Consider the following 72089-nt stretch of genomic DNA (forward strand, 5'->3'; position numbering starts at 1 on the left):
TTGCAGTAGGTTTTTATTAATTTAACATTTTGTTATTACCACTTTAAAATTAAATAGGCAAAATTATTTTTCCTTGTTTTTAAAGAAAAAACAAATACAAAACTAGATCAACTAGATCAAAACTGATCATTTTAACATGTGCTTTTAATTTGATCATGTAATAAATGTTTAGCACAAATGATTCAATTTTTGCCGTGTTTAATCATTTTGTTTGCCAAATATTTGTTGCATCTGTGCTATACTGACAATATGAATAATTATATTTTTGGCCAAAATTGAAACCAAACAAAGTGGTAAACATTTGATTAAATACAGAACAGGGTCTTGTGTGTCAACTTTTTAAATCAGGGAATAAATTAAATAGCCTAAAAGTTTTTTTGTAAGAAAAGGCTATTACCAAATTAAAATGTTACAAATATTTATTTATAACATTTAAAGTCTGGTTGCAATTTGATCCTGTCATCAAAAATGTCATTCTCCAAACATTTCACTTTATCATTAAATCATTTTCAAGCAAATCATTTTGTTCATTAATTTTATTGGTTTGTAATTTTACTCATTAAATATTCAGTACATCCCAACTTCTAATTATATGACAATATTAATAATAGTAACAATTTATTATGCAATATATATATATGATTAATAAAAAGAACATGAATAATAATAATAATAATGATTACATTTTATAATTATTTTACTTCTACTACAACTAATAATAATAATAATAATAATAATAATATTAATATCAGAATATTCCTGTAAAATCCTGTGTTTGTTTATTTCAGCTTCAACAAACGATGAGACGGTTTTGTTTCGTGGAAGTGAGGGAGATTCACTTTACCTCTTCTGTAAAAGTATTCTAAACTCATTACCAATGGTCACCTGGTTATGGAGACCCAACCACGAAGATAAAAATATCAACCTTAGACAGAACCCTACACACTTTGGAAAACGACTCCACATCAGGAATTACAACAACGACTTTTCTGCATCCATCACACCTGTAGACTGGAGCGACTCTGGGAAATATGAATGTGAACTTTCCGGCCGTTCACCTGTCAGGACTGTCTTTGAAGTCGTGGTGGTGAGAGGTACCTTAATATATCTTATATATTTATATTATATTCCGATTATCTGGAAACCTCACATTTTTATACTAAAATTTCCATCTGTCTCCTCCACAGTTCATGCCGACCCTCAGCACCTAAACGAGGGGGATGATGTCAAATTAAAATGTGAAATTTCTCATCAGACATCACACGTACAACTGTACTGGATCAACATGAAGACACAAGAGAACTTTCCAAACCCACATAATCTTAAGAATGTTGAGATCAGCCAGATGAGCTGGGTGTGTGCTGTGTTTAACACATCTGTACTAAAAGCTCTTATTCCACTAACTCTCAACATCAGTCAGCCCCTCAGCACAACTGCAACATTACCATCTCCGACCACTCACGATCACACCTCGGCTGAGTCAACAGTTCTGCTACAGTCTAGCAGAAACACCAACGACACTCGCTGGACTACAACAGGTAGTGAATCACAGGGGATACTGAGCGGCCTATTTACCTATTTACTGTGAATTGTACATAAATGTGTGTGAAGAATGAATAACAGTCATTTCTGTAAACCCCCCTGCATTCTCAGGAAACACCCCACCTCCAAGAAACACAACAAGGACCGTCTTAATCACCGTCAGCACTTCATTCTTCTTCATCTTTATATTAGTGCTCGGTGCTGTGTGCTGGAGGACATGGAGAAGAAGTAAGAAAAGATTTATGCACTATACACAACCATATTTACATACATAGCATAACATGCAATTTACAAAAAAAGGAAATTAAATACAGTATTATTAGATTGAAATAATTAATTTATATAATAGAAAAACATAATTTAATATTTGGTACAGAAACCTTTGCTTGCAATTAAAGAGGTTGGAATTTTCCTCTAGTTCTTGACCAGGTTTACATACTGCAGCAGGGAGTTTGGCCCACTCTTCCATACAGATCTTCTCAAGATATTTCAGGTTTTAGGGCTGTCACTGGGCAACATTGAGTTTCAGCTTCTCCAAAAAAAATCTATTGGGTTCAGGTTTGGAGACTTGCTTTTTACAGAGCCACCCCTTAGCTGCACTGGCTCTGTGTTTCAGGTCATTGTCATGCTGGAAGACTCAGCCACAGCCCATTTACATTGCTCTTACTGATGGTAGAAGGTTGTTGCCAAAATCCCTTGATACATGACTCCATACACTCTCTCTGCAATACAGTGCAGTCGTCCTCCCCCCTTTGCAAAAAAAAAAAAAACACCTATAAAAAGTAGGATCTTTCCACCCACATGCTTCACATTTGGGACGGTGCCCCTTCTTTTTTTCCAAACATGGTGAGTGTAGGTGAGGCCAAAAAGCTCTATTTTGGTCTCATCTTACCCACATGACCTTCTCCTATGCCTCATCTGGACCTGGATATGTGCTGGTGTAAGCAGGGGTAGCTTGTGTGCCCTGGCAGACTTTAATCCATGACGCTGTAGTGTGCAACTAAAAGTAATCTTTGACACTCTGCTCCCAGCTCTCTTCAGTTCATTGACCAGGTCCTCTCGTGTAGTTCTGGGCTGATTCATCACCTTTCTCAGAATCATGCTTACCCCATGAGACGAGATCTTGCATAGGGGCCCAGACTGAGGAAGATTGATAGTCATCTTGTGTTTCTTTTATTTTCTAATAACTTCACCAACCGCTGTTGTCTTCTGACCAAACTGCTGCCTATTGTCCAGCCTAGCCTTGTGCAGGTCTACAGTTCTGTCCCTGAGTCTTTAGACTGCTCTTTGGTCTTAGTCATGATGGAGAGGTTGGCGTGTAACTGATTAAGTGTGTGGATAGGGCCTCTTAAAGAAAAAATAACAGGTTTGTGAGAGCCAAAATTCTTGCTGGGTGGTAGGTGATTAAATACTTATTTCATGCAATAACATGCAAATTAATTATTTAAAATTATGCAATGTGTTTTTTTTTTGGACTTTGGTTTTAGATTCTGTGTCTCACAGTTGAAGTGTACCTAGGATAAAAATTGCAAAATTACAAATGTACAAAATTACGATACATACCTCTCCATTCTTTGTAGGTGGGAAAGCTTGCAAAATCAGCAATGTATCAAATACTTATTTTCCCCACTGTACATACTGATTATTGATGCAAATTTATTTTTTTTAAACATTTGATCGAATACTGTTTTTTTGATAGATTTTCATGCATTTTTCCACTTTCTTCAACAATGCAAAAATTAAATAAACAAAATGTATTTTTTTCTAACAGTGTAAATCATTTTTGCTGACCTCATTATGTTTACATACTGGGTAGATGCCATTATTATGAATGAGTCAGTATCCTGTTCTTTGAGTTTTATTTTATTCATGTTTAAGATACTTAAGCATTCTTAAAATCTAATTTCAATGTTTAAATATTCTTAATAACTAAATGCCCATTGCTCTGTGTAAATGCATTATCATGCTATTATGTTATTAATGTATCAAACGCATAAAATTGTCTTAAAATGACAATTTAACATTTTTTCTCACTAATTTCTGAAAAAAATATTGTGCAACATAGGGGTTACTGTAAAATGCTAAGTTAAAGCACTGAGTTCTATTATACGTTTATTTTATTAATGTATGAGCAGCATAGAATTGTCTTAAAATGACAATTTAACATTTTTTCACACTAATTTCTGAAAAAAATATTGTGCAGAATAGGGGTTACTGTAAAAGGCTAAAGCACTGAGTTCTAAAATAATCAGGGTTTAGTTTCCAAATTACATTTTATAAAACAAAATTATACATATAAAATTAGATATATTTTTTATTATTTTCATACTGTGGGAAATATAACATACATTTGTACACTTTAACTCAATTTCTGTTAAAAAAAAATATGAAAAATGTAAACGTATATAAAGACTGTGGATTAGGGCTAGGAGGTTAAACAAATTAACTTGAATTACTGTTTTAATACGATTTTTAAAACGGGATAATCAATTTTGTACATTTTTACATATAGATGCTGCTAGAGTGAACAGGTATTTGCTTGTGTAAGAAACCTATAAAAAGTTATTTTATTCTGCAGAGATTTTCATATTTTGCACCAAGTTTACTAGAAAAACTGCATGTAAGCTTAAAGGGGACTGCTTAATTTGTCGCTTATATATTTAAAAAATATCAATATTATGTTTTTCTTACAATATCGCCGAGCCCTATTTTTAGGTGCACAAACTTTTACACTTCACTGTTAATCAGTCAGGACCTACTTTGCTGTGTCCTTTACATGTTATAAAACACAATGAATTCACCAAAATAATGAAAGTAAATACAACATATATTTTACACAAATTATTCTATACTTTCTAATTTCACTCTTCAATTAAATCCTACAGCAGTTATATTCGGTCACTGTGTTAACGCTTTACTTTGTAATCTATCAGAGAATTTAGAGGAAGAGTGTCCTCAATGTGAGAGAGAGAGCGTTACATACGCTGAGATGAGCTTCAGACAGAGATCAGGTACGCCAGACACTTTTCAACTTAAGCGCATATTGAATTTATGTTGTTCCAAATGTGCCAAATGAGACGCATCACATTACTAGAGCAGCGCAGAATACACAGATTTCATGGTTTGTCTTCATACTTCTACAAGACAAACAATGACATATGTTTTACTCAACAGATGTTCTAATCGTTATTATTATTATTATTATATCTTTTTTTCTGTGTTTTTAATCAGAGAGAAGGAAAGAAGGAGAGGAGCTTTCTGTGAGTGAAAGCGTTACTTATGCAGAAGTGAGCTTCAGGCAGAGAGCAGGTGGGTCACTTTTATATCAAACACTGTTGAGCTGATGAAGTGTATTAAAAATAGCAGAATTTAGGACCATCCCTCAGCTTTTAGACAGTTTCTGCTTTTACAGTTTAGAATTACATTAAGTACATTTAGTAATTTTATAAATCACTTACAATGAACTATTATTATTTACAATACTTTTCATTTAGATTAATCTTCGCTGTTAAGTTTAGTTAAGTTATTATTGCTGTCTAAATGTGACATATCTACATTTTGTCCTTCTTCATTCAGAGCTTTTAAAAGTTGTTACTTTGTTTTATATATCTATCAATTATACACTAAAATGAACCTTTTTGGTCAAAACCAAACAGAACAAAACATCTGATCGAAGGTCAAATATTGACTATTAAACACACGTCTTTTGCAGGGTTTTTTGTTTTACCACAACATGTAATAATCATGTTGGATATCTGAATTGAATCTAAAATGTACCATTTATTAATGTGTATGTCTTAACAGAATATTAGCTCTAAAATAAATAACATAATTTTCACCAAATAGTGATTTTGTACTTTTGAACAATGTGGTATGAGCTTTCTCAGACTTTTTTTTTTCTTACAATATATGTGACTGTTCTAGAATAAATAGCAGACTAATATAATGTGAGCAACTTTTGCAGATAATGCTTCCTCTGATCACGAGTCTGTTTCTGTAAGTAAGCACAATGTTCATTACAAACCATATCTTTCTGCTAAATCCCTGCTCAATTTTTGTATAAAATAACCTTTTTTGCTTTTCTTTTACTTAGAACATTGCTCCCGAGGAAAAAGTAGAAGTCCTGTATTCAACTGTTAACTTAAAAACTAAAATTGAAAATTAGATTACAAAAATGAATGTAAATTACAAAATATGTAAAAATTAAATTAAGTTCATAATGTTTTGTACTGCACATTTAATATATATATATAGCCATTACAAACTGTTTATGTAACTTTACACTATTTGTGTGTGTATATATACATTTAAAACTCAAGAACTACTTGTCTGTATAGAAAAAAACAACACAATATGACTTAACTTTTGTTCACATCAAAGAATCATGTTACACCACATTATATAGAACCCATTCTGTTTACAGTGCAATAAAAATGTTCAGTTGATTACAAAGTTTTTTTTAAGAAAATAAAATGATTACTATAAATCTAATTTAATGGAAACAATAATAGCTTTATTGAATTATGTGTTTCTTTGCTGAGGTTTCTTTACAGAAATGTGATTTAACCGTTGTGCTCTCTGTTTGTCTTTAGAGAATTAAACACAATTCAATAAAAAATATTTATGCTGTAAAAGTTTTTTTTTATTATTATTTTTATTTTATATGTCTTTGTTGTACTTCTGATTATATTCTAAAATGTTATGTAAAAAGAATTGAATCAATATTTTTACATTTTATTGTTTTTTTTTGTTATATTAAAGTATGACTGTTTACATTATCCAAATCACGTCTCTAAAATTTGTTCAGTGTTATTTTACTGTATAGTAAAGCCGGTAAAGTCGTTTATTTAGCTTCAGTGGTTTAAGCTGAGGATGTGTGCTGTTTCCTGTCTCCTACAGATGGTCTGTTTAAAAGTAAAAGCAAAGGTCTCCACATGATTTGCAATTACATTAACAGTGATAAAAATTTAGCCAGGTGAGTTCATTCTATAAATTTGCTATTTTACATTAAATTGAAATAAATAAAGAAAAATTAAGATGGAGAAAACTTCGTTATTAATATACATACAGTACTATTCAAAAAAGGTATAATGCTGTACAGGAACAAACCAGAATCTGTTTTATACTTTTGATTATTTTAAGTAGCACATTTATCTTTGAGGACAGATCTGCACACTCTTGGTATTTTAATCTCAGTGTCTTCATGAAGTAGAGTCACCTGGAATCGTTTTTAGCTCCAGCTCATCCAAATCATTATCTCAGTTGGGTTTAGGTCAGGGTTTAGGTCCCTTGTGTAACTTGCCGTTCTGAGGCTGGTAACTCTGATGAACAGATCCTGTGCAACAGAGGTGGTCTTCCTTTCCTGGATCGGTGCTGATAAAAGTCAGTTTTAATAATAACAATGAGAAAATGCCAAGATGTGCAAAGCAGAGGTGCCTAATTTGAAGAATCTAAAATATAAAACATATTCTGGTTTGTTTAACACTGTTTATGTTACATTTGTTTATCTTCATAGTATAAATCAACAGTGCAGAAACATAATGAAAAAAATCCTCACTAAACTTATGGTGCATCCAAAATTACAGCAATGACATGATATATATATGACATGATAGTGTTCTTCAAACCATCACTGATTGTGGAAACTTCACACTAGACCTCAAGCAGCTTAGACTGTGTGTCTCTCCACTCTTCCTCCAGACTTGATTTACAAATTAAATGTAAAATTTACTGATATTCAATGATGGTTTGGAGAGACATGTCATCTGCTGGATTGGTCCACTGTGTTCTATCAGTGCAGTGTTTTCACAAATTCTTACAGTGCTTAATTTGTATTTTAAATATATATTTAAAAATATTCTAAATGCATTATTATATGTTTATACTGATATTGCATCTGAAGGGGACTGGACCCAGTCTTTGAGCCTCCACAGACGCTATTCAACACTGAGAGGTCTCCGTGTACCGGCTATTTAAAAAAATACTTATATTCACTCAGCAGATATTTTAGCATCACATATACAGTGTTTCCTTTGACCTGTCTTTTTTATATAAAGGCAGGCAATGATTTACATTTCACAGAGAACACACAATCTCACCTGACCAGGAGAAACATTTCCAACTCTGCATCCATCCTCAGGCCTTCAGTACTGACATTTTGGAAAAACCTTTATTAAAACTCACTGTATATCAGTTTATATATCTACAGTTTTATTGCCAATGAAGCAGTACTAAAGTGCAGGCTTGCGCCACCTGCTGGCCGTATTATTTTTTTTTTCAGCCATATTGCCAAAAGAAAAAAAACCTCTACATATTAAAAAAAGCAGGCATTTAAAATGAAAGTCATTTTGTAATATTTCACTTGTTTTTGAGTTCTTCAATACATCCGTCAGTTGCATGTGGCAATAATTAAATTATATGACAGAACTGTATATATAAACAAAACATATATGACAGAAAAATGTGTCTAATTCTGTTTCTGTTAAAGTATTTGTAAAGAGCAGCTGACATTTTCTAATTGTAAAAGGTTTTTGCAAAACAACTGACCTATACATGCAGTCAAAGGTTTGTACACCCCTTATCTAATTTAACGATTATCTTACGTGGTTTAAACATGGTGAGTGGATCGTAAAAGGCCACAGTTTAACTAAAGCCGACCGAACACCGCATTTTCTAACAATTTCACCGTCGGAGGCGAAAAAACAACCGTGTTTATATTATCGTCATCTTGAGACTTGGCTCACGCAAATAGTGAAGTGAACAGTGTCAGCAGCCAATAGGAGAAGAGCTACGGGAAGCCGCAAGGCAATTTTACATGAATTTTCAAACGAAAGAACACATTTTGCAGTTAATATGCTTTATTATGGTTCTTACTTTAATATGTACAGTGTTTTAAACACAGGTAGCACTTTGAAGTCATAATATTTAAAGTTATTTTATTTTGCACTAGTTTGTTTTATTGTGCAGTGTAGTTTTTAATACAAGCAAGTTTAATCAATACACATTTTGCAAGGATTATGTTCTTTATTGCATTAATTCTATCTGAAACAAAGAAAAATATATAGCAGTAAAAAATGTGATTCTTTGCTACACAAGGTTGTAGCAGAACAAAAATGGGGCAAAAAGGAAGCATAAAGGCAGAGTTAAACAGAAAATGCATTCTTTTAAACTAACAGTGTGGTAGATAGTAAATTGTTGATGGGGACAAAAGTTGTGAGTCTCTGAAAAACCACAGTATTGATATTCACATTATTTGTAACTTAATATGTAATATGTATTATATGTAAACTCCACCAGAAGCATGATGAGAAATAATCTCATAAAGAATCTATTTGCTCTCTTGCAGTTAGTGATTTTAACAGATTTAGTCTGAGCGGCCGGTAGGGGTCGCGGTTGTGCGCGGTGTCTCTGAGCGCCGGTCCGTTTGTGCTCCGCTCCGCGTTTCCCCTCGACACTGATCCAGCCTGCACAGCAACAGCGCGGGGGATTGTGGGAGTAGGAGGCGCCGCGGGGCTGTTTCTCTTCCAGCAGAACCGAACCGGACCGAGTCAAGCCTGACCGACACCGCCGAGCTGAGGGTGAGTAGTGTAGTGTAGTGTAGTGTGTTCTCCCGGTTCCGCGGGAGGTTCGGGTGTGGGCGCGTTCCTCCCGCTGCCGGTCCGAAATCAGCAGGACAACCAGAACCGAGCCGGTGAAATGATAGAACACCGGACCCTCAGCCCTAGAACCGCGGGCTTATTTACACACACACACACTACACACGAACAGTGTAGCTAACTGCTGTGTTAAACCTCACACATTACACTACACTATACTACCCCACACACTACACAAATATACTACCCTCAGGCCTAACAGACACTGTTACACACATTATACAAGCTGTTACACACAGACACACACAAACACACACACACACACACACACACACACACACACACATACACACACAGTTACACATATTATACACACTGTTACACACACTACACACTGTTACACAGACTTGTACACATACTATACATGCTGTTACACACGCTGTTATACACACTGTTACACATACACGCTGTTACATACACTACACACTGTTACACATACTATACACACTGTTACACATATCGCTACACATACTATTAATGCTGTCACACAAGCTGTTATACACACAATAAACACTGTTACACACACTGTTACACATACACGCTGTTACATACACTATACACTGTTACACATACTATACACGCTGTTATACACACTACACATACTGTTACACACACTAAACACACTGTTACACACATCACGCACTGTTGTACACACTGTTACAGACACTGCCGTACACGCTGTTACACATATTATACACGCTGTTACACATATTATACACGCTGTTAGACACACTACACACACTGTTACACATACTAGTACACATACTACACACTCTTACACACACTACACACACTGTTACACATACTGTTACACACACTATATACACTTTTGTACACACTGTTGTACACACTGTTGTACACACTTGTACACTCTGTTACACACACAACACACACTGTTACACACACAACACACACTGTTACACACACAACACACACTGTTACACATACTATACACACTGTTACACACGCTACGCACACTGTTACTCATACTGGTACACATACTATACACGCTGTTACACACTACACACTCTTGCACATACTGTTACACACTATATACACTGTTACACACCCCCACACACTGTTGTACACAGTTACACACATTGTTGTACACACTGTTACACACTGTAACACTATACATGCTGTTACACACACTATATACACTGTTACACACCCCACACTCTGTTGTACACAGTTACACACATTGTTGTACACACTGTTACACACACTATACACAATGTAAAACATTACATGCGGTTATGTCACATACAAAACCCACTATTAAACACAATTCACGCATTTTACACATTGTATACTGTTTAAAACCTGTTGTTTTTTGTCACATTTGTGTCACATATTTGGTCATATTACAGTGGCCACTTGATCAAAAAGAGTTAAAATCCCTATAAAACAATAAAGGCCCAACACCACACTTCCTCATCCTTGTTACAGTGCATTTTGTTTTATAGCAGGACCTGAATACTTTGTCATCTAAGAATATTTATAATAATTACTGAATATTAGGACCCAACTGTGACCGTTTAGACCCGGTGCTCTCATATTAAGTGTAATGAGTGTGTTTGTGTGTATGTATGTATGTATGTATGTATGTATGTGTGTGTGTGTTTGTGTGTATGTATGTTTGTATGTATGTGTGTGTGTGTGTTTGTGTGCAGGTCTTCAAACTGGCTGTGGCAGAATGTCTAGCAGAGGGGGTAAGAAGAAGAGCACGAAGACGTCCAGGTCCACTAAGGCTGGGGTGATCTTCCCCGTGGGCCGGATGCTGCGCTACATTAAGCGAGGCCTGCCCAAGTACCGGATCGGTGTGGGCGCTCCTGTTTACATGGCAGCAGTTCTGGAGTATCTGACAGGTGAGATCTTAAAGCATTGTGTGAAATAATATTTATTGCTTAAATATTTTATTTACATATTAAACAGAAATAAATGTATGTATAAGTGTAATCAGTCTGTTCTATTAGTCAGTTGGATTTTTTTTGTCATTTTCCCTGTACTGGTTTCAGCTGAGATCCTGGAGTTGGCGGGCAACGCTGCCCGGGACAATAAGAAAGGTCGTGTGACTCCTCGACACATTCTGCTGGCCGTGGCCAATGACGAGGAGCTCAACCAGGTAAACCCTCTCTACAGTCTCCTATGAGACATATGACAGATTCTTATGCAATAAAACAAGCGATCATGAACTCAAAATATAACAAGACAGTTAGAGACATTTTTAAGTGTTGTAGCACCCCTTTAAGGCAAATCTGGGCAAAAATGGGAATACCTAATCATAAAATTGTGACATGATCAGAACAAATATTTAACAATTGACGTTGAAAATTCCATGGTCACAAGGTTTCATTGATGCGTCAAAACTAAGATGAGTAAGAAAGTGAGAATGTTTTGGTGAGTACTTACCTTTAAACTGTACATTGTGCTAAAAGACCCAATTTGAGGTGATCTGTCAAATTCCAGAAACTAGTTTAAAAAATCTGTTTTGAAACAATAAGCAATGGTAATTGAACATAGCATTTTTTGCTATTTGCAGAGTTGTATTCACAAATTTGTCTGAATGTCCAAGGAGATATCAAAACATGAGATGGATGAATAGGACATACTAGAGTTTTTGAATATCACTAACAGGGGACATTTTTCACTAGAGTTTCTGCCTAAAAATGGCATTCAGTTTTCATTCTGATTGGCTAATGACAAGCCTGTTTGTCACAAATGCTCAGTTCACCCAGCTTTTATGTGCACGACGAGTGAAACACCCCCTGCCCGTCATTTGTGGCTCGCATTTTGCGTCACACTGGTTGGCGAAGCAAAGTGAACACTGTCTCTGCATACCCTGTATTTACTGACTAATGATAACTCTGGGGGTGGTTATAAAGAGACGGACAGACAGACAGATGGACAGACAGAGTGAGAGAGAAAGATAGAATAATCCTATGATCACTGCTGTTCATCTCCTCTCTCTTATTTTAAGATATGTTTCTGATATGGAGCATTTCCTGTTTCTCAGGGCAGTGCTAATAAAGCTAATGTTTATACAATAGAAGTAGAGCGAAGTAGGTATATATACATGTATTAGCTGTGTGTGTGTGTTTATGCAGCTTCTGAAGGGCGTGACCATTGCAGCAGGTGGAGTTTTGCCCAACATCCACCCCGAGTTGTTGGCTAAGAAGAGAGGGTCAAAAGGCAAACTGGAGGCGGTCATCACCCCCCCACCCGCCAAGAAATCCAAAAGCACCAAAAAATCAGGAACAGCCAAGAAACAGGGCACCAAAAAGTCCTCCAGAACTAAGGTACACAGACCACACCCCTCATCACAGTGGTGGATCAGTCATATTACACACAAGTTTCTAATGAATCTAGCAGTATATAACAGAAAACAATAATTGTCATACAATTTACAAAATTATTGTATCATTTTAATTCAAATGTATTTATATTGAGCTTTTTCCAAGTGATGTCACAAAAATCTGGTAATAATTTTCTGATTTCTGGCTTTTATTGTAAAGTTCAGTCAAATGAAAATCTGAAAGCCATAAGAAATGTGTAAGGTGTGTGTAAGTGATTCACACCCTGTGCAGCAGGTGGCGCCTGTGTGTAAAAAATAATTGAATAGTGTGTCACCACTATTAATAATACACACACTGGTGCTTCTAAACTCTTCAGCCTTCAGAGTTGAACATTGTATTATTTCTGGTATGATTAGCTTATGTAATCTAGATTTTAAAAAAATATTCGTAAGTTTATCCATGAACTTTTTAACTTTTTTTAGTTTAGTTTTATTCGTATTTTATTTCATGTCACTTTCAGTTTTAATGTTATCTTTTGTTTAAATTGTGTTTTTAATCACCAGTGTTTTAAAAGCATAATCTAATTTGTGGCTACAGTGTTAACCCTGAGCTGCATTTATGTATTAAATGTACTGAACAACTGTTAATTTGTTACATCCCTATAAATAATTTACATATGACAAATGACTGACAAAAAGAATAATGTCTTTTTTAACCTTAGTCTGACATGTATTGGGCTTCCTAATTTTGAGAAAAAAATTAAATGTGCTTTAATGTGCTGCACTGTGATGTGTGTGTGTCGTGTGTGTGTGAGAGCAGAAGGGTGATGGGAGTAAATCTGCGAGTGCTGACAGCACCACCGACTCTCCGTCTGACGGCTTCACCGTTCTCTCCACTAAGAGCCTGTTCCTGGGCCAGAAGGTACAACAGCACCTCATTCTTACTGTTTAACTTAACCATGTGAACTGGGTAAAACCTACCAATATCGAGTCCCGATCCCATACTTTGGCAGTGCAGTAAAAAAAGAAAAAACATATTAAAGCCATCAATTAAGGTATTTTTTTTAAACATTTTAAATTATTATTGAAACAACAATATCGAAACGGCCTATTTTTTTATATAAAAAAATAAACGAGTGTTAAAAAAAACATATAAATGATTTAATATGCATATTTTCACGTTGGTATTTCTGTTTTTTTTTTGGGAGAGAGATTAGTAATAGTAGACTAGATTTAGACTATACTGTTTTACTGTATTATATTATCTCAGGGTAATTTTCATGCTTATAAAATTAAGTTAGTCACTGAATTTATATAAGAGCTTTAATGGTGGACATAAACTCTAGTGTAGTTGTATGTGTTGTTTTTTTTGTGTGGAGTAGCAACATAATGTTTTTATTATTATTATTATTATTATTATTATAGAAATAAGTGATCCGCATCTTTTCCACCCAATTCCGATCCTGTGAAAAATATGTGATGGGACATCTCTAGGTCAGACCCAGTGCGAGTTTTGGTGTTGTGTTTATTTCGTACATACTTCAGAAATACAATGGGCTGGCACACTTTTAAGTTTAACATATATGTACGCCAAGCGCAAAAATACACTGCCTCTGTTGGCAACTACTTATTAAAGCTATTCTCAAATACTCTTACATTTTTCAGAGTGGAAATATTAACATTTAAGCTCAACTGAATTGATATCTCCAACTTTCTCCACCCACTTATTGAAGAATGTAGACGTTCCTAAACAAAAGAGCTCTGTTTCAGCCCAGCAGTCGTCACCCTCAGTTAAAACCCTACTGTGCGCTCAGAGATTACACACTTTTACTGCTGTTTGTTAACAAGGGCGTGTTTCAGAATGCTCTTTTCTTCTTCTTCTCTGTTTGCTTTGGGGTTTTGGGTGATTTGCTGCTGATCTTTCCAGTAAAACCGGCAAAAAGAGGGCAACTGGGACAGCAGTAATGCACAATTTCAGCAGTAGGGGGCATATTTTGAGGGAGTTACACTGATCAAGCATAACTTTCATGACCTTTGGTAACGCTAATCATGTCACCTGTTAATAATTTAAATCTCCCCCAGCAACTAAAAGGACAGTGCAGAAGCCAAATCAGGGAAAAATCAGCAGAAAAATCCAGTTTTCTGTAAATTATTGAGCTGTAAACTCTTCCTCAGTTTTTAAATCAGATTAAATCGAATTAGGGATCAAACAGCATCATAAAAACCAAGTAACACACCTGACAGGTCAAGGATAAAGTTGTGGAGAAGAGTAAAGCAGTGTAAAGGTAAGAATATCTCACAGAGCACTGTTCAATCCAGTGCTTTACACTTCTCCACAACTTTATCATTAATGTGTCAGGTGTGTTTCTTGGTTTTTATGATGCTGTAATGTGATTTAATCTGATTAAAAAACTTGGAAAGAGTTTACAGTGTTGGGTTCAATAGTTCACAGAAAACAAGATTTTGAAAGAGTATGGCACACCTGCAAACCTTCCAAGACATGTCTGTCCACCCAAACTCACAGCCCAGCAATATTTGACAAAATATTTGTGTATCAACTGAAAGAACTCTTGTTTAATCTGCTGTATTGTTTATTATTAGTCATTTTGGTTATGGCTTTACACATTCTGCTTGTTTTGGTGCTGAATCCTGCTTACTGCTGGACCTGCTAGACTAATCACAATGCTTTTCTCCCTCTCAACCACCCAAACCCCACCCACCCCGCCCTGCCGCATGCTCTTTCCGCAGCTCAATCTTATTCACAGCGAGATCAGTAACTTGGCCGGCTTTGACGTGGAGGGGGTAATCAACCCCACCAATGCTGACATTGACCTTAAAGATGATCTAGGTGAGCAGCACCGTGGGCGCAGATCCAGAACCCCTGAACCCAGTTCAGCCCACAGCGTTCCGATTTCACTAACATCGCACGATCAAGTAGCGCCTTTGATTATAATCAGTTTTTCATGGCGAGCTGACTCGTCCAGATCCGTCTGATATTAGAGGACTGTAGAGTTCAGCTCAAGTCCTTTAGGTTCTTTAGGTTCTATAAAGAAAAGTGTTGCCATCGGCCTGGATTTAAGAAATCCTTATAAAAAAATTGTTTTTACCACAAACAAAATTTATAGTATAAATAATAAAAACATTACAAATTAGAAGAAATGTATACAGTTATATTTTATATTGAACAATAACTTTTTTATAAATATACTAGAGAACATAATCTTTAAACGATTGAACATCTCATGTTTGCATATTTTTAGGAGGTAATGCCACTTTACCTCAATGAAACACGATTCCGGACTATTTTTTAAAAAAAGGAAGCAGAAAAACACAGAGACTGTATTTGTAGTTTATTGTCAAAGCAGAGTTTAAACTCATTTTATGTAAATATGATAAATTTAGAAGAATTAAAATCCAGTAATATAAAAAATGTAGGGAGCAATATGCCCTATAAACTTTAACACTCAGCTCTGTTGACTATTTTGTAATGGATGTAATGTCTGTGTGTCTCAAAAATATATAATTAGCTTAAATTTTATTAAAAGCATTAGAATTAATTGCAAAAGCATTGATTTAGCAGACCTTCTGATTTAAAGCTATGCTCCAGAGGAAGAGTGGTAAGGTTGCCTCTGTCAGATCTGGGAAGCTGTGTGGTGTTGAAGGTTCCTCGGGCTCGGTTCTGCATTTCCCTGTATCTCCACTGCTCTCTGTTCGGACAGTAAACTCAGCAGAACTGTCCGAGGCTTTTCTCTAGCCTCCTGTCCCCTCCCTGCATTTTGATTTTGTGTATTTTGTGCCACTGCCTTCATCTGCCCATCCTTTCCCAGATTTCACACCATGTTGTTTGCCTGTTTGTTTGTTTGTTGTTGTCGTTGTTGTAGTTGCAAGTTGTGCAAGCTGATATTACCACCATCGACAGTGACGCTGTCATCCATCCGACCAACTCCTCCCTCTACACGGGTGGGGAAGTAGGTAAAGGAGTCTCCGCCTGTACGGGTTGCTCTGCACTGCCCAAAGAAAGTGTTTGCCTAGCTTTAGTGGTGTAGCCGTGCATGAAGCTCATAACCAGGCATGTGCCGATATTCAATAATCCTCCAAACATGGTGGAGGTAGTATAAAGAATAAAGTGCAACTTTTTAACATGGTAAAGGTAATTTTATCAGCAACTTACGGTGAGGGCTAGCCAGACTAAAATACAGCCTCCAAACATGGTGCGGTAGTTTCATCAGTAACTCAAAGTGAGAGCTATTCAGACAAACATGGTGGAGGTTGTTTCATCAGCAGCTCACACTGAAAGCTAACCAGGCTAAAGTATAGTTTCTAATCGTAATTGTAATTGGGGTAACAGAAGTGTTAGGATTGATGACCTAGGAATCCATAGATAGCTAGCTGGGCCATGGTAACCCTGTGGTAGTGATGTTGGGTGAGGCCAGTAGATGACATGCTAGCACAATGATAGTGATTTTGACCAAAACATAATGCTAGACAGTGACTTTCTATATAATGTTATTCATGATATTGATGTAAAGTGATGGTAGTTAATTATCTTTTTCTTTTAACTTTTATCTTCTTTTTTTTTTTACATAATATCGGCACATGCCTCCTCACAACAGCGAACACCAATGGCTGGTTGCGCTTTTCTTTACATTGTAAAGTTTTTGAGAATTTTTTATGATGATAGAAAAGCAGTGTCAGGAGTTGAGTTTTTGCAGCACTCCGCATTTTCTTTAACAGTGTGGCTTCAGTTAGTAGCAGAACAACAATCTGTTTACTCTCTCAATCACTTTTAACACTAAAGTTTGTAAACTCCTCTGTTTTTCTAAATTTCTCTGCATCATCAAATTGTGAAGATATGAACAGTGATTAAAGCTTTATCCGGACGGTTTCTCAGGGGACGATCTCCATGGGAACGCACACCCAAAGTGTAACTACAGTGCGTGGCAGTGGACAAATAGCTATTTTATTAAACGCGAGGAGACGAAACTCAAGAATTCCTCTGCATTTAAGGGCTTTTAATGGATGGTTAAAATGGTCTCTAGTTCGTTTGTATGTTTGGTGCGGTGCATTTAAGCAGATGTGAAAATATGTGTTTAGTGTTAAAGCGAAACTAGACTTACTTTCTTGATCCCGAACTAGGTAGCTTTGATTAATAAGATGGCCACAGGGAGTGTGTTCTCTCTGACTGATGATTTTACCCGCTCTGAAAAAGGGTGGGGGAGAAAAACAACATAGCAGGCCCACCATAGTAAAAGAGAACAAAAGCAATCCAGCCTGAAAGCAGTTTATCAAAATGTCTGAAAACATTCTAAAATTTACTTCTAAATTTACTTCCAATTTACTCGACTGTGTGCTTTCACATATGAGGAGCCTCAGTAATGTGCTCTGTGTTGTGGTGTTTAGCGTGTTAGCTAAATTAGCTAGCTTATCATAGCTGAGTTCACTCAAATTAAAATAATCACATTTAAGTAAGATTATCCATGCTACTTGTGCAGCTTACACTGAAACCTTCTCCCAGTAATACCGTAACTGTGGTAACATTTTGAGACTGCTGGTATAAAAGTGGATACCACCCAACCTTATTCAACCTTATTCTTCGTATTCTATGATCTTCCCGAGTCAGAATAGGGTAGATTGGTGGTAAATGTAACTCTGAAGGTCTGAAGCTCTAAAAACTCCTCACAAAGTTATTACAACAATTGGTTATAAATACGCAGGTTTTAATTAGGGCTACTAAAGCAGGTCTGGTCTGGTCTGGTCTGGTTTGGTTTGGTTTAGTTCAGTCTGGATTGTTTTGTTTTTTACTGCCCAATGGTGTTTTCAAAAGTGATGACCAAATACACTTATCTTTTAAGGACTTTGGTTATGCAGAGAATTTTGAACAATTGGTGATTTCATTTAAGCTAAGGCATGCTGATGCTTTGCTTTCAAACACCACATAAGTAAGAACCTCGATCACATTTCTACTTTCTGTGGAATGGTTCTAGAAGCTTCTGTGTGATTGGCTCATTTTCCATTAACATGCATGCATGTGCACTGTTTCCTTTCAGCTCCATATAGATGTTTCTAAAATCCATTTTACCCTCACGTTACTGTTTTTAATAATGACTGCATATAATCATGGACTATAAGGGTCCCATTACCATCAGTTTTTTAGGAATAAAGCCAAAAACGTCCAGACTGTGCAGTATAGAAAAGAGGCAGAGCTACTCTTGACTATCAATTAGTAGACCCACCCCCTCAAATCATTTGGACAAGAAGCAAAGTTTTTTTCTCTGGATTTCCAGTTTGTCTAGTAAATGTAGTGTTTCACCAGTAAAAGTCTGTATGTTAACCGGGGCTGGCTAGCGCTGCTAACCGGGGCTGGTTAGCGATGCTATCTGGGGCATAGCCATGCTGCTAACTGCGGCTAGCTATGCTGCTAACCGCGTCTGGCTAGCGCTGCTAACCAGAACTGAGTAACACTGCTAACCACGGCTGGCTAGGCTGCTAATCGCAGCTGGGTAACACTGCTAACCGGGGCTGGCTAGCGCTGCTAACCAGAACTGAGGATCTTGGTAATGCTGCTAACTGCAGCTGGCTATGCTGCTAACCTCAGCTGGCTATGCTGGTAAACGGTGTTGGGTAGCGCTGTTAACCGGGGCTGGCTATGCTGCAAACTATGGCTGGCTAGCACTGCTAACCAGAATTGAGTAGCGCTGCTAACTGGGGCTGGCTAGCGCTGCTAATTGGGGCTGGCTATGCTGCTAAGTGGGGCTGGCTAGCGCTGCTATCTGGGGCTGGGTAGTGCTGTTAACAGGGGCTGGCTAGCGCTGCTAACTGCAGCTGACCATGCTGATAACTAGTGCTGGGTAGCCCAGCTAACTGCAGCTGGCCAGCACTGCTAAACAGGCAGTGGTAATATTAGCACAGGAAAAACAAACTTGAAATTAGACTCTGGAGATGAAAACAATGTTTAGTGATAAACATTTTTTGTAATTAAAACATATAAGCTATGGGTAAAGCTATATAAGGATGGGTGAAATAAAGCCTCACGGCAGCCAGCAAACAGGCGCTAGACCTGTGGTGGCTTCATGTTTAAAAGACATTGAGGTGTCCATGCTTATATACAGTCGCTGGTTGAAGGTTTTAAGGTTTTTGAGCTTTAAAGGAAACATGATTTACTGTGTTTACTGCATGCCTTGTGTTTACTGCATGCCTTGGTCCTCAGTGTCAGTGTCCGACGTTTGCTAGACGTTTGGTCAGGGTAACGCAGCAGTGATTGTGGGATGTGGTTTCTGTTAGGCAGCGCACTGGAGAAGAAAGGAGGGAAGGAGTTTGTTGAGGCAGTGTTGGAGCTACGCAAGAAGAACGGCCCCCTAGAGGTGGCTGGAGGTAAGTCCTTTCCCAGTTCTGCTGCTTTAACCATCTAAAATCAACCACATCACAGCAGTGACATTAAAGACATGCCTTACATACACTTAAGCTTTTTGCTTATATAATGTATTATGTAAATATAGCTGTTGATCATAAAAAGGTGCTAATTAATTACACATTGTTTCTTTTCAACACTGAACCTTTTAATAATGGATATTTAAATATCAAATAAAGAATTAATGTACAATCAACGCAATGAAATGTAATCAATTTAGCATTTGTTATCATATTATACTATATTATTAAAGATTTTCCTTAAGGTTCAAAATGTTGAATCTTATTCTCTCTGTAGTAATAAGTAATAAGGCCTTATACAGTGAGTTAGTTATGAGATTTAACCCATATTTTAAAAAAGCCATCTGCATTTGGACTTAGCCATGTTTACACCACTAAATAAAAACGCCAATATGTCACTCTAAAAAAAGGTTCATTTTGTGAGGATGTTTGAGGCCAAACTTAGTATGATGATTGAACACATTAAAATCTCCAAATTTAAGTATACAAAATGAAGATTCAATTCTTATGTCTGCTTTTAAAAATTATAAAGTTTCAGCTACATGGATCTTTAAAAAAAATAGCATTACTAGTAGAGCATAGCAGAATGCAACAGCTAAAATTTTTACTACCTGAAACTGTCCATCACTAACAGTTCACCTTTTAGTACTATTTAACAGCATGTTGGATAGTTTGACAGGAGTCAGTCTGCAGTTTAATCTACATCCTGATGGTGTAGATAAGGCCGCTGTGTGTTTGGTGCTTTTATACAGCAGCTTAACCCCAGAACGGCTCTGAAGAGAGAGTCAGGCGCTTTTATAAACACGTCCGGACCTTACATACTGTTACCGCACTGATCACGGACATAACTTGACAAAATGATCTTTGTAAATGAGGTGTCTGAAGAGAGTGCAGAAGCAGCGAAGTGGGTCAGTGTGTTCTCTGTTCATGTGCAGATTTAATGGCTGTTCCAGTGTTTCCCTCAGTGGAAATGTGGTTTAGTTTTGGTGAATGATGATGTAATAGTGATGTAATGGTGAAAAAACAGCTGTGCTCCACCTCATTAGTGAACGAACACGCTGCACTGACAGCAGAAAGAATCGGTGTGAAGTCCAGGCCTGGTCTACATCCAGAGTTCAGCCTTTCATCCTGAGGGGTGGAATTTTCATCTAATCCAAAAAGTGAGAGGTTTCCCTAATGTGGTATATTTAAAAACAATTAGGGTGTTTTAATTGGGGCTTAATATGAACATCTAAAAGTAGTCTATCACTTTTAACTAGCCAGAAACTGAAACTAGAATAAAACACTCAGCAAACAACACCAGGATCAGAATCAATTTTCTCTATTTGTTTTTTTTTTTTCTCAATATTTCATTCATCAATTTTAGCCGCTCAACCCATACCCCACCTACACTCATCCTAATCCAACCACACTTATAACCATCCCTACCCATCAACCCAGTCACACCCATACCTAATCCACCCATTAATTAGCATCTATACCTTACACATTGGAACCCGTACCCAGTCTATACAGATACCCATTTATACTATATACACACCCATACCCAATCCATACAATTCTCATCTAAACATACACACACCCATCCATACCAATACCCATTTACACCATAAACACACCCATCTATACCGTACACATACACACCCATACCCAATCCATACAATTCTCATCTAAACATGCACACACCTATCCATACCAATACTCATCTATACCATACACACACCCACCCATACCCATTCCATTCCAAACCGCATCTATACCATACACACACCCATCCATACCAATAACCATCTATACCATACACACCCATCCATACCAATACTCATTTATACTATACACACACCCATCCATGCCCAATTCACACCAATACCCATTTATATCATACACACACACACCCTTCCATACCCAATCCGTACAAATACCCATTTATACCATACACACACCCATCCATACCAATACCCATTTACACCATAAACACACCCATCTATACCGTACACATACACACCCATACCCAATCCATACAATTCTCATCTAAACATGCACACACCTATCCATACCAATACTCATCTATACCATACACACACCCATCCATACCAATAACCATCTATACCATACACACCCATCCATACCAATACTCATTTATACTATACACACACCCATCCATACCCAATCCATACAAATACCCATTTATACCATACACATACCCAATCCGTACAAATACCCATTTATACCATACACACACCCATCCATACCAATAACCGTTAATACCATACACACACCCATCCATACCAATACCCATTTATACTATACACACACCCATCCATACCAATACCCATTTAGACTATATACACACACCCATCAATACCCTCCACATACACACTCATACCTATTCCATACCAATATTCATCTAAACATACACACACACCTATCATACCAATACACATTTATACTATACACACACATCCATACCAATACTCATCTAAACATACACACACACCTATCATACCAATACACATTTATACTATACACACACATCCATACCAATACTCATCTAAACATACACACACACCCCTATCATACCAATACCCATTTATACCATACACACACATCCATACCAATCATACCCTACACATACAATCCCATACCTAATCTATACCAATACTCATCTTTACCCTACACACACACACACACCCATACCCAATCCATACCAATACCCATTTATACCATACACACACCCATCCATACCTTACACATTAACATCCATATCTATACCCATCTATACCCTACATACACCCATGCATACTAAAACCTATCTGTACCATACACACACCCATCAATACCAATCCATACCAGTGCTCGTCTATACCATACAAATTCCTTTACAAGTTAATCTATATCCATTCATTGAACCATCCTTACCCATCTATACTAATCCCCATCTATACCCATCCAGTATTTTATGATGTGTTTTGAGAGAGATATGTTATGGTTTTAAGTTGAGACAGGAATAGGTTAATTTGTATTTTATCTAGTTAATATAGTTAATCAGATAAATCACGTTAAGATCTCAGAGTGATATGCTTCATTTCCTACTTGATCCTGAAACGTGGGAACATCTGGAGCTTGGCTTGTTTCAGCAGTTGTAACGGCTCCAGCTCTAACGACTCCAACCCGATCTGTTAATGAAACTGGGCTCTGTTGTGGTGGCTGATGTAAGAAGGGAGTTACACCACAGAAAGCAGCTAGATCCAATTCATCCAGGAGAAAGGCATCCTGAGATCAGGAAAGACACACCATCCCTAGGATTTAAGGTTCAACTTACTTCTGGAGCCACTGTTGAGCAGTGGAACTGTTTTCTCTGGAATGATGGTCCTCTGTCCAATACATTTGGATGAGATGAGAAGGGGAGATAGGGATGAGGTGGGGTGGTGATCACAGACATCCTGACCCCACTAATGCTCAGCTGTTGTAGCAGCAAATTCTTTAAACCCAAAATATAATAGAAAGTCTTTCCTGGACAGAAAAGGCAGTTACTCCAACAAAAGCATTAATTAGGTTGTTGGTTGTATCGCTGCACAGTGTGGTTGTGATTGTGTTCCTGCAGTAAAATGCTAAAATGTGTGTGTTTGTGTTCTCAGCGGTTCTTACATCAGGTTATGGACTCCCAGCAAAGTTTGTCATCCACTGTAACAGTCCTGGCTGGGGGTCCGATAAATGTGAGGAAATGCTGGATAAAACGGTGAAGAACTGCCTGGCTCTGGCTGACGAGAAAAAACTCAAATCCATCGCCTTCCCCTCCATTGGCAGCGGCAGGTAAAACCCTTCACTTCATTAACACAACGCACCACTGATCACATGTACAGATCCACTTATTACATTAATATGTTTCTTTAAAATACAATATTAAAATGACAGTCCATAGACAGTGTGTAATTGCACACTGTATATAGAAGAGTATTTTTAATGCAGAATAATGTGAATGAATTGCCCATGTATTGACAGTGTAAACTCATAGACATTAATAAGTAGCTGGATCCTTTTTGCAGCTACAATAAATGGGGGAAAAAAAGCTTGGAAAAAAGACCTTAGGCAGTAATATGAAGCTGGTCTTTGCATCTAAAACACTGGGGAACCTACAGGAACTTTATGCCTAGTGATACAATACAATATGCATCATGATGCAGCTGACATGCCAAAACTCATAGAACAGTAGTATGTAAATTCACCATAAGGTGTAACCTCAGAGGACGTTGGAAATGCCCTTGTCTGAATTTTCTAAATTATTTTAAAGGTGTTGTAATTGCATTAGAATATTATCATTGGTGTAAAATGATCTTAAAACGACAATAATATTGTTGATTGTAATTATTCTTTTTATTATTATGAGACAGTATATTGTAACAGGCCTAGGCAGGATCAGTTTTGGCAAGTCACTGACCTGTATTGGCTGATCTGTTGAGTCTTTGTTTCTTATTTCTCTCTTTTTTAGGAACGGTTTTCCGAAGCAGACGGCAGCCCAACTCATTCTGAAGGCAATCTCCAGCTACTTCGTGTCCACGATGTCGTCCTCAATCAAAACAGTCTACTTTGTTCTGTTCGACAGCGAGAGCATAGGAATCTACGTCCAGGAAATGGCCAAACTTGATTCTAACTAAATTTGTATCCTCAATTTTTATGCTTGTTGAAAACATTTTGAGAATTGAAAAAAGAAAAAAAGATTTGTTAAAAATGTTATGAAGAGGCAATCAGTTTAAGTAAGTTTATGTTGGATATGCACCTTTTTATTTGCAGATTTTGTCTTTTATTGATGTTGCCATGCTTATGGTGGAGGTGATGTCTTGTGTGCACTTTGTCATGATCCTGGTCTATCTTACAGTATTTATAATGTTTATAATGAAGGGTTAATGTTTATAATTAAGGGTTAATGTTTGTAATGGGGAGATCTGGCATTCCAGGCCGTGACCGTGCTGTGATTGTAATGTAAATGGAAAGTGGTCGGTGCGCACTTTTTGTGTTTGTGTTGTGCCTATATATGTTGTTTCCATTATTTTGTCCCTTTTCTTGTTGAATTATTTATTTTCAGGACGTGCATTACTGAGATTATATAGATTATGTGTATGAAAAGATGTTTTAGTAAAATATTGGGTTGTGAAATCCAGTGTCTCTGTCTCTTTGTACTCTTTTTTTGTTTTTAGAGCTACCACTAGATGGTGCCACATAGCTGAAGATTTCCTTTTTTCAGGTCTATCTAAGGTGATCATTACAGGAATAAGAAAAGCATAACTGGTGTGTGTGTGTGTGTACAGCTTCGGAAAAAAATAAGAGAACACTTCAAATGATATTTTTCTGATTGTACTATTTATAAGTATATATTTTAATAAATTGAATTTTTTTTTTTATTAACCACTGAAAACATTTCTCCCACGTTACAAATACAAATATTGTCTTTTAGAGCATTTATTTGTGAACAATTAGAACATGGTCAATATGATGAAAAAGGTACAGTGCTTTCAAACCTTAAATAATGCAAAGAAAACAAGTTCATGTTAGTTTAGAAACAACAATACTAATGTATAAGAAGAGTTCAGAAATCAATCTTTGGTGGAATTATCCTGATTTTTAATCACAGCTTTCATGCATCTTGGCATGCTCTCCACAAGTCTTTCACACTGCTTTTGGGTGACCTTATTCCACTCCTGGCAGAAAAATTCAAGCAGTTCAGCTTTGTTTGATGGCTTGTGACCATCCAACTTACATGATTACGTTCAGAGGTTTTTCAGTGGGGTTCAGGTCTAGAGATTGAGGTCAACTTATTTGAATGTCAGTCAACCGCTGGATGACATAAATGGACCTATAAAAAGAATGGCAGCTGGGGTGAAGTGTGCAAAAGATAATAAAGATTGGACCATAGAGGACTGGAGTAGGATAGTTTTCTCTGATGAGTCCAGTGTTCAGCTTTGCTCAACACCTGGCCATCAAATGTTTAGATGGAGACCTGCAGAGGTGTACAAGCTTAAGTATCTTGCACCCACTGTGACATTTGCAGTGTGAAAAACTGGCGGAGAGCATGCAGAGATACATGGAAGCTGTGATTAAAAATCTGGATTATTCTACCAGTTATTAATTCTGAACTCTTCCTTAGATTGTTGTTGATTCTAAATGAATATGAACTTGTTTTCTTTGCATTATCTGAGGTTTGAAAGCACTGCATCTTTTTCGTTAATTTGATCATTTCTCATTTTCTGCAAATAAATGCTCTAAATTACATTTTCTTTTAATTTACCTATACATAGTTAACATAACTTATTATTTTGAAGTGGTCTCTTATTTTTTTTTTCAGAGCTGTATATATAAGTTAGGACTACAAAATAAAATTTTCATTGTTCTAGCAATGAATTTCCACAATAAACACAATGAAAAAGCAAAGTAAAATTTCATTACCCACATGTAGCAACAGAGAGATCTCTTCATGCTGCAGACTGTGCTCATGTGAACAAGAGGCTGGGTGTAAAGTGGGGAGGTTGAGTGACAGCAGTGTCGAGTGACTTAGATGGAGGCAGTGAGAGGTATAATTAGGTATCTTCATTAATTGCACATTGTACCAGTAAGAGCAGAGTGTGAAGGTTCAATTAGCAGGATAAGAGCACAGTTTTGCTTAAAATATTGCATTGCACACAACATTGAGTGACATATCAAAAGAGGACAAATTGTTGGTGCACTTCTTGCTGGCGCTTCTGTGACCAAGACAGCAAGTCTTTGTGATGTATCAAGAGCCACAGTATCCAGGGTAATGTCAGCATACCACCAAGAAGGACGAACCACATCCAACAGGATTAACTGTGGACGCAAGTGAACGCTGTCTGAAAGGGATGTTCGGGTGCTAACCCGGATTGTATCTAAAAAAAAACATAATTTCACAGCTGCTCAAATCACGGCAGAATTCAATGTTCACCTCAACTCTCCTGTTTCCACCAGAACTGTCTGTCACCAAAATAAATTATTGTGGTCTAAAATCAGGTGTTTCATTTTCATTGTCCAACCCCTGTAGATGTCCACAGTGAATGCTCACAACCAAGCTATTTTTTTCTGGGAAAAATGTGTTAGTGTGGGGGCTCAGGTAGAGCCAGGTAGACTGAGTAACAGAGCAATGTTGAGATAGGTAGAGTGAGGCAGAGCGAGGTAGGGTAAGTTAGATGTCCACAGTAAATGCTCACACCCAACTACTTCTCTGGAAAAAAAATGTGTAAAAGCTTTGGTGTGACTCATTTCTTTAACCTAGAATAAACAATGGGGTGAGGCAGAGCAATGTTTAGAGAGGTAAAGTTAAGCAAAATGACCTAAAAAGAAGGAATGAGGTAGAGGTCCACAGTGAATGCCCACACCAAACTACTTCTTTGTCTGGTTAAAATGAGTGTGTTTGTGTGTATGGTTGTTATAAAGCATTGGTATGACTCATTGCTCCACCTTGGTGTGCACACTGGGCTGGGGTAGAGAAGGCAGAGTGAGGTAGAGGTACACAATGAATGCCCACACCAATCTACTTCTTTGTCAGGTAAAAATGAGTGTGTGTGTGTGTGTGTGTGAGAGAGAGAGAGAGAGAAAGAGAAAGCTTTACTGTGACTCCTTGCTTCCCCCTGGTGTAAACACTAGGCTGAACGTGAGCCAGTTACACTGTTAGTTTCAGTTCTGGACTCTGCATGCCCGTCCCACTGCCCATCAGCACTCAGCTCTGTGAAGTAGGTTGCAGTGGGTAACTGAAGTGGGTATGAACTGGGTAAGCTGGGAGATTACACCCGCAGAGTGGGAACGTCCTCTCTGAGGAATTTTCCCAAGAGACCAAGGGGCATTATGAGTGGAGTGGATGGAGGATTATGGGGCTGAATATAGTAATAACAGTGTGGGGGTTCTGTTGGGCTAAAGGCTCGGAGTAATAGGCAGAATAACAAAAACTCAGTTTACTAACGGCGCACCCCCCAGATCAGCTGATATCAGTTTTGCGGCTGCAGGCTATGATTATGGCCTTCCACCTCCCAGATCCTTTTTAATACACTTTAAAAATATTAAATAGATAGAGACATACAGTTAAAACTATTTGTGAAAGGGGCTCAAAAGTGATTGGACAAATGATCTCAAAAGCCATTTATTTTCTGATTAATCCATCATCAGTTAAGCATGTAAAAGATTTGGAGTTGATTCCAGGTGTTGAAATCAAAGAGGTCTGGACAATCATGGAAGACAACAAAGGAGGATGAACCCAGAATATTTTCATTATTTATCCAAGTAAAGAACACTCTCCAGGAAGAAGGTGTACAAGTATCTATGTCTACTATTAAGAGAACACTTCATGTGAGCATAAACAGAGGGTTCACCACAAGGTGCAAAAATTAATAAGACGGCCTGATTAGACTACAGATCAAATCAAATCAAGAAATCCCACAGGGCTGGTGAAAGAAACCTTGGGATGAACAAAGGCTCAAATATACCTTGGGAGGAGCTATTCTCCTTTGGTCAGTCTACTTATTGGATGATAAGAAGTTATTAGACATCCACATAGGTCTAATAATTAGGTGAATAACCATGGCAGCATTAGAAGCAATTAACTATTGCTAGTTGTGTAAATTTCAGTGTAGTTGATAGTGGAGAGTGAACAACTATTCCAAGGCAGGTGGCATAAACTGGGCAGTATCTTGCCGGAGAACCTGAGCGTTGAACATCTATCAGTATAAGGCTGGACAGGTGTGCAGACAATAACTTGGAGGAAAGAAGTGAAGTATTCTGCAACTTCCAAATCAGTCACCAAATCGCAACTGAATTAATCATGCATTTCACTTAATGGAAAAATCATACATTTCTGTATGATGGTCTATCTAATTAAATACATTTAAATTTCTTCTTTAAACCTGGTATTTATTTGGTAGAAAAAGCTGCACCAAATAGCTGAAAACATTGTGCATCCAAATAAAAACTTGAAGGTTGAAGGGTAACAGGGCTGAGGGTAACAAGACTGAGGATAACAGGATTGAGGGTAACAGGGTTAAGAGTAACAGGGTTGAGGGTGACATGGTTGAGGGTAACAGGGCTGAAGGTAACAGGACTGAGGATAACAGGGTTAAGTTTAATAGAGCTGAAGATAACAGGACTGAGTATAACAGGGTTGAGGGTAACAGGACTGAGGATAACAGGGCCGAGGGTAACAGGACTGAGGATAACTGGGCCGAGGATAACAGAGCTAAGGTTAACAGGGCTGAAAATAACAGGGTTGAGGGTAACAGGACTGAGAATAACAGGGTTAAGTGTAACAGGGCTAAAGGTAACAGGACTGAGATAACAGGGTTGAGGGTAACAGGGTGAGGGTAACGGGGTGGAGGGTAACAGGGCTGAAGGTAACTGGACTGAGGATAACAGTTTTGAGGCTAACAGGGTGAAGGTAACAGGGTTGAGGGTAATAGGGCTGAAGGTAACAACACTGAGGATAACAGAGCTGAGGGTAACAGGACTAAGGATAACAGGACTGAGGATAACAGGGTTGAGTGTAACAGGGCTGAAGGTAACAGGACTGAGGATAACAGGGCTGAGGGTAATAGGGTGGGCATAACAGGGTTGATGGTAACAGGACTGAACTACGCTTTAGCTAAGATTATCTCTTACTTTCTTCAGCCCTGTTACTTTCAAACATGTAAACCTCATTTTAAAATTACCTATTACTCTATTAAGTGCAGTATCATCTTTGGAACTCTATAACAGTGAGAATCTTTTCTTGAGATTACTGCATTTTAAAAGGTTAAATGGGCTGAAAATTAATAGAATTATTTTAAAATTAGAGTTCAATATTACTCTAAATGCTGTACATCTACGTAATTTCAAATGAAGTATTAATATTGATATCAGGAATGGAGACATGGTATCATGCCATCTCTGGCGTGTGCGCTGGGCCGTGTGACCACAGTGGATGGGGTCAGTTCCCATACGGACCTCCAGGAAGGACACCAATCTTGGGCAGTAATCCCCCGATCCCCCCCGGAAATACAGGCAGGTTTCCCTCGTTCTCCCTGCCGAGGAAAAGCTCCGCAAATTCAAAGCATCTGTAGGAGCGGCCCATTTTTCCCAGCAGCCCCGGCACATGGGCCTCTATTATTCAGATGAAAAACGTTGGAACGGTGGTGGGGTGGTTGTAGGGGGGGGGTTGAATAAAGTAAAACAAACAGTGCTGAAGATGACGGCGGGTAAATAGCTGCTCATCAAAGCCGCTGCCAGTGTACGGTTTGGGGCGGGAGGATTGGTAATATGTGCTTCATTATGAAAATAATGGGCAGCTCAAGTCCGGTGCACTGATGGCCACTAATCCTCCGGGAGTGTGTTGATTGACTTTTATCCCCGCAGTCGTCTAGGCCCGGCTTAAATGTCTGTTTACAGAACGCGAGAGGACGGGATGTGATACGGAGCTGATTTTCTGGACCTTCTCTGAGTTTTTCGCTCGTTGCCTGAAGCAAATGCAGTTATTCAGAACTTGGTCCAGAGCGAGAGTGTGTGCGGTGGGGTTTTACTGCGAGCAAACACACACCACCAGAGACCACGAGAAGGTAACGTCTGAATCGGAGCCAGCCATGAAACAGGATGTGGAATAGAACAACTCGTTCAGACTGAATACGTCCATTAAAGAGAGAGTTTGGACATACATTCATACATTCTTATGCCAGATGTAGCCTGCTTAATCAGGCGAGCTCTGTGTCTTCTCATTCATTTCTCTAAACTTAAACCTTGTTGCTTAAATTAAATTGAGGTTTGGAGTAAAGTAAGATCTAAAATTAGAGTTTAATAAAAAAAAAAATGAAATCATGAAAACCATTAGCATGTTAAAGCATGATTTAATTATTTATTTATTTATTCATAGCATAAATGTAGCCAATCAGACTTGTTAGTTTTACTGATGAAGTCACCAATCCTGGTTACCCAAATTGTGGACTGGAGTAAATTAATAACAAATAGTACACTGTAAGAATTTCTGTAAATTTACCGTAAGAGTATCAGATTTTAATAAAGTGAACTGTCCTGTATTCCTGCTTTACGGAAAAAAGGAGAGCACATTCCCCTCATTCATCACTGCTCTCTGGTGTAGTTGTTGATAATCTGCAAATTTGAAACTCTGTGGTAAAATAAGCCTTAAAAAAAGCTACATAAATGCTAAAACATGCAACATTTGCTAAAACTAGCTAACCTAGCTATCCAGTAGGTATCAACATAACTTAGCTAGCTAGTTGTAAAGCTAATTTCAGCAGTTTAAGGTTTAGGTATGCTGTTTACAGGCTATGAAAAACTAAAATATTCTGTTTCCAGTCTCCCATTTACAGAATTAACATCATATAATTTTGTGGGTGTCCACCCAGCAATAAGATAGCTAGCTGGCTAACCACTGAGAAAACAGCTAGCTGTGCTGGGTAGCTAATGCTAGCTGTCTAACAACCTAATTTCAGCTGTGAGAGTGGTAGCTAAATTTCAGGCACACTGTAAACATTAACATAATTTAGTTTTTCAGACTTTTGCAAACTTAATGTCACAGAAGTAAGTTTTGATCTTGCTAGACATTTTTTCATCTACAGTATGTATGTTTTATTTAATAATAATTCATTTTTTGGTGTTCTGTTTTTAGAGGTGTATGAATTTTTCACAATGGTCCTGATTGGAAAATAATGCAATATTTATTGAAAATGAATATTTACTTAGTTTTTTTTAATGTGATCTTCTGTTCTCACAGTACCTATCAGTACATTTACAGAAAAACAACACTATTTATTTAATTATCCATGTACATTTAAAGTTAATAGTTTTTAAGTCTCTTTACTTATTTTTTCTTTCTTTTTTTTACTGACAAGGTCGCTTTTAAAGCTCAACCCTTTTATTTTTTTGTAGTTTTATATCCACATACCTGACATGGTACCTCTAAAGCAATAGTTTTGCCAATAATGTATGTCTGTATGTTACGCCGCAATCTTCCTCATAGTTCTACTGATCAGGTCACTTTCAAAGTTAAGCGCTGTTAGCAGATTGCAGCTTGGATAAATCAATCACTAAAAAGATTTTAAGTTTTAATTTTTTTTAACGTCCTCATACCATCGGCATGTCAATTTTTTAAACTTTGGCCAAATAGATATTGACAAAATATAGCCAGTCAAACATGTGTTCAAGGTCAAAGTTCCTCCTTTAGCATGCTACACAGTACATTTATCATATATCTCTTAAATTAATACTATGAGTGTTACATGCACAGGGTTTGTGTAACACTAAAAGTGCTGATTAATCACTGGAAAATTTACTGTATACCTTTAAATTGTAGATTTGGAGATTTTTGTTACTGCAAATGTATTTACATAATTTTGTTTCATTTTACAATTCAAGGTCAGGGCAGCCTGACTATGTTGGTAGAAGATTGGATGACTAAAGATTGGATGAGAAAGATTTATGAATACTGTGAAATCTGAAAATTCTTTTGTTGTTGGGAAGAGCATATAAGCCTTTAAAATGGCCCGTTTATCTTTTAGGTGGCCAGGTATTTGCAGCAGTAGTGAAAGGCCAGTTGGAACTTTTATTGCTCAGGATCAGGAGAGGATCTGTGTTTACAGATGAGGCTTTAATGAAGTGTCCATCCCTTTGGAATGCCGCCAGCCTGCAGGGGGCACTCCTGGACCCTCAGATGGGGTAAAGAACACATTCCCATGGGACTCTGTAGAGCATCATCACCACACTCTTCTGACCCTCTGCTGGATGTTAGGATGGACACTGACTCCTAGCATTCCAGTTCCCACCACTATTTTCTATTTTCTTTATATTCTATTCTAGTCTTCCATTCTACATAATTCTCAGCATCATTCCCATGATTCCTGTTCTTATTTATTATATTAGAATTATCCCCTATTATAATTCATATCATCTAATATTGTTCCCATCAATTCATTTCTTATTTTTTATATAATTTCCTCTACTTTACCGTTCCCCTATTTCTTTATTTTTCCTAATAAAATGTCCACTATAATTTCCCACCAGCCTCTTTGTTATTGTCCATATTAATTATTATATAATCTTTTAATTTGCCTATACCCTCCACCATTTCCATTATTCCCTTTCTTATTTTCTAAACAATTCCGTACACAGTATCTCTGTTATTCTCAATATAATCACCACCATAATTTCAACCAAAATTTAATTTCTTATTTTCTTTATATTCACTAAGTAATTTCCTTCTCTAATTATCCTATTATTTCCACTGTTGTTTATTGTGTCAGTCCCTTACCATTTCCTATTTCCATTTCCTATTATTACTGCAATTATTTATCTTATATTTTCTATTCTATTCCCAACACTTCCTCTATTGTTGCTTATATAATCCCCACCAGTACCAATGAAATTTCATTAATTACTCATATACTCGTATATAATGTACTTGTTTATTACTTTTCTACCATTATTCTGTTTCTCATAAGTTCCTTTCTTATTCCATACATGCCTCTATTACTGCCTCCTTTTCCATCATTCCTTTTCAAAGATTTTATATTACTCCTGACATCATTCCATTAATCACATGTAATCCTTCAACTTCACTTATTCTTCTCTGATTCTTTGAGTTTTTTTTAATCTATAATTGCTATCATTCCCACTGTCATTCCATCTACGATTCATGTTGTTCTCTCTATCATGCCCTTTTTTATTTTAAGGTTCACAACTTTCTGCTGTTCATTGTAGTAACTACTACTACTACTAATAATAATCAGAATAATATTTATGAAATAAATTTAAATGCTGTAATTTCTTTTAAAATAAATGTTTTGCTGGTTTCTGCATAAACATATAGATGATCTAAAGGACCTAAAGGAATCTGTGAGACCGTTCTGACCCCTGCTGACCCTGATGGCTCTCACATTGACCCGAGTCTTTATCTGAGAATGTCGGGGACGACATTGTCTTTAAGAAAAACGCTGCAGGTTGGCTAAAGTCTTGGTGCAGTGCAGTAAATTGTTTAGCTCTGTGCACTTTTATTGGGCTGAGAGGGGTCTGGAGGTGAGGAGAGCTTTCCAGAACCTTCCACCCCCTCTGTCCGTCCCTGTGCTCCCGGCTAATCTGGAGGACATCAAAGGGTCAGAGACCGAGATAAACCCTCAGCCTGGAGACTCCGCTCCGAGTTCTGCAAATCATTAAACCTGCAGAGCTAAAGGTGATTCAGTGCAGAAGAACCACAGAGGAACCAAGCAGATAACTGAAGGTCAAACAGCAGGCCCTGGTCCAGATGACCTTTACCACTCCTCTATCTATCACTCCATCTTTCCCATATCCATAACTCTATTCCCATATCATTAACTCGATCATTCCCATATCCATAACTCTATCGTTCCCATACCCATAACTCTATCATTCCCATATCCATAACTCTGTCATTCCCATATCCATAACTCTATCATTCCCATATCCATAACTCTATTATTCCCATATACATAACTCTGTCATTCCCATATACATAACTCTGTCATTCCCATATCCATAACTCTATTATTCCCATATCATTAACTCGATCATTCCCATATCCATAACTCTATTATTCCCATAGCCATAATTCTATCATTCCCATATCCATCACTCCATCTTTCCTATATCCATAACTCTATCATTCCCATATCATTAACTCGATCATTCCCATATCCATAACTCTATCATTCCCATATCTGTAACTCTATCATTCCCATATCCATCACTCTATCTTTCCCATATCCATAACTCTATTATTCCCATATCCATAACTTTATCATTCCCATATTAAGAACTCTATCTTTCCCATATCATTAACGCGATCATTCCCATATCCTTAACTTCATAGTTCTCATATCCTTAACTCCATAATTTCCATAACCCTCACTGCATCACTCTCGTATCCTTTATTCCATCATTTCCATAATCATTATTCAATCATTCTCATATCCTTTATTTCATTATTCATCTCTTATTCAGTCCAACATGCTTCTATAATTCACTCCATCATTCTCAAATAATTTTCCCCATCATTCCCAGTTATTCCCATATCCTTTAGACGGTCATTCCCATATCCTTCACTTCATCATTCCTATATCCCTCACTCCATCATTCCTATATCCCTCACTCCATCATTCCTATATCCTTCACTCCATCATTCCTATATCCTTCACTCCATCATTCTTATATACTTCACTCCATCATTCCTATATCCCTCACTCCATAATTCCTGTATCCTTCACTCCATCATTCCCATATCCTTCACTCCATCATTCCTATATCCTTCACTCTATCATTCTTATGTCCTTCACTCCATCATTCCCATATCATTCACTCCATCATTCATTCCTGTAACCTTCATTCCATCATTCCTGTATCCTTCACTCCATTCCTGTATCCTTTACTCCATCATTCCTGTATCCTTTACTCCATCATTCCCATATCCTTCACTCCATCATTCCTGTGTCATTTACTCCATCATTCCCATATCCTTCTCTCCATCATTCCCATATCCTTCACTCCATCATTCCTATATCCTTCACTCCATCATTCCCATATCATTCACTCCATCATTCATTCCTGTAACCTTCACTCCATCATTCCTATATCCTTTACACCATCATTCCCATATTCTTCACTGCATCACTCGCTGCCTCACTCATATCTTTCACTCCATTATTCCCATATCCTTCACTCCATCATTCATTCCTGTAACCTTCATTCCATCATTCCTGTATCCTTCACTCCATCATTCCCTTATCCTTCACTCCATCATTCCTATATCATTCACTCCATCATTCCCATATCCTTCACTCCATCATTCCCATATCCTTCACTCCATCATTCCCATATCATTCACTCCATCATTCATTCCTGTAACCTTCACTCCATCATTCCTATATCCTTTACACCATCATTCCCATATTCTTCACTGCATCACTCACTGCCTCACTCATATCTTTCACTCCATTATTCCCATATCCTTCACTCCATCATTCATTCCTGTAACCTTCACTCCATCATTCCTGTATCCTTCACTCCATCATTCCCATATCCTTCACTCCATCATTCCTATATCCTTCACTCTATCATTCCTATATTCTTCACTCCATCAATCCCATATCATTCACTCCATCATTCATTCCTGTAACCTTCCCTCCATCATTCCTATATCCTTCATTCCATCATTTCTGTATCCTCTTCACTCCATCTTTCCTATTTCCTTTACTCCATCATTCCCATATCCTTCACTCCATCAGTCCTGTATCCTTCACTCCATCATTCCTGTATCCTTTACTCCATCATTCCCATATCCTTCACTCCATCATTCCTGTATCATCTACTCCATCATTCCTATATCCTTTACACCATCATTCCCATATTCTTCACTGCATCACTCACTGCCTCACTCATATCTTTCACTCCATTATTCCCATATCCTTCACTCCATCATTCATTCCTGTAACCTTCATTCCATCATTCCTGTATCCTTCACTCCATCATTCCCTTATCCTTCACTCCATCATTCCTATATCCTTCACTCCATCATTCCCATATCCTTCACTCCATCATTCCCATATCCTTCACTCCATCATTCCTGTATCCTTCACTCCATCATTCCCATATCCTTCACTCCATCATTCCTATATCCTTCACTCTATCATTCCTATATCCTTCACTCCATCATTCCCATATCATTCACTCCATCATTCATTCCTGTAACCTTCACTCCATCATTCCTATATCCTTTACACCATCATTCCCATATTCTTCACTGCATCACTCACTGCCTCACTCATATCTTTCACTCCATTATTCCCATATCCTTCACTCCATCATTCATTCCTGTAACCTTCATTCCATCATTCCTGTATCCTTCACTCCATCATTCCCTTATCCTTCACTCCATCATTCCTATATCCTTCACTCCATCATTCCCATATCCTTCACTCCATCATTCCCATATCCTTCACTCCATCATTCCTGTATCCTTCACTCCATCATTCCCATAACCTTCACTCCATCATTCCTATATCCTTCACTCTATCATTCCTATATCCTTCACTCCATCATTCCCATATCATTCACTCCATCATTCATTCCTGTAACCTTCACTCCATCATTCCTATATCCTTCATTCCATCATTTCTGCATCCTCTTCACTCCATCTTTCCTATTTCCTTTACTCCATCATTCCTGTATCCTTCACTCTATCATTCCTATATCCTTCACTCCATCATTCCCATATCATTCACTCCATCATTCATTCCTGTAACCTTCACTCCATCATTCCTATATCCTTCATTCCATCATTTCTGTATCCTCTTCACTCCATCTTTCCTATTTCCTTTACTCCATCATTCCCATATCCTTCACTCTATCATTCCTGTGTCCTTTACTCCCTCATTCCTGTATTCTTCACTCCATCATTCCCATATCCTTCACTCCATCATTCCTGTATCCTCTACTCCATCATTCCTATATCCTTTACACCATCATTCCCATATTCTTCACTGCATCACTCACTGCCTCACTCATATCTTTCACTCCATTATTCCCATATCCTTCACTCCATCATTCATTCCTGTAACCTTCATTCCATCATTCCTGTATCCTTCACTCCATCATTCCCTTATCCTTCACTCCATCATTCCTATATCCTTCACTCCAGCATTCCCATATCCTTCACTCCATCATTCCCATATCCATCACTCCATCATTCCCGTATCCTTCACTCCATCATTCCCATATCCTTCACTCCATCATTCCTATATCCTTCACTCCATCATTCCCATATCATTCACTCCATCATTCATTCCTGTAACCTTCATTCCATCATTCCTGTATCCTTCACTCCATCATTCCCTTATCCTTCACTCCATCATTCCTATATCCTTCACTCCATCATTCCCATATCCTTCACTCCATCATTCCCATATCCTTCACTCCATCATTCCTGTATCCTTCACTCCATCATTCCCATATCCTTCACTCCATCATTCCTATATCCTTCACTCTATCGTTCCTATATCCTTCACTCCATCATTCCCATATCATTCGCTCCATCATTCATTCCTGTAACCTTCACTCCATCATTCCTATATCCTTCATTCCATCATTTCTGTATCCTCTTCACTCCATATTTCCTATTTCCTTTACTCCATCGTTCCCATATCCTTCACTCTATCATTCATGTGTCCTTTACTCCCTCATTCCTGTATTCTTCACTCCATCAATCCTGTATCCTTCACTCCATCATTCCTGTATCCTTTACTCCATCATTCCCATATCCTTCACTCCATCATTCCTGTATCCTCTACTCCATCATTCCTGTATCCTTCACGCCATCATTCCTGTATCCTTTATTCCATCATTCCTGTATCCTTCACTCCATCATTCCCATATCCTTCACTCCATCATTCCTGTATCCTTCACTCCATCATTCCCATATCCTTCACTCCATCATTCCTATATCCTTCACTCCATCATTCCCATATCCTTCTCTCCATCATTCCTATATCCTTCATTCCATCATTCCCATATCCTTCACTCCATCATTCCTATATCCTTCACTCCATCATTCCCATATCCTTCTCTCCATCATTCCTATATCCTTCATTCCATCATTCCCATATCCTTCACTCTATCATTCCTGTATCCTTCATTCCATCATTCCCATATCATTCACTCTATCATTCCTATATCCTTCACGCTATCATTCCTATATCCTTCACTCCATCATTCCTGTATGCTTCACTTCAAAATCTGATCCTAGAATCTCCCCTGATTTCACCCATTATCACTTTTTCATATTATTATCTTATATTGTTATCCCTCTGGGTTATATATTTAACAATTATTTATGATTCCTCAATCATTTCTTTGTAATTCCCTATTTTATTAACTTTTAATTCCTACCACCATTAAATTAATCACCTCCTCCGTTTTCTTATACAATCTTCTCCACATTATAATATGTTCTTATTTGTTCTTTTCATTCTACTTATTAAGTCTTTCATCTTTGTTATCATGCTTATCATTATTGCACTATTCTGTAAAGTGTATGTATTTTCTCCAGTGCACTTCTATGAGAGTTCTGACTGGTTCTGGAGTTCAGGATTGCTGGAATGCACTTTCTGAGTGTGCTAAGTGCTTCTGGAGTGTGCTGCACTTTTTGACGTGGAATTACACAGAATTAAACTGGGTCAGCCGGAGCTGCTGTGTGGACCTGCTGCTACCTGCCTGACGGGAGTGTAGAGCACTGCGGCGTGCCATCACACCTGACAGGTGAAATGACGGGTATCAAAGCATGGCGGAGTGTAATGAATAGAAATCAGAGCGTGAGTGAGAGCGAGCGAGAGGCGTGCGAGAGAGCGAGTGAACTCGGGCCCGACCTCTCGCCTCTCTTCATACTTCTCCGGATCAGGTTAGCCTGGTCTATTCAGGGTGTTCCTGAGCTGTTTATGCTAGCTGTTCACCCACAGAGGGAGCGGCTAGCCTCAGGCTAATCATACATTCACACACACACACACACACAAAATACACACACAAAATACACACATGTATATGCTACACACATGCACACACACCCTGTGTTCAGCTTAGGTGTGTGTTTTACCACCCAGGTAGAGGGAGGGCGGAGTCTGGGGGGTTTGTGGATTGGGGATGAATCTCTTTGTGTCGTCTGCTGCTGATGGACGGAGCCTCGGGCGATCAGGCCAAACTCTCACCTCCCACACTGCCCGGCCTCTTACATCACCAACATCACCGACAGCACTGACATCACCTACAGTCTGCACTGCACACATGTTAAAATATGTATTTAGTACTAGTTGTTTTTAGTACTATAAACTACCATTGCTAATAGTAATTTGTAGGGTCTGGATTGGTAGTGATAGCGAAACTTGTATTCTGATATATTGTACACATACACACACACACACAAAAAAAGGACACACCTTTGTCTTTAATATTTTCTTCCTTTAATTTATTTGATGTAGTAAACAAAAAAGTGTTTGGCCTTCACAATGCCTTAAACCCTAAAACTAAGATATGTTATTTGGGATGAGCTGCAGCACAGGATGAATGAAAAGCAATGCCTTCAATATTAAATTTACAATTTAAATAATGATATTAAAAAAAAATAATAATAAGTTGTTGTTAAGTTGTGTCCAAACTTTTGACTGGTACTGATTTTTACATATATAAAAAAGTCATGGCCATATCTTTCACTTCATCATTCCATCAATCACTCACAATCAATTAATACATTAATGCCATACATGCCATACATCTTTTTTAACATATTAATTGTTTTGTCTTGCATTGATGTTGTGACCATTTTTAATTAAATTAGTAATTAAACATGGCTCACAAAGGATGATCTTTGTTCAGAGTGAAACGCAATGTAGATACAGCACATTTCTAAATATAAGTATAATACATAATATAAATCATGTTGTGTTGATGTTACATTGTTTCTTTTATTCATTATACAATCAAATATATAATAATAATCAAAAAGTAAACTTTTAGTAAAAGGGAAAATGCAATTAACTCTTCTTCTTCTTCTTCTTCCTCTTATTTTTAATGTTATTATTATTATTATTATTATTATTATTATTATTATTATTATTATTATTTTTATTATTTAATATAGCCATGCATTATATAAGCAAAAACAAAAGAAATATGTAGGGGGGGGGGGGGGGGGATTTTTCATGACACTGTGTATATATGTTGTAATTATAATGTAATTATATAAGTAGCATTTAATTATAATGATATGTATAAATGTTTCATGCAAACCAATTATTAATTGCACATAACATTAAGTCTTCTACCATGTTAGAAATAGCTTTTATGTCTTAAGGTGTATTCCTGTAAATTTCCATTACTTTTATTACTAAATGGTTATGGGTTTAACTAAAGTTAGTATTAATATTAAGTTTACGAATGGGTACAAGGTTAACAGGAATGTTAGGGTTTGTTATGAGCATGTTTAAAGTTTTATTAGGGGTTATGTTATGGCGGGTTAAAGAAAAGATTATGGCTGGTTCTGGGCTGGGCTAATTCAGTGCTAGTATGAAAGTTAGTGTGTGGGTTGATTTAGGCTGGTTTATTGTTAATTAAGTGTTAAAATAGGGCTGGTTTGAGGATTACTGGAGAAGTTAGTTTGTGGGTTAATTTAGGGCATGGTTTAAGGATTAGTGTGAGGTTATATTATTACAGCGTGTTTGATGGTTAAGGAAACACTCTATGGTTAGTGTAATTTATATATATGCTGTATATTGGTTTAAGGGCTACTATTAGGGCTTTATATCTGCTTTTAGTGGCGGATTGTGAGAAATCCTCGCCTGCACTGACAGGCAGTATTAAAGCACGTCTGAAAGATTGATTTAGAGATGAGCTGGGCAGTTTAATTCCTGAATCAACACTCGATTCAGTCCTGCCCTTTCATTTTTATAAAAGCCGCAGTCTGACGGGTCTCCAGGGCGCTGTGCTGTTTGATCTGTGAGTTTTAAAACTGTGCTCATTAATGTAATCTTTTGTGGACATTGTGGATAATTACGGCAGTGAGTGTGTTATTACTGGGAACGCTGGTGTTTTAAGTGCTGAGCACACCCACAGCAGTGTGGAAGCGTCTCTGAGTGGAGATAATTGTGGAAAAGTTTCTTAAGATCCTGATCCTGAGGAATGAACAGCATGACTGGTTAAGATTACAATAGTTTACTCCACATTTAGTAAACAGTAATTATCTGAGACTCCGCCCACTGGGTCAGAGGTGTCGTGGGTAAATTCTGAATATGGCTGTAATTCTAATCTAATGTATTCAAGTGTATTTCTAATGCATTAAAATAATAACTACACATTTTGGTAAATTAAGGACAAAATATTGTTATTTGGAGTGATGACATACTACCTCTATATATCATCAACAACAAATAACTTTCATTTAATGAATTAACTTTCTTTCAGAGTAATGCAACTTTCTCAGTCTAATAAGAAGTAAAAAAAAAGAAGTTTAATAAATACATTAATTTGGTGGCATATTATTTAAATGGAAGACACTGCGGTAAGCAGTCAATGCTAATGCTGCTCCAGCAGTGCTAGCAGCTCACCTCTGAATTGCAAAAGAGCTAGCAATTAGCAGCCTCAGTGCTGGATAACTAAACTGAAACTCCGGTATAATGCTGTACTTCAGCAGAGTTGCTGAAAACATACATAAGGCGCACCAGATTATAAGGCGCACTGGCGATTTTTGGGAAAATTTAAGCGTGCTATATAGTGTGATGAATTCGGTAGGCAAAATCTTGTGGTAACAGAACATTTTTATCACTGTATGTAATGGTAAAGGTAGCATACAGGGTAAAACTACAAACAGATGAGAAATACAGGGGTAAAAGAGACCCAGTAGGCCAAGAAAGAACATAATGACTGGGTTGTCCAAATAAACAATAATTAATTAAAACTGGAAACGGCACAGCATTCATTAACTTTAGTTTAGTATCAGTGGGATGAGAGAAATGTGTGTGGCCAAGCATTAAAATCTTTATTACACTATGTTAAAAACATGTTTTTACACAGAACCCAGTGTACCAAGCTCTCGGAGCGAACTGACCAGGATCCATAAAAGAGCTCTAAAACTCCTCTGCATTTTATTTATTTTCCTTTTATTTATTTATGTTATTTACAAAAAAACATCAATGCATCTATAAAACCAGTGACGTGACCAAGTCTCTCGTCTTCCACTCTTTAGGTTCACTTTTGAATTTTCGAAATTATTCACTTTATGGATAAATGTATTTGTCTGCTTATTTATGCATTGTTTTTTACTGGAATAATCCTCTCTACTGTCCAGGGAAGAACTACTACATTTTGGTAGAAATCATTGGTGTTAGAATTTAATAGCATTCAGCAACAAGAACTGGGAGTTGGTCAGATTAGGATGTTGAATGATCACCACGCACTTCACCCGCAACTTCCCAACTGATTCCATCCAAAAGAATTGGACGGCGGTTCCTCTTTCTATAGATCACAGTTTTACTGCACCACACCTCGATAATTGGGGCTTTATAAAAGCCCACACCTGGCATTTGGCATGGTGCTGATATTTTTATATTTGTTTATCTGCTCCACAGAGTCCTATTCTTTTGGCTATACTTCTCTTCTATAGGGACAAAGACAATGAAATGTGTGGTGTATGCATTTGTACGTTTGAGCCAGCAATGGGTTCAACTTTAGCAATGTAGCTAAATTCATTCATTACATTCATACATTCAGAACCTTATCCCATCTGTGAAACGTGGTTGTGGTAATATCATGGTTTGAACCTGTTTTGCAGCATCTGGATGGAACAATGAATTCTGAATTATATCACTGAATTCTAGGTGAACAGTTGAAGAAACCCAACAACATCCCGAATCGAAGCTTTGCAACACACAGTGTTAATATGAAATATAAACAATAATGCTTCAACACAAAAGACACATTATAACAATATTGTTGCTAATGCTAATGCTAACTGAAGCACACTGTCAATAGTGGACTGCACATCATTGAAACATCATTCTTTAATAACTAAATTCAGCAAAGTTAGCCTGCTAGCACACTTAGCTAGCATCATGATGATTAGCTGAGCTAGGATTGGAGGCATGGTTGTGTTTATATCTGATAGGACGGTGCTGATCCAGAATAACCGTCATGAAACTTAGCCGTAGGAGCCGGGCTGTTTTAAGGGATCAATGAGCTCATGTTCTCAAAGCTCCACAGACAGCCGTCCACATGTGGGTGATGGATGGAGGGTCGGCGGCACGGTAAGAGCAGAATCATGGAGAAATTTGTTGCTGGCTGATGTGGACCAACATAATGCTTCCAGATGAGTCTGATTTGGCCTCTAATTCAAACCCAGACCGATCTGATCACTTCGTCTGACGGGAGTATAATTAGGTTTGAAGCGCCAGCGTTTTGACAGAGATGAGCCAAAATTATTTGAGAGTGTCCAATTATCTAAATCCAGTATCTGCATCGATGAGTCCAAATATTTCAACTACCTGCTTAATATGTGGTTGATTCCTGTGATCGCCACCAACATAGCTATATCTGCAGATGTAAGAAGGTGGTACACATCATTACTGTACAATGGAAAACATTAAGCTCCAAAACCGCAACTTTACAGGAGAGAAAACAGAAGTCAATGTTAAAAAAGTTTATTTCAGGTCATTCTGAAGACGTTTTATTGCTCCATTCGTCAATAAATTTTTAATACAGTATAAGAGACAGTTTGTGTGCTCAAATTGTGTAGTGGACTAAAAATCGTCAAAAACGAAGATACTTGTTTATCATTGGAGAGTGACAATATGGTATTATTGGACACAGTCAAGAAGATCCGGCAGATTCTTTAAGCCCATCAACTCCTCTAATCTATCTCCATCCATTATTAACTTACTCTACACACTTTACTTTATCCAGAGTCACACTGCACCCACCAGTACTTTTCTCCCATTCACCATGTCACATACGTGTGGATTCACAATTATCCTATTGTCTAAATGTCGCTGTCCAATGAAATCCAAGTATCTCGATGTTGGTCGATTTTTAGTTTACTACATAATTTGAATACACAAACTACTTCTGACACTGTGTTAAAAATTGTTGATGAATGTACCGAAAAATATTCTCCAAAATGATCTGAGGGCAATTCTTTTTACATTTACTTCAATTGAAACCTATAAAGTAGTTTTTTTGAAGATACAATTTTTTTCACTGGACAGCGATGGATAAACATCTACAGGACATTTTATTTCAGAAAAAAGTATCTTAAATGAAAGGGAAAATGACATATTTGAATACCTCAGCAGGTAATCGTTTAGGGAGCCGATCTTCTAGTCAATGTCTGAAACATAACCACCATCTTGAAAGCTGCCATATTTCGTTTCTGAAATAAAAGGATGTCCTTCTACTTTTAACATTCAATACTTGTCTATCTGCTGTAACAAAGCTGTGATCAGTAACTATGTGTTGGGGTTAGTGTAGTGCAGTGAAGTATGACAGGTAACGAAGGGGTTTAAGTGTGTTTCTCTGTGTGTGTGTGTGTGTGTGTGTGTTGGAGCTGAAGGTTCTGACCTGGTCCAAGAAGGACGTGGGGGCTTTTCCCAGCTCTGTCTCTGACACACTCAGCAGCTCAGACTCCATCCCAGTTCAAAGCCCACCAGCACAATGCAGCAGTTTAGGGGCTTAGAGAGAAGAGCACACATACACACACACACACACACATGCACATTGTAAGGTCGGACGGTGGTCAGGCATAATCTGCGGAGCCTGAACAAGAGAATAAATCTTAATCAGAGTTATAAAACACAGGAAACCTGTAAAAACTGACCAAGCCCACCTCACCTAATCACAATTTCACATTAGATATTAAAACTTAAACAAAATTACACGTAGTGGAGGTTTTGTGATAGTTTGCAAATCAAAAACTCAAACATTTTTTATGTTAAACAGTCTAATTGAAATGTCTAATATTAAGAAGTCTGATATAGAAGTAGGTAATATGTGAATATAATTAATGTTATGATGTTAAAGTGTAAGTTGATGTTAAAGTGTAAGTTTGGCAAATGGTCAGGCGTAATCCACCAGGCCTGAATTAGAGTAAACCACAGTTATTAAACAGAGAAAACCCATAAATACTGACCGCACACATCTAATCTTTAATCACAACTTAGTGTAACAATTTAAATATTTAAACTTTATTTAAATAAAACAGAGTACATTATTTTTAATACTGTATGCATTTTAATAAGATCATTTTAATATCCCATCAGCCCATGAAAAGAAAAGTGCTCATTATCTAGTGCCGTCTTATATATTTTTTAAAATAAAAAACAAGCCAGGTTTTATTGTGAAAAGTTTGATACAGAAAATTGTAAAATTATAAAATCCAAAATGTAAATTATTTAAAGAAGTCCAATATTGAAGTATGCGTTACTAAAAAAAGTTTTACAATCAAATCATTTTGAACAGTCTGAAGTTGAAAAGCATAATATCCAAAAATTGTAATATGTTTGATGTCAAATTTTGAAAAGATTATTATGGGAAGATCTAAGAATAAAAATTAAATTAGTCTATTAATAGTCTATTAATAAAAAGAGCTGATATTACTCAAAGTATTGAGTATATAAGACAAAAGTCTGATATGGAAATGTCTAAATAAATAAATAAGTACATATCCAGAGTATATAGTATATAGTATATATCCAAATATGCAGAGTCTAATAATCTAATCTTGGAACGTATGACACTAAAAGGTCTAATATTGGTAAGTCTGATACTGACAATCCTCATATTTAGAAATCAAAATAATTAAATTTTCATGTTTAGGGTCACAGTGAAGAAGAGATACAGTGGGATGTAACACATTAAAATAAATATTCATTATCAAAAAGTAATTTCAGTTATAATCAGACTTCATTATCAGACTCTTCGCTACTGTAACTCTGTGGCTGTGGTTGTGCCTGTCGTCGAGATCCTGCAGTTGTGAGAGCGCTCCATGTGTGGGTGTTCTAGAATCGGCTAATGACGCTGCAGGGCAGGATCTACAGTTCCTTTGACGCTGGTGAAGATGAGCAGACACATGTCCGTCTTGTGTCAGTCTGAGCTTTGTCTGGGCCGAGCGCAGCAGCGACGGCGTCTAGACTGAGTGGCTGCTGCTCGTAATCCTGCAGCATCGGCCTGAATCAATCTGAAACCCGAGCGCTGCCGCAGCGCCGACTGGGAGAGAGGATTCCCCGGATTGATTAGACAATGGCGTCTGATCCGCTCTTGGATATTTGCAGAACGCTGATGCTCCTGCATTGTCCACGCGAGACTGAAACTCTCAGCAGCATTTTTTTAAAACATGACACCAACTCCGGCGTCTCTGCATTCTGATATCCAGACGTTCTCCTGCTGCTACGCCTTCTCCATCTCCATTCGGCCGACGACCCTCTGACAGCTCAGGCCCAGATCACTTTACAGCGGCCCAGAACGCCAGCGCATGGCTAAAACGCAGCTGCCCAGTGCAGAGCTCACTTAATCACACGTACCTCATCGCCATTTAGAAAAATATAGAACCATAAGAATACGGTTTAAAAACTAGGGCTGGGAGAGATGGCCCAGGTTTATTTTATATTATATATGCACTGATCAAACATAACAGTATGGCCCCCTGCTTGTTTCTGCAAACATTATCTAATTTTCAGCTCCACTGATCATATAGTACACTTTGTAGTCCTACAATTACAAACAGTAATTACTGTCCTTCGATTTCTCTGCCTTCTTTATTATTATCCTCCTTTCACTCTGTCCTTCAATGGTCAGGACCCCAGAGGATAGACCACCACAGAGCAGCTATTATTTGGGTGGTGGGTCATTCTCAGCACTGCTGTGAGTAACACCGGTATGGTGGTGGCGTGTTAGTCTGTGTTTGCTGGTATGAGTACATCAGACACAGCAGTGCTGCTGGAGTTTTTAATCACTGTATCTACCTAATATACACTATATTAGTCGATCCTACCTAGCGGCCTTAGCATTTAGATTTAGATTTAAAACCAGGGACAGAAGCACAGTTTTTGTCGGTTATAGTTGAACTCTTTCTAAGTATTTCTGTGTTCATCAGGGGATCTTAAGTAACCTTTTCATGGAACCACCAGTTGTTCCAGACAAGCAAAGGAATTATTTCTAATTATAATAAAGAAATAACAGGAAAAAAAACACAACACATTATTCATTCAGTGAATTCAGTGTGGCGACACAATATTAGATCCTGTCCAATGACTTCTGACAGTAAAGATTGATATTGTATAATTGTTGTGTATGGTGAGGCTGGATAAGATCTTTTTATTGGGATGAGTGGATTCTCTGGAAGCAGCCGGAGCTCCTCTGGTTCAGGACCGGGAGATGCATGGCTGGGAGAACGGGGTCAAATACATACATTAGCCTGCAGTCAGCTCTAAATACCAGTCTGATCACTCCCTACTGCTGCTCCTGCCTCTACACGAGCCCATAAATCACACACAGCCCAACACACATAGCCTAACACACACACGCAGCCCAACACACAGTTACTGTATTACATTTATATCAGTGTAAATGCAACAGGTAACATTGTAAGATAAAATAAATAAATAATTTAATAAATAATAAGGCTCTCAGTGGCTACATTTGGGTGGTGTACCTCTTCCTGGTCATTTGACGAATTGCCTGCTGCCTAGGCCGCCCATCAGCCAATCACCACTGCTTGTAGTGGTGTTATGAAAGAGAAATCAGGACTGCTACCGATTGGTAGAAGATCATTTTATGTTATGATTCCAGGTTCTGTTTGGAATCCGATGGCAGTGGTCAGGTTTAAGTTCAATTGAGGCCTCAATAGTGAAGGCTTCGATTCTGCTTTTATGCTTTTTGGTGACCCACTGCCCCCAATGCTGGTGATCTAATAATGATAGTACCCCTAGTAGCGATACGAAGGACACTAAAAGAACAGCGATATTTGCAGGACTTCAGCAGCCACATGTGTTGCCTTTTATGTCAGGGCTTCTAACTGGCATTTTTCAGCAGGATGATGCTCATCCACACACAGCAAGGGTTTCCCAGGTATGTCTCCACCAGACTGCAGCATTTCCTTGGGCTGAATGTTTGCCATTTATAGATTTATTGGCAATCTACATGTGGAAATGTGCCACGGGATGCCATATGGAACCTGTATATCTCCATATCCAACCATATTTCATATTGTACCCCAAAGGGTACTAGATCCTTTGTTCAGTTGTACAGATAGGTACATAACTTAACTTTGTACGTATAATGAGAGCGTGCTAAGGTTTTACGTTACGTTGGTGGAGGATGTAGGTACATGTGGTTTAGTCATGGGGAAGTGAGAGGGAGGGGTCTGTGGGATGGTCCCTAGTTTGGCTGCATGACCGCTACTGTTGGCAAAAGTCTTGTAATACAAATACTGGAATACACTAACATGTGTGTGTGTGTGTGTGTGTGTGAATGGGTGTGTGGTTATTTGATTGAAGCGTACGCCATCCTGGGCTGTAATCATACACTTTCTTTTCCTGGTGGAAATGATGCTGTTTGTAATTAGCGCTGGGCTAAAGCTACGCTGGCCGCTCTAATCCGTGCTGGTTAATGGATTAAGGGGGCATATGGTCCGAATTTCGGTGCTGATGCAGAGTCTTGAGTTACATTTTTAAGGTAAATTCCTATCGATGACTTTATTTCTGCTATCTGGCCGACTGGTCGGCCACCCCGCGGCTGGGTGGCTGATGTGGCGTCGCGGCGAGATTACTTTGGGTCAATCATACAAGAGAGGAATCCCTGGAATCCATCTGCAGATGTCTTCATCAGAGCATGTATTACATTTTTATTAAGAACACATGGACGGGCCTCGCTTGGTGGGGGTGGGGTTTGTGTGTTTGGGGGCGTATCCCGCCACTCCATGCTAACTCACCTTTTTGAGAGCAACAGGTCTGAGAAACCTGAGCTGGATTCAGCAGTGCTGTTCAGAGTGTACTGAGGGGATTTGGAGAACTGAGGTATTTGGGCTTTAGGCTCTATCTCATTCTCTACTTGTTTACTATAGAATTAAAGCGATAGTTCAGCACATACTCAAATTTACCCAGTTCCCCTCCACAAACCCAAATGTATGCTGTAAAAAACAGGTAGTTTAACCTAAAATCATTACATTACTTACTTGCTGCACTAGTACACTAAGCTGCTGTCCAGGAAACAAGGACTCAAAGAGATTTTATTGTCATTTCACATCACATGTGGTTTATGAGGTGGAACAAAATTGTATTTCCACAGTCCAGTTCACCCAAAAAGCAATTGTTAAAATTAAATATAAAGATTAAAAAAATAAAATAAAACTAAAATAGATAAAGAGAAGCCCAAAGTACAAGTTTATAGCATCATGTTTTAATATGGAATTATCTTGGTAAAGTGTCAGTGCAGTGTGTTGCTAGGTGGAGTTTAAGAGTCTTACAGCTTCTGGAATGAAGCTGTTTTTCAGTACATACTTGTATTTCACACACTTATTGTACTTATTGTATTTACTGCTGTCTGCTGTCTATTATACTCCTTGTCCATCCACCTTGTGTCTTGTCTTGCACTATGTACTTCTGCACTGGAGAGCTAGCCTAACAGTGTTTTGTTATCAGTGTTGGGAAGGTTACTTTTAAAATGTAATCCCTTACAGATTACTGATTACATCACTCAAAATGTAATTTGTAACGTAATCAGTTACATTACTTCAAGTGAGTAACGTAATCTGATTACTTTGGATTACTTTAAATATTGTCATTTTTTTAAGCCTGAATGAATGTAACAAATAGATAAACAAATAAAACAGCCTTTTCAATCACTCTATAAAAATACTTATGAAACCATTTCATCAAACAATTTTATGAAACACTTCTATAAATTGATGATAAAACCATTTAAAACCAAACAATGTAACAACAACCGTAAGCTATCTATTTGCAGGTTTGCCTCCAGTGTTAATTTTGACAGCAAATTGTGATTTAGTCTTAGTCATAGTTTTGTGACGAAAATAGTATTTAGTTTTAGTCACAATTTAGTCATCTGAAATGTTTTTAGTTTTAGTCGACTTAATGTCATAAGAATATAGTCGACTAAAATTATAGTAAATTTAGTCGACTAAAATGTAAAGGGTGTAAATGTAAATGCTTTTTCATCAGTTCCCTTGAATTATTAACTCTACATGTATACAAAATGAAACGTTTAATAACCACTTGAGTAATATTGTTAATGTTTGAAAGTGAAATATATTTATATATGATTTAATGTATATTATTATTATTATTACTATTATTATTGTAGGTGTGTGACTATACATATTTTACATTTAAAATTTTGCTCTAGAAATCAGGTCATAAAACATCTGAATAGTTTAATTATAGTTTAAACAGAGCTGTAGATGCAAAAACAGCTTTTAAAGGATCTAGTTTTATCTCCAGCACTAACCCAGCACACCTACTGGAGCTACAGTCTATAAATGAGATCAAAAACACCTTCACACACTGTCCTGTAGAGATGCTCTCAGGATGTACAGAGAGACTTCATGAGTTAAAGTGAGAAACTTATGAGAAAGTGCTGTAAGGAACTTTACACAGACTTTTGGGTTCATAGATTCACTTATTTTATTGTTTTATTTCGTTATATTATTGAGTTCCTTTCTGACCTGCTGCTGATTTAACACTAGCTATATCTTTCCCACTGTGAGACTAAGCAGATGATCTGATCTTAATGAGTGAGTTCTGTATCAGTTCTGTGTTTTAGTGCACTGCCGAGTTAAACACATCAGCTCATGAAATAACATCAGTATTAAAACGCGGATCTCTGCATGGAGATCTGTGTGACTCTGGTCTGCAGAAGCTGAAAGATTAGTGGTGTTTTTACCGGAGATGGAGTCGCTCCACGCGGTTTACACGTTATCTTGTTTTTCGCGACGTCAAAAGAGAAATATATCGGCCCTCTCTCTCTCTCTCTCCCTGCTGAACACTGTGGAGTTAACTTCCAGTCGAGCTCCGTATCGACAGTTTAATTCCGCGCGGCGCTGCTGCAGGAGAGGCGGGTACTCCACCTTCTCTAAAGTAGCAGTGATTGGATCTCTTCCTAACTGGTCCCTACCTTTCACAGACCTAAATCAGTTCTGATTGGATTTCGTCCTTGCCAAACATTTTCGTCTCGTTTTTATTCGTTGACCAAAATGTCAGTTAATTTCGTCTCGTTGTGTGAGCGTGGAGCCGCTGTGAGCCGCTGCCCCTCCTCCCTGTGTGTGTGTGCAGCGAGACGGGAGGAGGGGCAGAGAGTTCCCTGTCATATCAGAGCGATTTCACCGCAAAATGTTATTTGCGTTTTGTCAGTGTTGGATTGGAAGAGCAAAAATAGGAAAGTACCGCAATGTAACCCTTTTATTTTAGCAGAGTAACTGTAATCTGATTACCACTTACTGAAGCAGTAAATGTAACGGATTACAGTTACTTATAATTTGTAATCTGATTACGTAACGCCGTTACATGTAATCCGTTACTTCCCAACACTGTTTGTTATACTGTTCAATCCAGTATCAATATAATGACAATAAAGATAAATTTAATTACTTGGGTAATTGGGTAATTATTGGGTACTTAATTACCCAATTCCTTATTTGGATTCCTTCAGTCCAAATAGGTGTGTAGCTGAACAGCTGATATAAGTATTGGTACCTGTATTTTGCATTTTTGAATTAAATTTACCTGACCTTTAATAAACTTGAAATATTCAATGCAGTAATTCATAAATTAAAACATTACTATTGCTTTTTTGTTTTGAACTTCAGAGGTGGTGTAATTTGCTGTGGAATTGGTTAAATAATAACATGAGATTTTGAGATATAAAAAAATGATTTATACATTTTCAATGAGCTATAAACACTGTCATTTAGATTCATAAATTTAAATCTATCTGATTCAAAACTTAAGTTTAATCCAGAGGTGAAACATTCAGGCTTCCCAGGAAAATAAAAGCACAATATAACCAATCACATCTGCCTTACACATTCTCAATCAGTTTGATTTAAATGTATGCATCTTGGATTTTAATACATACAAAAATAAAAATTGTTTTTTTTTTTCAACAGCAAATTTCACCACCTCACAAGTTCAAAATGTATGTAAATATTTCTAGTTTAAAAATAGAATATACAACATGCAGATTTAAATACTTTTGAGGTTTTATGCGGTGGATAAACACTATAGTGAAAGAACACAAAGCTGAGGTTTAGTTTAGATGAACAAAAACAGTATGTTACATCAATCCAAATTGCATACATTTATATAGACTTATATAATTACACATGTAATTTGTCATGAGACAGGAGCTAGTAGTGTCCCATGGTGTTTGCCATTAAGGGCAAGGATCACAGAACATGATGATAAAATTTTATCACAATACATTGCCCACAAAAATGATGACATTACGATACATATGATTGTGCGTTACTCGATATATCACAGTTCTCTAAGATACTTTACACCGCCTGTGTTACTGAAGAGGATAAATTAATTCTAAATAAGCAAGTACCAGGAATTATGTACAGTAATTATTGGTGTCTGTTTCACAGAATTTGACAATCAATGTTCTTCACCTCTGGTTGTTCTTCACCTCTGGTTTACCATTTTCATTTGGAGTAATAAAGCAGTAATTAATATTAGTAATAAAAAAATTATATTTGATGCAACGTATTGATGCTATTTAATATTGTTATATCAATAAATTGTCCCACCCTGTATTCCTATACTTCAATTGGCCTTATTACCATGAGCTTGCTAAACAGTGTTTACTTTATCTTACTAATAATGTTTCATGTTTTACTAAAGTAAATAGTGTAAAAAATTAAGAATATTGTACAAAAAATGTGAGGCAACTGTGACCTCTTGACCTTGGGCTGTTAGAACACGTCTGTGTTTATTTAGTGAAACGGTCAGTTAGAATCAGTAAAATCGACCTCTGATATAACACTGTATTCAATTATTCTAATTGCATAGTGTCATGATTTATATTAAAAAAATTACATTAACAACATAAATATTCCACACATGCAGTTAAATGTATTTGTATTATTTGTAATTACTGATCTGTACATAATTAAATTAAAGAAGTTTATTATTAGGCCATGTTAATTTAAATGTAAATTGTAAATCTTTAGATTTTCTGATCGTCTGTTATTTCATTTTTGGGTTCAGTTTTACGCCTCAGTTTGGTTCAGTTTTAGCCTTTAGTATGGTTCCATTGAGTGCTTGTTGGATCTTATTTTAGCTCTTAATTTGCTCTAGGGGTTCTTAAGAATAAAGGCCAATTTATACATCTGCATTGAACCTACGCCATAGCCTAAGCGTATCCAGTAAGAGTGTGCTACACAGCGGAGTGCGTTAATATTTCTGCGTGCGAGTATCAGCGGCTCTGCAAAACGGGAATGTGTGGGAGAAGGCGCACGGCCCTGCTTTAAGAACTTTATAACCTTGTACTTAAGAACATTCTTAAAATTACGAGTGTTTCCCAAAAACCTTCATAAGTTAGGTAGTTATTAAGCTAGTTCTTAACCTAAAATTATCTTTTTGCACAGTTCCACCTAAAGACATGAGGAGGCACCAAAGTACAGACGGGCTAGATCTACGCTCGGATAAGGCACATTTATATATTAAAAATGTTTATTTAATATTAATATTAAATCATATTCTCATGGCTCATTTTAGGCGTCAGTTTTATACAATTGTTGCACTTAGTTTTGTTCTATTTTAGCCCTCACTTTGGTTGAGTTTAGATTTAGATTTTAGATTATTATTGTGATTTAGTCTGGTCCAAGTTCAATCCACATATTGGTTTAGATTATAAATTGGTTTATCTTTATTCTGATTTACACCACAGTTGGATTCAGTGTTAAGCCTTAGTCTATTTTACAATTATAGAGAGAATTCCAAAAATCTTAAAATAAACCAATGAAAGGCTTTCTTAAAAACTAAGAGCTATTTAAATCCAACTCTGCTGGAACAACAGCAGTGAAGTGAGCGGTGAGTGGTCAGCAGGTCTGGGCGTGATTACTTTATTCTCTCTCTGAGAGTAGAGTCTTATCAGGCAGAGCGAGTGTTGCACTTTAACTTCCTTTAGCACTATCAGTCTGATCTGCTCTGAGTCGGCCAAGCCAGCAGCCGGCTGAATGAAGAGTGCCCCTCATTAGCTAAGAATTTGTTTACACTCTGTCTGAGGCTGTGACCTGTAATGGTCTGTGAAGCCCTCTGGTCAACAGTGGATTAGCGGTCAGCGTGCAGACCAGCTAACGGCAAACACACACCTCACACACACACGACCTCCAGCCCAAGGCTCAGGCTGATAAAGCCCAGCGCTAATGCTAATTGGCCAATCACTGCTCTGTTAATCCCTAATACAGTGGGTCAATGAGTTGCTCGTCCGTCCGCTCTTCTGTCCGCCTCAGGCCATTAAAGCTGGAATCCACGCCCACTTTACTCTGACACAAGAAGTGAAGACAGAGAAAAACATCAGCACCTGTAATTAGCGTGGGTACTTTCGCATGTGCAAATCTTTTCTATTGCTTTTAGAGATTTTTTTTTTCAGTTTGGTTTCATTTTAGCCCCTCAGTTTAGTTTATTTTTAGCCCAGCTTTTTTTTTTGTTATATTTAGTTTTTTTTCCAGTTTGGTTTAATTCAACCTGCAGTTTGGTGCCTTTTCAGACCTCAGTCTGGTTTGGTTTGGTCAAATTTTAAACCCCATTGGTTCAGTTTTAGCCTTCAGTTTGGAACAGTTTCAGGCATCCATTCAGATTAATTGGTTGAGTTTTTCAAATCCAATTTAGTTTGGTGCATGGATAATTTGGATGAGTTTGGTTCAGTTTGAATTAATTTAATTTCACATTGTTCATGTTAGAACCCAACAGGAGGCCGAATTACTGCAGCAAAGTCAACACACATCGACCTGTTTACTGACAGGGAGTTTCTGTTAATCCAGCCAGTCCTGAGAAACACACACACACACACACACACATTTAGGGGCCTGCAGTGTGTAAATAGAGGTGGACGAAATGCTTTTTCTAAATGTCAGAGAAGATGAGTGGATGTCCACGCCCTCCCACAGCAAACAGAGGATCTCAGCAGCGCCCGGATTCCATCAGCCACTACCGTACCATAGCAGCAGTGCCAGTGTGTGCACACAAACAGCTGACCCCCCATATTAATTAATTCAGTCATTTTTAGATACTCTAGGTCCTTCTTTACTGCATATCAGAGGCTACTCTCGGTAAACACCTACCATAATCTACAAAAACACTCATACATAGTAACTATTTACACTATAATTGCATTTAAATATAAATATTTAACTATATATCACTGTGGTAAACTTGTATCACTGTTCAGTCTTGTGCAATATAACTGTTTACTGATTACTGATTTCACTGCCATCAATAGCTGTTTCTTATTTGCATTGTTTTTGGGTTAACTAATCATTAAATTGACACATAACAGATTAAGTTGCCAGAAAAATTATTTTCCTTTTTAGTATTTAATACAACGTATGGTGTTATTCAGGTTAGTCTGGAAAGTGTGTCGCCATAACGCCATGAACCAAACAAAAATGAAAATAAAAAGTCTTAGAATCATATTTCTTAATCTGGCAACAAGGCATATTTTTAAGTAGTGGCTAAATGCCATCAGAATGACTTTTCAGCGTTTATGTGCAATATTACTCTTCATTGATTATCTCATAACACACCACACACATTGGGGAACTATTTGACTCAACTCAGTCTCAGTTTTTTTAGATTCTTATTTTATGTGAGCGAATAATTCCACTGAGGGATTTATTCTACACATGCAGTGTGTCCCACTTGCATATTAATTACTAATATTAACTAAAGTTGAGTGCTATTAAATATCAATGATACAGAACTGAACAGGTCAGTGGTTTGAGTGTGGTTACAACTGACACCAATTCCCACTAAACAATGCAAAATGGAAAGGGCAAAACTACACACGTCTAGAACAATATTAGAAAAAACAGTGTACTAACCTGCCAAACCTGTAATAATAAGATAGACAGCAGAAAGACAAGTAGAGACAGATACATACTTTACAATAAAGAACGTAAATTCAACTATGGGCACATATCAACATAATATACAAAAAAAATATTAATAATAATACACATACAAAATATACATAATAGTAAACATGGAGTGAAATATAAAGTGCAATTGTAGAGTGCAAAAAGCATGTTGGAATGATAATATGTAGTGTGTAGGAAAAATGGGTGAATGGCAAAGTGGGGATAACCCCACTTAACCGCAGTGCAGAAGATTAATAGCAACAGAAAAAAAAGCCATTCTTATGTCTGGTTGTTTTTGTGCTCAAGGATCTATAGAGCCTGATAGAGGAGCGAAGGTTAAAGTGTGTGAGTCCAGGAAGTGTTAGTACACAACTGGGATACAGCCATAGATACCCACTGACCTGATGTTTAGGACATCACACAAATATCTCAACCTCTTCTACATGCACTATACAATGTATGAATAGGGAGTAGATAAATAAACATCAACCTATTGGCACCATGCATAATATGAGGTGAGGACTATAGAAGCATAAAGCCCCTGGAATTGAGCTGTGAAGCAGTTGTTCCTTTTGGTCAGTACTTTTGGATGGGATGATTTGGAGAGTTGAGAATATGTGGTGGGTTAGTGATCACTTAAAATCCTGACTTTACTAACCCGATCTCTTGTTGCTGAACACAATCAAATTCTCACAACAGCTTTGAATCCAATATCTAGTGACATACTTGTGAGTGAGTGAGTGAGACAGTTACTCCATCAAAAGCAGGAAAGACAGTTTGTAATCATTTGTCTTGGATATTTAGTTCTTTTCAATCGATAACACAAAAATGACATGCGTAACACAATTATTTAAACTGACACAAAAGATATAACCTCTTCTCAAGTCTCCAACACTCTAAAAACATTTCCTGCTTTACACACATTTTACAGTACAAAATGGCACTTTTTAAATGCTCTGAACACGTTTTCTGCATAACACAATCTAAAATAAAGTAACATGTTTGGTTCATATTCATAAAGTTTTAAGAGTTCAGATATCAATATTTGGTGGAGTAACCCTGGTTTTTAATCACAGTTTTAATGCATCTTGGCATGTTCTCCTCCACCAGTCTTACACACTGATTTGATGGCTTGTGATCATCCACCTTCATCATTTTTAAATGATCTCTTCTTTTTTTCCAGAGCTGTATGTGCCATCTGGACAAACACCTTCAAGGTTAATTGTTAACACATCAATCAGGAATTAATCACTATAAAAAGATCACAGGTAGACATTGCAAAGAGAGGAAGGGGGAGAATGAGAGGGGGGTAGAGGAGTTCATGGCAAAAGAAGACAACAACTTTCAAATGGAATCAGAGCATCCTTAGTTTATCATGTCATTACTGTAACCATGGGCTGACCTGCAAGAGGCTGGACAGAGAGTGCAGCCCAACTTCAACTGTTGTACTCTCACCTGTTCACTGGCATATAGACTGTAAATATAGGGAAAAAAATAGGAAAAAACTGTAATACACAAAAAAAAGAATAAGAGAATTGTAAGAGGATAGATAGATAGATAGATAGATAGATAGATAGATAGATAGATAGATAGATAGATAGATAGATAGATAGATAGATTTTCCGAGATAATATATAAATTTGCAGTGCAAACTTGTGCAATAACTACTAGTGCAAAATAATGTAATGTAAAAGGGCACCTCTGAGAGTGTGTCTGCTGAGATAAGGGGTGTGTCCATGAAGTGACCAGAGTGGCCTGAGTGAAAAAGTGTCACAGAATCTTGAGTGTGCTCTGCTGAGAGGAGTTAGAACAGGAGGACAGTATAGTTAGCTAGTGTTTTTGTTTTTGAAATCTCTATAGTCAACTATTATATGAAATACAACTGAATATCCAAGGGAAGGTAGCCCTGGTGGGCAATACTGGAAACTGATGGAGAGTTAGTCATTGGGGAGACGCCCATTACGCATATAAATGATGCCAGGAACCAATAGGGAAGATGCATGAGTTAATGTGGTGCTACATTATGAAAGTAAAATCTTCAAAGGGTCAGTTGTTATTTATTTATTTAAGTATATTTAGTAGAGTTAGCACATACATACACTTCTTCCATACGAAATTAGAACATTACTAACATTACATGAGCATTAGTATATTATAAAATATGTAAAGTTATTATGAGAAACAAGTAAAGTTACCTTTTACGATGCAAAAAAATTCAACCCACTTTCAGACTCTGGTGGGTGGGTTTTAGGAGTGACAATCCTGCCTTGGTCTGTCAGGTTGCTTTAAATCAAAAACGTAAATAGCATTTAAATTAATTTAATTTAAATTTCCATTCATTGTAATTCTCTTGAAATGATCATTTCTTTGCTGCATTTATTTATTATGCTATCTCTTTTTGTTCCCTATGTTTGTAAATAAAACCAACCACCCCCTAACAATACCTTAGCATCTTACACCATACTAACACCTTTGCTACCACATGGCAGTACCTTAGCAACCAACACCTATCACTTAGCAACATCCAAGCAACCACTTAGCAACAAGATAATAGCAACATTGTAGCAACCGCTTAAAACACCTTAGCAACCTTGGGTGCCTGAGTGCAACTACTGATCTATTTAAGATGAACAGGAATATTGAAATAAGGAACTAGAAGCAAAAGGTAAGTCAGTTTCAGCCTCTCATCTCAAACCCTGTGTGTGTGTGTGTGTGTGTGTGTATGTGTGTAGAGTGCTGGGTTTAAGTGCTGCTGCTTTGATGTAGGCCTAATATGGATTGTAAAGTAGAGTTGCTGTGCTTTGATGTTTCTGGCTGTTGCCGGGCAGACGCTGTCCAGAGTGTGTGAGTGTGTGTGTGTGAGATTGTGTGTGTGTGTGTGTGTGTGTGTGTGTGTCCCTCTGAGTGGCCGTCTGTCATACTACAGCTGGGACGTGTGTGTAAACAGAACCAACAGAACCAAAAACCTCACGTTTTATTTCCAACTTCTACACACACTCTATACACAGTCCTGATACACACACATACTGTGCATTTAATCACAGTGGCTATAAAATACTTTTGTTGCAGTAGTAATTAATCACAGTACTATTATTATTACAGCAAATATTAAACCACTTTAAAATGCATAAATTTTTCAGTTACAAACAGTATAATAATTATATACTGTAAAATGAAGACAGTTTTATGGAAGCCCATTTCCGACACCCAAAATAAAATAAAAAAAGTATTATTAATTAAACTGCTATCTCATTATCTTGAGATACTAATTAATTATTTTGAGATATTAACTCATTATTTTGACAGTCATTATTTTAAGACACTACCTTATTATTTTGAGATACAAATTAATTGTTTTGAGTAACTACCTCATTATTTTGAGATACTACCTCATTATTTTGAAAGAAAAAAAAAATGTTTTTTTTTTCAAAAGCAAACACACTTGCTCTTTAAAAATAATGAGACAGTATCTCAAAATAATTACTTAATATCTCAAAATAATTACTTAATACCTCAAAATAATGAGATACCAGTTTACTTTACACTAAGAAAAAAAATTGCTTTTTTTTTTTTAGGTGTCGGTAATGGGCTTCCACACTGTTTTTATCACATTATCTAAAAAGAAACATTTCAGCATGAAAAAAACTATATAAGCTGGCAAGAGAAAGACAAATGACTAGCGTGTGCACCAACACACAAAACCTAGCATGCTAGGTTAGCTAACGCTTACTAGTGATATACCCAGGCATACACACAGAAACATTTATTACGTAATGTAACTCCTACACCAAACTGATGACATTACCAATTAACAGTCCCCAGATAAAAATGTATTAAAATTGTATATATATATATATATATATATATATATATATATATATTTTTTTTTTTTTTTTTTGTTTTGTTTTGTTTTTTATATAACAATTTGCTTACCAGCTAAGGGGCTCGTCTCCAGTGTTTCTCTCTCCCTGTGCAGTGTAGCTAGCGTTAGCTATAGAGCTAGCAGGGCAGTACCACAGACTGGCATCAGGGAGCCATTAAACACCAAGTTAGAGCTCATTAATACACTGAAGGAAATAAAATCTTTAACACCAAAGCTTTCCTCTTCACAAATAAAGACTGGCTGACTGTTTATTACTGTAAAGATATGATCTGAAAGGCTATCGTAACATTAGCAAGCTGAGGTAACTGATTACTAGCAAACATCTGCTAAGCTAAAAGACTGGCTGTCTTTCTCTGTACATTTAAGCTACATATAACCTAACTTCCAGCTGTATGGAGCATATAAAAATTGTGTGTGTATGATAATAAAAACTAGTATTCTGAGGTGTCAGGTAACAAAGTACAAATAATTTGTTACATTAGGTAATATTTTGTTTTATTTATGGTTTACTGTAGAAATTATTTTCAGCCAACTTTTTACTTTTACTCCTTAAATTTTTTTAAATAACCTTGTTACTCTTAATTCAATTTTTTCTTTTTCCGGATAAATCGCTCCATCCAGATACAGGTAGTGCACTATAGGCTCCTGTGGCACAGCCTAAGCTTTTGTCCTAAATGGAATTTTTTGCCTTTCCAATACTTTTACTTTTATACCTTAAGTTGTTTTGAAATCAGTACTTTTACACTTTTACTTCAGTAAAAAGCTTGAGTAGTTACATCAACTTCTACAGAAGTTTTATAAACCATAGTTACTATACTTCTACCTGAGGAATGAATACTGAGAATACTTTTAACACATTTACTAAAATCTGAGTTTAAAACAACAGAAAATGTGCTATTAGCAAAGATGACTTCTTGTTCAAATCTGCTCTATTATTATTATTATATGACTCACAGAAATTCGCTCTTCACAGAATTGTCAATCATAATGTTTTGCAGAATCTAAAGAAATGCATAACAGTATATGAATACTTCTGCTGCTACAACTACTACTACTAATACAAATTCTCCATCTCCTCCCCCTACTTTTACTGTTACTACCACCATGACTGCCAGGCTATTAGTACTACTATTTCTACAACAATTGGTACAACTACTAATATAATTACAGTATTATATAACAGTAAATGTGTAACCGTATTAATACTACCACTACTATGAATACTAATAGCATTGTTATTCCTACTACTCATTTTGCCACTACTATTACTACCACCTCTACCTCTACTCCTACCATCAATATTACTACTACTACTACTACTACTACTACTACTACTACTACAAATCCTCATTATCCCCACCTGCTCTAAATATTATTAATTGAATAAATGAATAGATAAATAAATAAATACAGAAGAACATATGAGTGCTGGTCTATTTTGAGGATGTTTTGCTTAATCAGTGATCAGGACTGATAATAGATTGTAATTATTAGAGTTTATAGATACATTACTTTAAATACTCTGAGACTGAAGATTCAGCCAGTGGAGTGTGTTAAGTGCTGTTACACTGCTGTGTGAGTGTGTGTGTGTTATTAGATCATAATGATTTATAATAAGTGTGTAACCCTGCTGCAGGAGGCCTTAATGCATTCTCTCTGACCCCCTTCACCTAAATCACTCACCCCCTCTAAGAGAGAGAGAGAGAGAGAGAGAGAGAGAGAGAGAGAGAGAGAGAGAGAGAGACAGAGTTTTAAAAAGAGTGGTAGAGAGAGAGAGTTTATAGCTGAGTGTGTGTTTATGTGCAGTATTCTATATGAATGTCACTTTGTTATAAATATTATTTTTATTTTATGAGTTTTAAAGAAGAGCGTATCATTTGGACCAGCAGGGGGCAGTAGTGGCCGGCCTGCTCTCGTGAGTGTGTGTGTGTGTGTGTGTGTGTGTGTGTGTGTGTGTGTGTGTGTGTGTGTGTGTGTGCGTGTGTGTGTGGTAATGAATGAGTGGAGCTGGGCTGGTGTGTAATCCAGGACTGATCCAGCTGAATAAAGTCAGACTGAGCTGCTGATGCTGTGGTGGCTTCTGTACAACACACACACACACACACACACACACACACACACACACACACACACACACACACACACACACACACTAAACAAATCGCACTATTCTCACTTCATTAATGTAAAATAATTTTAACAGAACTCCTAAAATTTACAATTCTACTTAATAATAATAATAATAATAATAATAATAATAATAATAATAATAATAATAATAATAATAAAATTATATATTATTATTATTATTATTATTATTATTATTATACAGTATTCAGTACAAATATTTATTAATTATAATAATAATTACAAATAATTACAAATAATGCTCAGTATCTATTGTCTGTCCACTGTGAATTATTTATTATTTACTGTGTATCTACCAGTAATTGTCCAGTTTCCACTATTAATTACTTAGCATGTATTTTTTAACAATCACTATTTTTTGTTTAACATCCACAATACATTTAAACTACTTATTCACACTTATCCACACTTATTCACACTTATTTACACTTATCCATGCTGCTATAGCAAATTTGCACTCTGAACTTCATGTTGCTGCTACTCTCCTATTGTCCCTTTATATGTTGTGTATTTATCTTGATATATATTTTATTCTATTTTATTTAATTTCGTCTTTATATTGAACTATTTTAACAGTTGATCATTGGGTGTAACTGGACCGTGAGAATACAATTTTGTTTCACGTCATGTACCACATGTGATGTAAATGACAATAAAGCCCCTTGAATCCTTACATTTTTGAAAACAATATATTTCTTAGTAAGACCTGCAAACATTTCTGGCTCACCCATAACTGTTCAGTATCCACTATAAAGTATTATCTTTCCACTGTTAATTTTAAATTAACATTCACTATAAATTGATAAGCATCACAATATACTACCTAAGTGCCTCTAAAACTATTCAGCATCCACTAGAACGGTTTAGTATCACCTATAAATAATTAAGCATCTAGTATTAATTTTCTACTATTTATTATGCATTATTAAATATCTGTTATAAATTGTTCAACAGTCATTATGAACTGATGAGCAAACTATTCAGTATACACTATTAACTATTCTGTATACACTATACACTATATTAAAAACCCTAACATACTATTAGGCTCTACTATAAATTGTCTGTTTTATTAACATCAGTATGAATTTTCCTGTCTGTATATTTTGCCCACTGTTATTTTTAACTATAGTATTATTGTCTATTTCATGCAGTCTTATGTAGCATTGTGTAACTGCACAGTTCCTCACCACAGTTCTGGAGGAAAGTCTCTCTGCTAGAATAAGAATAGTGTCTAAGAATAAGTGTCTTATCTGTAAAGCCAATGTTTATTAGCTTAGCAAAAAAAACTAGAAACACTGTTTCCTTAAAACATCTCCTAATCTCTCCTCATCTGAGTTTAATAGAGTTATTTCTAGTTCTCATCATGTCAACAACTGGTTTGGTAAATTGGTAAATTTGGTAAATCAGGTGAGCTGCTGGTGGAACTGAACATATACACGTGCTGGCTGAGGAGCCTCCAGGAGAAATCTGGAACTACACTTTGTTCTTCAGTTTGGCTCACAGGACATAACACACTTAAAAAAATTTTTTTACATTTCACTGTTTGTATGTTTAGTAGCATCTGTTCAAATCATATATGCTGCTTTTTTCAGGTAAAACACTCATATTGCTGAGATAAATGGATTAGTGTAATTTGCTTTGGTGCCTAAAACTTTTGCACAGTAATGTATATTAGTAACACATAAAACTGTTTAGCATCCCCTATATGTGTTCAGCCTCCACTATGTATTGCTTTGTAACCTCTATTAACTCTATTATTTAGCAGCAACTGTTTGTACAGAATTAACTATTCATTGTTAAATATCTACTATAAATAATTTAGTATGTATTTTATTTTAACACACACAAATTTCTGAACAGCAGCATTCCCATAAAAATCGGGGGGTGGTTTTGCCTTCCGTGCAGCAGCAGAATGAGTTTCTTAAATTAAAACTTCGATAATGATATTGTTTCTGCCCTCTGTCCGAGGATCTTTCCGAGGATCTTTCTGAAGATCTTTCAGAGAATCTCTCTGCTCTGCCAAACACAACAGTTTGGGTTCCTGCAGCTTCTGCGGCCAAACACACACCTAATCCCCCCCAGATCAAAACCTTATAACTCACCCCACCGTTTAAAAATAGAGCGGACCGGGTCAGAGCCACTCCGGGATTTACCGGCCTTGCCGTTATCACGAACACGGCCGGCGGCGCTGAGAACCAGCACAGGCCCTGAATATTACACACAGAACCAGAAACAGTGTGTGTGTGTGTGAGAGAAGGGGAATTTAGGATTCGGGAGCTGCTTTACCCCTAAACTAACTGTGTTTATCCAGCTGATCCCAGAGAAAAATCCACAGCCTAATCCGACCTGGGTCAGGCCTGGGAAAGAGACCTGATAACAACATGAAAGAGAGAGAGAGAGAGATACAGAGAGAGAGAGAGAGAGAGAGAGAAAAAAAGAGCTACGGAGAGAAAAAGAGAGAGAGAGAGAGATACAGAGAGAGAGTATTATTGCAAGTAGCTAACACAGTGAGTGAATGATACTCTCTCTGTCCTCTTTTTCTATTTCACGTTCTTTTCAGCTCTTTCTCTTAGGTCTGACCTGTGCTAGTATTAGGTCTAAGGTAAAGTAAATATATTCTTAGTTCTTATTTAATGTAGTGTATTACTTGTAGTGTATTAGTTCTTGTTTTATTTTCAGTGTTAGACTGCCCTCTACTGAGAGTAGAACTAATATAAACAACTTATACTAGTACTAATATTCTGGAAATATCATTAGAACAAATACTAACTCAAAAAATATTCAAATAAACAATAAAAGCAGAACTAATGCTAAAGTTACAGTTCAAAAACTACTAGATCAACCTCAAATCAGAAAGTATGAACATGGGAATTAACCTAAAACTGTTTTAATATATTTGTTTTTATTTAATTTACTTTATTTGCAGACAGTGTGAACTCAATTGTTTTTTTCTGTTTTATCTGCTTAACATTTTAAATTTATTAATATACATCCATTCCTGCATTTCAGGTCTGCAAAACATTCCAAAAAATTCCAAACAAAACAAGGAACACTAATGACTTAAAATAAGGTTGATAAATAAATAATAATAATGATTTCGAACAGGTGATGCAAACAGATTATATACATCAAGATTTGGTGTGAAAGCAGCTTTAGAGGAGCAAAGATGGGCAGATGATCCCCAGAACATTATTCTCCCTCTACAGTGGGATATCAGTAAACCATTCAAAGAATTAAAAGGACTGTGAAGTGCATAAAAGGAAAGCTGAACACTTGTGATCTCCAATTCCTCAGACGACACGGCATCAAGAACAACCACTGAACAATAGCTGATAGAACCACATGGGCAATGGTTGATTATTTTGGTAACTTTTGTCAAGCACTACAATACAGAGTTACATTCACAAATACCACCTAAATCTCTATTGTGCGAAACCTTAGAGCCTAAAGCTTTAGAAGCATCCGGGATGAACCACCACACTGTGGAAACGTGTACTGTGGTCAGAAGAAACAGAATTCCAGATCCTTTTTTAGAAGAAATGAGAAAAAGAACCATTCAGACTCTTCTCAGCAACACGTGCAAGGGTCTGCCAGAGTGTCAGGGTGTGTTGGTGCACTTCTGTGATGCAGCATTAATGTAGAAATGTACACTGAGATTTTAGTGCAACATATGCTGCCTTCAAGATCACATCTTTTACAGGGTGAAAGACAGTGTAAAAGAACGCGCTGCACACATTACAGAGGCATGACAGTCAGAGAACCAGATCAGCTGTACATTAATAAATCGTTAATAAATACGTCAGTACTGTAACTGAGAGAGAGATGGAGAGAGACAATAGAATGACTCTCTCTTTCTTTGTATCTCTCTCTCTCTCTCTCTCTCTCTGTCTTGGGGGGGTGGGGGGGTGGTTTGTGGGCCTGAGTGGCTCTTCGAGGCTCTTTGAGTTTTTTGAGTCGTTTCAAAACAAACCTGACAGACCCGTCCGGTTCTAACACACACACACACACACACACACACACTCTCAGGGTGTATGGAGCTGCTTTAGGCTTTAGGATCAGAGAGGCTTAGGGGGGACCTGGTCTCAATCAGGTCCTCTTAGCCATGGCACAAAAAAGGGTCGTTTTTAAGAATGTTTTAAAAAATGAAAAATGCATAAAGAAAAAAAACCCGTAATAACAGTAATATATTATAATTACATTGTTTTAAATACATGCTAGTAGATATGTTATGTATATTTTAGAACTTCAGAACTACCAACATGTAGCACATAGAAATGAATGATACAAATATTTTTAATGTTCTGAAGCAACATTAAGTAAGAAACATAAAAATAAAATAAAATAAAATAAAAATGTTTTAAGTTGCAATATTTACTTAATGTGGAAATAACAAGAAGAATAGAGCTATGACATCTCAAATGAAATATTCTTACCTGCACTGAAAAATATCTCCCTGAATATTTGAGCTATAAACATTTTATAAAGAACGATCCCAGCCAAAGAGAATTTATGCAGATTAAGTTAAATGGTTGTTTATGAATTTATATATATATATATATATATATATATATATATATATATATATATATATACGTTAATACGATAATAGTTTTCTTCTATCGTTCTAAACCTATTTTCACCACTATAATAAAGCCTTTTGTTTCAGGGTGAAATAAATCATTTTGTAAGTTTGCAGAACTTTGTGTAGAACCGGTGTAATTAAAAACTGCTGTACTTCCTAAGGGTTCTTCCTTTAAGAGCTTGTTTCTAGATAAACCCTTATCTCCGGCTGAATATGTTTATTTTGTGGAGGATTTTTAACCATTTAAAATAAAAAAAATAAAAAATCTGAATTTCTGATTTATCTACAACTAAAGCAGATCTTTAAGGGTTCGTAAGGAAGGAAATAAATAATAAAATAGACCCATGGCAACTAAATGAATTATTGGATTGCATTAATCGTTTTTGCCTGCATAAAAAAACAATCCTTTAACAAATCTGGAACTTTTTTGTGGTATAAGGTTCTACAAAGAACCACCTGTAGCATGTTTTCCATGTATTTGAGGATGGATTGAGGAAGCGTGGTTTATGCCCCTTTATTAAAGAACTTTTGCAGATGATTCTTTATAGAAGCTTAAAAATGACTTTATATAGCATCCAAAGTGTTCCTCTACTCTTACAAATACAATCACCTTTGTGCACTACAGTAAATAACCCTTATTTTTAGCACGTAAACAGGCACTTTTAGAAACTTTGCACAAAATAATTATTTTAATAAAAAAATACCTTCCTTGCGGTTCTTGCCTTGGATGCTCAGTTCTAAATATCTGGATTTAAATGATTTTATTATTTTGTGGATGATTCTAGTCATCAGTAAATGCTAATTTTAGTAATTCCAAATTGGTAAATGTAAGTATTTAGTAACTAGTAGAAATTGTGGTAAACAATGATGTATACATTTATTAATTAGTAAGTAGTAATTCAGTAAATTAATTAGTAATCAGTAATGCAGTAATTTAACATTTGTACTCAGGTACTGGTAATTATAATGATCAGTTAATAGTTATTTTAGTAATTAGTAAATGGTAATGAATACTCAGTAATTTGTAATTTTAGTAATTAGTGCTGTGTAATTTTAGTAATAAGTAATTGGTAATTAATACTCAGTAATTGGTCTCTTTTGTAATCAGTTTTTTGGTAATTAGTAATTGGTAATTAGTAATGTGTAATGAGTACTGTGTTGTATGTTTCAGCGGGGTCGGCGGGGCCGCAGACGGAGAGTGAGAGCACACACAGGCTTTTCAGGCTGAATGAGAAGCAGACGTGTCGGCTGAAGCTGCAGGTGAGGCTTTAACATGTTCGGCCTGGAAAAACACCCAGAGGAAATTTACCAGCTTTGAAGAACACGCTGGAATGCTGAGGAACGCTGGACAATACTGGCAAAGCAGTGGAACGCTGGCAGAACCTGAGAAACTCTGGGGGATGAAAAAATAACACTTGAGAACATTGAGGAACGTTATGGAACGTTGAGGAACTTTTGGGAACGATGGGGAAGATTCAGGAATGCTGAGGAACAGTGGAGTGCGGATTATTATGCAGGAGATGGAGCTGATGGAAGCTGGGAGATGGAAGATGGGAGATGGAGCTGTTTGGGAGATGATGGAATAACTTATCTTCTTCCTCTCTGTCAGACAGTGCGACAGTCCAGGACAGATTTTTCCAAGAACATTCATCAAACTCCATTCCAACCAGCGCAGCATGCATCATCTCTAAATTAACCTAAAGAACTATTTATTACAAAATACATCCAAGAATATTTGAGAATTATGTTTGAACATATATAAATAAAATTTACATTTAGGGTAATATTTGGAATTATACGCTTTTAAAATGTGGATTTTTGAATAACTGAGTAAATATAAAAATATATATTTCAGCTGCTGAGCACAAAAGATATATATATTTTTCATAAAAATTAAGTTAAGATGAATTAAATTGTTATTAGTTGATATATAAAATAACACTGGATTTTATATATTTGATTTGATATTTTATATATTTATTATTATTATTATTATTATTATTATTATTATTATTATTATTATTATTATTATTATCCCACAATTAGTATTACAAGTATAATTTAAACTTTGAGTTTATTGGTAATTTTAATGTTTTTACATCAAATGCCGAAACAATTTTCAGAATCTAGCCTAAATATTTTTTCTAATCATTTTTGTCTTGATCAGGTTTAATTTAGACTATTTATTTTTATGTCAGCTGTTTGTATCTCTAAAACTGATCTATATATTTATCAGATGCATTTTTTTATTAGTAAAGGAACAGAATTAGTCAAATATATGCATAAAAATGTATCATATCTTATTAGAATAATAATAATAAAAATAATAAAGAATCAGGTCCTTCAGGCAAAGAATGGTTGTTTACTTTACACAAACATCATCAAATGTATCTCCAGATTTAGCTTGTGAAAGTAATCAAAGTTATTCCAAAATGTATAAAAGAACAAATGCTAGAAAATTAAAGGCTGGACTGGAGCTGCTGTGAGTGTGTGAGGACGTGTGTGAAATTTGGGAAATCATTTTTTTCACTTTTTTTTTTGTTCTAAACGAGAGTTCTGTGTTCTGTATGTTTTGTTCTCTCAGATATTTATTTATTAATGGAAGTTGTAATTTTAATAATATAAGGAATTTAAACTACAGTTGTTAACATGAGCTCTGTGAGAAAAACGAACACATAATTCATCCAGCCGTGAGGCCTCTCTATAAATCAGGTCAATTTTGTACAAATACAAAATTAGTTTTAATCTTAGTATAGAAATTAAAATTACTTAAGAAATATCCTGAAGGAATACAATTTAAAATATTTTATTTGAAGTTTAGTTAAAAAAACTAAAATTATTGTTTAGAAGATTAAAAGATAAAAGTCAAAAAAGAAAAAAAGTGTTAGAAAGAAGAAAAAAAAACTGAATTAATTACTAAAGAAAAAAATAAATGTGCAAAATAAAAGTATATGAAAAATAAAAGGTATTTAAATTAAAAATATAAACAATAAGTACAACTTGAAGGCAATTCTTGCACAAATTTGTGTAGTTAAGGAAAGCTGCTGTGTTGATGTAACAATGCAAAATTATATATATTAATTGTACCTATTTCTTACATTGTAAAACCAAACATTTATTTAATTGAATAGAGTTACATTTCTGGTATGAGTTATTTAAATATAGTGTATTAATAAATACATTTGTAAGTATATTAGATGTATATTAGAAGATGTTCCAGTTTTTCTTGAGTGACTTTTGTTTCTTAAGGTTAATTTTAGCTTTCTAGCTAAAAAATAATGTATAAAATGTATGTTATTTATAAGCTTCTGTTTTGTATTTGCCAACAGTTTTAAATCTAAAGTACTTAAATTGTTGACACACATAAATACATTAATCAAACAATTTCTTTTTAGTTTTTTTAGACACTGCAAGACTGACCTGAAAAGTGTGTTCTATAGTTACGAAAATTTGAGGTATATTGCGGTATATGTGTGTGGCCTACACACTCTCCACACACTCGATAAAGTCTATATAGTCCAGCACAATGGCCAGGTTTAGGTTTCACACGGCCCGAGGCTGCAGGTCTGACCAGACTGATTATCTACAGCTGATAACACAGTGGCTAAGTGACTAACGAAATAGAAATACAACAAACAACAACAAGAAACAAGAAACAACAAGTAAAACAACATGTAAAACCAACAGCAGCTCCTCCCTGCAATTTCCCCACAGCACTAAGAGCCCTGAGTGTGTAATTTACCCTCATTATCATTCACACACACATTTAAATCCTGTTTTCTGACTTTATAAATATATAACAGTAATCAGCTCTTCCCAAATGTTTCTAAAGTAATAAAACATTAAAAGAAAAATGTCAAAATGCTGTTCTAGCAGCAGTGAGAGTATCTACCTGTAAACCCCTATATAACATAAGAATAAACCAGAATGAGCATAGATTCCCAAATAAACCCATATAAATATATAGAGTGTTTACCTGTACTTAACTATATATAACATTAAAATAATCCCAAATACATATATAGTCAGTGATCATTGAGATCACTGACTGTTATCTCTATATAACATAAGAATAAACTTAAGTAAACGTGTAGCCAGTGGTCAGTGAGAGTGTCTACTTGCAATTAACTCTTTATAGCATAAGAATAAACCAAAATAAGCATAAATCCCATAGTCAGTGAGAGTGTTTACCTGTGATTAACTCTATATACAATATTAGATAAAATAAATAAATCCAAATAAACGTAAAGGCAGTGATGAGTGAGAGTGTCTGTCTGTAATTAACTCTATATGACATTACAATTAACCTAAATGAACAAAAAGTTAGTGGTCAGTGAGAGTGTTTACCTGTAATCAACTATATATAACATTAGAATAATCCCAAATATACACATAGTTAGTGGTCAGTGAGAGTGTCTACCTTTAGTTATCTCTATATAACATTAGAATAAACCCTAAAAAAACCTAAAGTCAGTGGTCAGTGAGAGTGTCTATCTGTAATTAACTACATATAATTTTAGAATAAACTTGAATAAGCATTAATTTCATACTCAGCAAGAATATCTACCTGTAATTAACTGTATATAACATTAGAATAAACACAAATAAACATAAAATAAATATCTACATTTTATGACATCACAGCACTAAGAGACCCAAGTGTGTTACTTAGCCTCAACACTATTTTTTTTAAACATTCATTCATTCATTCATTCATTCATTCAACAATTGTATGTTTTAATGATTATGAGTTCATTACAATATAACAATAATCAGCCTTTTCCAAACATTTCTAAAAAGTAATAAAACATTGTTTAAAAATATAAACACATCATATATGTTTCTATTATTTACCAAGAAGGAAACAAATCAAACATAAT

At 36.5% G+C, this 72089-nt stretch overlaps 2 protein-coding genes across 5 annotated transcripts; both read left to right on the forward strand.

Moving 5' to 3' along the window:
- The first annotated feature begins 793 nt into the window (after positions 1-793).
- On the forward strand, positions 794-6186 carry LOC103034928 (uncharacterized). Its single transcript, XM_022675912.2, has 7 exons — positions 794-1094; positions 1188-1538; positions 1654-1770; positions 4476-4553; positions 4774-4851; positions 5507-5538; positions 5636-6186. The coding sequence occupies exons 1-7, from the start codon at positions 878-880 to the stop codon at positions 5705-5707; spliced, it is 945 nt and encodes a 314-aa protein (XP_022531633.2). The 5' UTR covers positions 794-877; the 3' UTR covers positions 5708-6186.
- Positions 6187-8972: 2786 nt separating this feature from the next.
- Positions 8973-24614, forward strand: LOC103035252 (core histone macro-H2A.1). 4 transcript variants are annotated; one of them, XM_007232132.4, is made up of 9 exons: positions 8976-9119; positions 10871-11065; positions 11216-11322; positions 12305-12496; positions 13313-13414; positions 15241-15340; positions 19774-19863; positions 23559-23733; positions 24410-24614. In XM_007232132.4, exons 2-9 carry the CDS (start codon positions 10894-10896, stop codon positions 24573-24575), a joined length of 1104 nt encoding a protein of 367 aa, XP_007232194.2. In that variant the 5' UTR covers positions 8976-9119; positions 10871-10893; the 3' UTR covers positions 24576-24614. The 4 variants fall into 4 exon arrangements, 3 of the variants coding, with proteins under 3 accessions (XP_049322468.1, XP_007232194.2, XP_007232195.2); XM_007232133.4 differs by lacking the exon at positions 15241-15340 and adding an exon at positions 16374-16464; XR_001518257.3 differs by lacking the exons at positions 23559-23733; positions 24410-24614 and adding an exon at positions 16374-16464 and having other exon boundaries at positions 8973-9119.
- Positions 24615-72089: the final 47475 nt, after the last annotated feature.

The sequence above is a fragment of the Astyanax mexicanus genome, chromosome 17 (genome assembly GCF_023375975.1).
Source record: "Astyanax mexicanus isolate ESR-SI-001 chromosome 17, AstMex3_surface, whole genome shotgun sequence".
Lineage (NCBI taxonomy): Eukaryota > Metazoa > Chordata > Actinopteri > Characiformes > Acestrorhamphidae > Astyanax > Astyanax mexicanus.

Excerpts from the sequence above, each read along its gene's own strand:
- LOC103035252 (XM_007232132.4), top strand. The coding sequence starts at position 10,894 with ATGTCTAGCAGAGGGGGTAAGAAGAAGAGCACGAAGACGTCCAGGTCC. Across the intron at positions 12,497-13,312 it reads AAAAGTCCTCCAGAACTAAG|AAGGGTGATGGGAGTAAATC; the intron begins GTACACAGACCA and ends GTGTGAGAGCAG. Across the intron at positions 15,341-19,773 it reads TGACCTTAAAGATGATCTAG|GCAGCGCACTGGAGAAGAAA; the intron begins GTGAGCAGCACC and ends GGTTTCTGTTAG.
- LOC103034928 (XM_022675912.2), top strand. The coding sequence starts at position 878 with ATGGTCACCTGGTTATGGAGACCCAACCACGAAGATAAAAATATCAAC. Across the intron at positions 1,539-1,653 it reads CACTCGCTGGACTACAACAG|GAAACACCCCACCTCCAAGA; the intron begins GTAGTGAATCAC and ends CTGCATTCTCAG. Across the intron at positions 1,771-4,475 it reads CTGGAGGACATGGAGAAGAA|AGAATTTAGAGGAAGAGTGT; the intron begins GTAAGAAAAGAT and ends GTAATCTATCAG.